The sequence below is a fragment of the Rhinolophus sinicus genome, chromosome X, assembly GCF_036562045.2.
Source record: "Rhinolophus sinicus isolate RSC01 chromosome X, ASM3656204v1, whole genome shotgun sequence".
Lineage (NCBI taxonomy): Eukaryota > Metazoa > Chordata > Mammalia > Chiroptera > Rhinolophidae > Rhinolophus > Rhinolophus sinicus.
The window spans coordinates 20427751-20499839 of record NC_133768.1 but is presented as its reverse complement, the minus strand read 5'-3'; the positions used below and the strand labels follow the sequence as shown (position 1 = coordinate 20499839).

General features: G+C 39.5%; 2 protein-coding genes and 1 non-coding gene across 3 annotated transcripts; 1 reads left to right on the top strand and 2 right to left on the bottom strand.

Moving 5' to 3' along the window:
* Window positions 1–1970: 1970 nt before the first annotated feature.
* Window positions 1971–2984, bottom strand: LOC141569561 (melanoma-associated antigen B1-like). The gene has a single exon (XM_074323289.1). The coding sequence runs from the start codon at window positions 2982–2984 to the stop codon at window positions 1971–1973; it is 1014 nt and encodes a 337-aa protein (XP_074179390.1).
* Window positions 2985–26556: 23572 nt separating this feature from the next.
* On the top strand, window positions 26557–26721 carry LOC141569779 (U8 small nucleolar RNA). Its single transcript, XR_012493575.1, has one exon. It is a non-coding gene; the product is annotated as a U8 small nucleolar RNA (small nucleolar RNA).
* An 8836-nt stretch (window positions 26722–35557) lies between these two features.
* Window positions 35558–36592, bottom strand: LOC109438178 (melanoma-associated antigen B18). The gene has a single exon (XM_019717837.2). The coding sequence runs from the start codon at window positions 36590–36592 to the stop codon at window positions 35558–35560; it is 1035 nt and encodes a 344-aa protein (XP_019573396.2).
* Between the last annotated feature and the right edge of the window lie 35497 nt (window positions 36593–72089).

The following is a 72089-nucleotide window of genomic DNA, read 5'->3' as shown; positions in this document are numbered from 1 at the left end:
GGAGGATTGGAAAAATGTGAACTTCCCACAAATTCAAAATGGGGATCTAGTCCTAGCTGTGTCACTTAACAGCTTTGTGAAGGTGAAACATTTGCAAGTTGTTCATCTGTAAAGGCACTCCGGTAAGCCTTATCATGTAGAAATGGAAGAATATACATACTGTATTATAGACGACTTGGGATATGGATTGGGACGTAGTGGGTCTTTAATGATTAGCTGCTATTATATGTTTATTTTGAATCTCCGAAATAGTAAGAACCCATCAGTTTTTTTTTCTTAAATCTAGTACATATCAAACAATACGCAATGATCTGCAACAAACTTTCTTTAATAAACTAAGCAAATCCAGGTAGTTTTAATATAACAAAAATAAAGACTAGAAGGAATACGGCAAACCAATAATTGAACACAGTGAAATTTTTGTTTTTTAATTTCCTTCCTTCATTTGGGATCCCAAGTATTTTATCGTTGGATTCTTTTACATCTCCATGAAAATCCTGTTTCACTGTCATGTTATCTTATCTCGATCATGAGCAAAATATTGAATATTTTCAATTTGTTTTACAAATTTCAAAACAGTAACATTCAAACCTTTTCAACAGCAAAAACGTGAGAGCCATAGCATTCACATATTTATATTCTGAACGTTCTAAACCTTCTATTAAACAAAACAACATTTGAAAACAATATTATATATCTATATCAGTCTATTTATCTGTCTCGCTGTTTTTTACCTAAAGGTTACTCATGAGGAAAATGGAAAAGCAGATTAACGTTGTGTTAAAATTAAACAGACCGCGACCACAATTTGTCTTAGAAATTCCAAAACTGTAACTTTCAAACCCGTTAAATAGGAAAAATATGACAGGCACGTCATTCACATGTTTATAATTTGAAGGTTGTAAAGCTTCATTAAAAGACATAACATTTGAAAAAAATACTACGTCTGTTAGTATATCTAATCTAATCTATCTTTACCTAGAAGTTACTCATGAGGACAAACAAAATGCAGATAAACACCGTTTTAAAAGTAAACTGTCCTTGACCACAATTTGTCTTATAATTTCCAAAAGTGTAAAATTCAAACCTCTAGATAGTAAAAAATGTGAGAGCATGTCATTCACATATTGATATCGTGAAGGATGTAAAGCTTCATTAAAAGATACATTTGACAAAGTGCTACATATCTGTATAACTATCTGTCATCTATCTATATCTCCTATCTATCCATCCATCCATCCATCCATCCATCCATCCATCCATCCATCCATCCATCCATCAATCCATCCATGCATCCAACTGTCTCTCTACCATCATTCTGTCTTTACCTAGAAGTTACTCATGGGGTGAAAAAGGAAATGCACATGGAAATCCTGCTTACACCTAAACCGACATTGACCACAATTTGTCTTAGAAATTCCAAAACTGTAACTTTCAAACCCTTTACATAGAAAAAATATGATAGCCATGTCATTCACATATTCACATTTTGACGGTTGTAAACCTTCTTTAAAAGACATCACATTTGATAAAATACTACATATCTGTCTATACCTACATCTAATCTATTTACCTAGAAGTTAGTCGTGAAGAAAAAGGAAATGCAGATAAACACTATGTTAAAAGTAAACCGTCGTTCACCGCAATTTGTCTTATAACTTTCAAACGTTTTAGATAGCAACATATGTCACAGCCACGTCATTCTCATATTTCTACTTTGAATCTTCTAAACCTTTATTAAAACAAATAACATCTGAAATTGTTCTATGTTTCTATGTGTTTATCTATCTACGTATCTATCTGGTATCTATCATCTATCTATCCTTCTATCTTTACCCAGAAGTCACTCATGAGAAAACAGGAAAACCAGGTAAACATTTTGTTAAAACTAAACTGACCTCAACCGCCCACTACTGGGCAGGCAGGCTGCTCTCTTCAACCCCGAGGAGAAACGCCTGCCCCAGACCTCACTACATGTGGGAGGAGCTGTGCGCCGGGGCCTTGGAAGGCGCACTGGCCTTGGCAACACTGGCAGCCCTGGCTGCGGCTCTCACCTCTGCTCTCTCTTCCTCATCTCTCAAAGCCTCCTCATACAGTTTTGGGAAGGAACTGGGGACGGTCTCGTTGAGCCTGGCCATAATTTCCAGCACGCGCATCTTGGTGGTCTCAGCGTGGGCTCTTGGGCCCCACAGGAACTCGTAGCATGGAGGATCACTGCCGGGCACCTGGCGGTACTCCAGGTACTCGGGCTGCACTAAATCTTTCATGATGAGCTTCTTGGGTTCCCCGAAGACGGCGTGCCTCTTCCCAGCGTAGACCCCCAACACGTTGAGTGATTTCCAGACCTCCTCCTCGGTGGCGCGGTTACCCTTCAGGAAGATCACGGCCAGGATGTTCACCAGGAGACCAGTCTTGGGCATACTCTTGTCCCTGTTCAGACTTCCCTCACTGGGGAGATCCAGGAGGGTGATAAGGGAATAGAAGTGATTGCCGGGGTCGACTTCCTTCACCTCTAGGCCAAACAGCAGCTCCATGCGCTCAGAGGCTCTCCTGAGGACCTCAGAGAAGTGCTCCCTGTACTTCTTTTTGACTGCCTTTATCATTTCGGCCCATGTAATGCACTCACCCAGTTTATACTTCCCCAGCAGGAACCGCACCAGCACGTGTGCCTCCCTGGTCAGAGGATCTTCGCGAGCCGACCGAGTGGCCGATGCTGCAAAGGAGGTGCTTGGGCCCTCCTCAGCTTGGCTCTGGGCCCCTTCATCAGATCTGGGGTATGAGACACCTGCCTCGGGAGGCCCAGCGGCTGAGGCTCCCTGAGGTTCCTGGAAAGGGCCAGGAGCAGGGCAGCTTGGGGGAGAACCCCCAGAAACAGGACAAGTGGGGCACTCTTCTTCTTCTGCTGCTGCAGCGGCCTGATCACCTCGGAGACTCTCAGTCTCATCTGCACCCTGGAGGCGTCTACTCTTCGGACCCCGAGGCATGATGGCACAGGTCAGGCACAGCGGGCTCGGGTGTGGGCAGAGCAGGTGATGCCAGCACCTGGAGGAGGGAGAATGAGATGGTGTGTGCACCTCTGCAGGGAGATTCCACCGTGGCCTTAACCAAGGCCGCCTCTGCAGGTCTGAGGGCCGTCAGTGCTCTGTCTGGGGACCCACGGGGCTCCTCTCTGATTGGCCTGGCTCCTCAGAACCGTGCAAAGCTGCATGGAGAGTACCTAGGACAGAGCCATGCACCCTACCTGGAGTTACAGGGGTGACGGCAGGGCCTGGCAAGGGGAACCTCGTGTTCTGGGTTTGAGATGTGTTCTCAGTTCACATTCAGGATCATTATGTATATTTTGGCCGGGCACCCCAGCCCCCCACTGCGCTCCGCTTCTTTCCAGTAGACACTTCAAACCCAGTATCGACATGTCTCTGGGGCCCTCTTTGATCACAGTACTTAGGGATTCTGAGGTGTCCTCTGTGTTTGGGGTGCGTGGTCCCCACAGTGATCATGGTCCGTACCCTGACTCTCCCTGACCTGGAAATCCTCCCTCTGCTGACCTGCTGCCAGCCCTTAGGCCCAGGCCCCCACCCCTACGATTTCCCAAAGGAAAGTGAGAAAAGCCCCATAGGCTTTACATGGGCCCGGGACCTCCATCGCCAACGGGCCCTCTGCTGACCTGCTGCCGGCCCCCCAGCCCCGGGCCCTCACCCCCGTGACTCTCACACAGCAAAGTGAGAAGGCTCGTGGGGCCTTCCACCCGCCCAGACCCTCCATGGCCAACGTCCCCCTGCTGACCTGATGCCGGCCCCCCAGCCCCGGGCCCTCACCCCCGTGACTCTCACACAGCAAAGTGAGAAGGCTCGTGGGGCCTCACACCCGCCCAGACCCTCCATGGCCAACGTCCCCGCTGCTGACCTGGTGCCGGCCCCCCAGCCCCGGGCCCTCACCCCCGTGACTCTCACACAGCAAAGTGAGAAGGCTCGTGGGGCCTTCCACCCGCCCAGACCCTCCATGGCCAACGTCCCCACTGCTGACCTGCTGCCGGCCCCCCAGCCCCGGGCACTCACCCCCATGACTCTCCCACAGCAAAGTGAGGAGGCTCGTGGGGCCTTCCACCCACCCAGACCCTCCATGGCCAACGTCCCCACTGCTGACCTGCTCCCAGCCACCCAGCCCCGGGCCCGCACCCCCGTGACTCTCCCACAGCAAAGTGAGAAGGCTCGTCAGGCCTTCCACCCGCCCAGACCCTCCATGGCCAACGTCCCCACTGCTGACCTGCTCCCAGCCACCCAGCCCCGGGCCCGCACCCCCGTGACTCTCGCACAGCAAAGTGAGAAGGCTCGTCGGGCCTTCCACCCGCCCAGACCCTCCATGGCCAACGTCCCCCTGCTGACCTGCTGCCGGCCCCCCAGCCCCGGGCCCGCACCCCCGTGACTCTCCCACAGCAAAGTGAGAAGGCTCGTCGGGCCTTCCACCCACCCAGACCCTCCATGGCCAACGTCCCCACTGCTGACCTGTTGCCGGCCCCCCAGCCCCGGGCCCGCACCCCCGTGACTCTCCCACAGCAGAGTGAGAAGGCTCCTGGGGCCTTCCACCCACCCAGACCCTCCATGGCCAACGTCCCCACTGCTGACCTGCTGCCGGCCCCCCAGCCCCGGGCCCGCACCCCCGTGACTCTCCCACAGCAAAGTGAGAAGGCTCGTGGGGCCTTCCACCCGCCCAGACCCTCCATGGCCAACGTCCCCCTGCTGACCTGCTGCCGGCCCCCCAGCCCCGGGCCCGCACCCCCGTGACTCTCACACAGCAAAGTGAGAAGGCTCGTCGGGCCTTCCACCCACCCAGACCCTCCATGGCCAACGTCCCCCTGCTGACCTGCTGCCCCCCCAGCCCGGGCCCGCACCCCGTCACTCTCCCACAGCAAAGTGAGGAGGCTCGTGGGGCCTTCCACCCGCCGAGACCCTCCATGGCCAACGTCCCCACTGCTGACCTGCTGCCGGCCACCCAGCCCCGGGCCCTCACCCCCGTGACTCTCACACAGCAAAGTGAGAAGGCTCGTCGGGCCTTCCACCCGCCCAGACCCTCCATGGCCAACGTCCCCGCTGCTGACCTGCTGCCGGCCCCCAGCCCGGGCACTCACGCCCATGACTCTCCCACAGCAAAGTGAGGAGGCTCGTGGGGCCTTCCACCCACCCAGACCCTCCATGGCCAACGTCCCCACTGCTGACCTGCTGCCGGCCCCCCAGCCCCGGGCCCGCACCCCCATGACTCTCCCACAGCAAAGTGAGAAGGCTCGGGCCTTCCACCCGCCCAGACCCTCCAGCACCCCCGTGACTCTCCCACAGCAAAGTGAGAAGGCTCGTGGGGCCTTCCACCCACCCAGACCCTCCATGGCCAACGTCCCCCTGCTGACCTGCTGCCGGCGCCCCAGCCCCGGGCCCGCACCCCCCTGACTCTCCCACAGCAAAGTGAGAAGGCTCGTCGGGCCTTCCACCCGCCCAGACCCTCCATGGCCAACGTCCCCACTGCTGACCTGCTGCCGGCCCCCCAGCCCCGGGCCCGCACCCCCGTGACTCTCCCACAGCAAAGTGAGAAGGCACGTCGGGCCTTCCACCCGCCCAGACCCTCCATGGCCAACGTCCCACTGCTGACCTGCTGCCGGCCCCCCAGCCCCGGGCCCGCACCCCCGTGACTCTCCCACAGCAAAGTGAGAAGGCTCGTGGGGCCTTCCACCCGCCCAGACCCTCCATGGCCAACGTCCCCACTGCTGACCTGCTGCCGGCCCCCCAGCCCCGGGCCCGCACCCCTGTGACTCTCCCACAGCAAAGTGAGAAGGCTCGTGGGGCCTTCCACCCACCCAGACCCTCCATGGCCAACGTCCCACTGCTGACCTGCTGCCAGCCCCCCAGCCCCGGGCCCGCACCCCCGTGACTCTCCCACAGCAAAGTGAGAAGGCTCGTCAGGCCTTCCACCCGCCCAGACCCTCCATGGCCAACGTCCCCGCTGCTGACCTGCTGCCGGCCCCCCAGCCCCGGGCCCGCACCCCCGTGACTCTCCCACAGCAGAGTGAGGAGGCTCGTGGGGCCTTCCACCCGCCCAGACCCTCCATGGCCAACGTCCCCGCTGCTGACCTGCTGCCGGCCCCCCAGCCCCGGGCCCGCACCCCCGTGACTCTCCCACAGCAAAGTGAGAAGGCTCGTGGGGCCTTCCACCCGCCCAGACCCTCCATGGCCAACGTCCCCGCTGCTGACCTGCTGCCGGCCCCCCAGCCCCGGGCCCGCACCCCCGTGACTCTCCCACAGCAAAGTGAGAAGGCTCGTGGGGCCTCACACCCGCCCAGACCCTCCATGGCCAATGTCCCCACTGCTGACCTGCTGCCAGCCCCCCAGCCCCGGGCCCGCACCCCCGTGACTCTCCCACAGCAAAGTGAGGAGGCTCGTGGGGCCTTCCACCCGCCCAGACCCTCCATGGCCAACGTCCCCGCTGCTGACCTGCTGCCGGCCCCCCAGCCCCGGGCCCGCACCCCCGTGACTCTCCCACAGCAAAGTGAGAAGGCTCGTGGGGCCTCACACCCGCCGAGACCCTCCATGGCCAACGTCCCCCTGCTGACCTGCTGCCAGCCCCCCAGCCCCGGGCCCGCACCCCCGTGACTCTCCCACAGCAAAGTGAGGAGGCTCGTGGGGCCTTCCACCCGCCCAGACCCTCCATGGCCAACGTCCCCGCTGCTGACCTGCTGCCGGCCCCCCAGCCCCGGGCCCGCACCCCCGTGACTCTCCCACAGCAAAGTGAGAAGGCTCGTCGGGCCTTCCACCCGCCCAGACCCATGGCGGCGGCGCCATGCGTCACCCCAGTTCCTGGCTCTGGGGTCCCCGCACTCCTCACCACGGGCCTGACCTCAGTCTCTGGGGCCTGCGATTCCCCCTCAGCAAAGCCGAGCCGAGCCCGAGCCCGCCAGTCCCGGACGGACGAGGCCTTCATTCCCTGAGACCGCGGGGTACGCGGAGGACTCTGGGCCCAGCAGCCATTTTGAGGCCGCCCGGGAATGGGGGTGGGGGTGGGGCCCGGCATGTGTGGCCGCCTGTTTTCAGGGGGAAGGGGGGCCCTTGTCGGGCAGGTCCCGCACTCGTACCTTAGGTCACCTCGCACCTGACGCCGACAGGATGAGACGTGGGACTCCTCTCTCTGCGCACCTCACACCGCAGCTCTGGGACAGGCCTCCCGCTGGGCAGCCGGGCTCCCTGGCAGTTGGGCGGGGCCGCTTCCGGTGCCCACGTGGGTCTGGGCGGGGCACGTGCTCGGGAGGGGGTTGGGGTCTGGGGGCGAGGCCCGCAGGACTGGCACCCAGGAGCCTTGTCTGGACTCGGCGGGTCCTGGGCTGCTCCTCCTGCCCACCCGAGTCAGCTGCCTCGGACCGAGGCTCTCATGTCCCTCAGAACCCCCGGTAGGAAATGTTTAGGGACACGAGCCAAGCAGCCATGCGTGGGGCCGCCCAAGGCTGACAGCAATGGCGACACCCCCCCCCCCCCCGCAGCCCTCTCTGTCCTCCCTTGACTCCTGTAGGTGCTGGGCCCCGTCCCCTGTGTCCACCTGAGGCCAACCCCTCACGTCAAGGACTGCAACTGCCCGAGACGCCTGATGCGTGTGCTGCTGGTACCCCCCTGCCGGCCATTCCTGCCTGAGGGCTCCCACACGTGGCTGCAGGGGGTGAGACCCCGGTGGCACCAGTGTTCCGAGGTAATGAACTTGCTCTGTAGTGTATCATAGCAGGCCTGTACGTCATCCCTGTCTCAGTTAAATCCTTCCTTTACTAGGTCCCTCTAGACTCACAGGGAGAAAGTGGGGTGCCCACTCGCCTGATAGCTCTGCCTGGGGCCTCTGTTGGCTGACGTCGGTGTTCTTGCTGCAAGTCTCTGGAACGAATTTCTGTCCTTATGTGCAAACACTGTGATAGTTGCTCTTCTGCGTTAACCCACGCCTGAGATTGTATTAAGCTGATCGTTTCAAAAGCACAGCCCTCATCTACTAACAACATTTCACATGGTCATTGTACAACCTCTGGACTCACGCTGCCCCAAACAATTCAGACTTTCCTCCTGATATTACCCCATGGCCCTGGCACCTGGCTATGAGGCACTGCCTCGGGTTCTCTCAGGGAAACATTAGAAATTCACTGTCCCGGGGCACACTGGAAGAAACAAGGCCCAAACTTTACAAACTTTCCTCCAACCATCCCTGCCTTCTACAGGCCTGTCTCTACTTCATGGCAAGCTGCCAGCTGCCCCCACACAATTACTAATTCAGTACAAACTTAGTGCCTCTCAGCGGTTTCTCATTACTTTTTTACTGCTATTGTTGTTGTGTTTTTTTTATCACTTCTTTCGTTTTTGAACGGTTGATTTGGGACCCTGGAAACAGCAGCCCAAGTTTGGTAGTCATCTTGGAAACTATGGGTAAGGCACTAAATCTGTAATTAATTTCAGAATGTTCATTTTTACAATATTCTTTTCCCCCTGAATAAATTAACTGCTCTATTTGGGACTTTTATATTAATACCGCTCAGTAAGCTTTTATAGTTGCATGTATAAAGATATTGTACAGTTTTGTAAGGTTTCATTTTAAGTACATTTTAGTTGTTATTGCTGTTGTGACTAATGTATTATCCATTAAGAGCCGTTTAGTTATTTATTGTTTGTGACCAGACTTCTGAATTTGCTAGTGATTTTCTGTATACTATCTTTTTGATTTTCCTTGTATATTTGAATATTGTGTTTCCCTATTACTGTATGTATTTAAATTATAGGATCATATTGGTACTATTATCATGTGTTTCTTTTCATTATTCATACCTCTTATTTTATTATTCTTATGCATGGCTGTGTCTTACTGTACATTCACATGCAAGTCTGTAATATCATGCCTCTGTGTGTTTTTCCTGAGTTTTTGGGAATGCTTCTAATATATCACGTTTATGTATATTTGCTGGTGATTTTATGATATGGAAATTCTGTTCTTATAAGTTTGCTAAAAGGTATTACCATGAATTTGTGTTGAATTTTTATCCAAAGCTTTTTCTTTCCTCCTGCACATGATCATATGCTTCTCTCTCCTGTTAGTATAGTGAATCTGATTCATGTTTTATGATGTGATATCTTTGCATTCCTTGACACAGCTTATTTCTTATTAATTCACCACTATATTGCATATGTTATAAAATTATTTAAGATACTAGCTTCTATAAGAGTGAGCTTGGCTCTCGTGTTCTTTTTTCAGGATATCCTTATCTGGTCTTCATATCACGGAAAGCTAGCCCGTTAGAATGGATGAGTCATTTCCCATCTTCATGTGTGGTTTGGAAGAGTTTGTATAAAATTTTGATTCACCATTTGGTATAAAGAGTTTCCAAACTTGGGTGGTCTGGGAACATTTTGAGGGTAACTTGGGTTTAACTGCAATTTTAGTTTGTATTGTTAGATTAAGTTTTCTATTTCTTTATAGACCTATTTAATCATTTATATTTTGCTAAGAATATTCCAGTTCAGTTGGATTTTTAAATTGAAAGGCATGCTATTTATAATAAAATTATGTTATGATTGAAATTGTCAAACATATGCAGCAGTACAGAGAATAGAATAAGGAACCCAATATAACTGGCACTCAGTATCAACAATCCTCAATAGTAATAGGAAGAAGCTTGAACAGATGAAGATTTATATATTTATTTGTTTGTTGGTAACACTATTCCAGAAGCAACCCTGTGCACTTCCATTAGGAGATACATGATGTTTGCTCTCTCCTTTGTGGGGATGTTGGCAGTCATTGAGGATAATAGCCCTCATCCATTAATCCATTAGGGGCTGCAGAATGGTAATTTTATCATTCTTTTTGTTTATTAGCTAAAATTATTCTCTAAGTCAGATCTTTTCCTTATCCACCATTTATTCTCCTGATGCAATGGTAAAAGTATAGTATTCTCTTACAGCCTTTAAACCTCTTCTGAAGGTATAGTTTGTAGAATTTTACTTAACTAATATCACTGATTTCTGCTTCTTTCTTTTATAGTTCATAATACCTATTTAAAATGTTATAGAAATGTTTTCAAAGAACTGACTTTCATTAGTTGGTTGTGCTGTCTTTTAATTAATCATTTCTGCATTTGTTTTCATTATTTCCTACCTTGTAATTATTTTGGTATAGTATGCTATTGTTTTTGTAGCTCTCAAATCATTTGGATGTTTTAAACATGTCTTTTTCTGATAAATTGATTTAAGGCTAAAATATCCGAGTATGACTTGGGTTGTTTCCCACCAGTAATACTGTAGGACTTTATATGTACAGCTCAAAATTTTTTAAAGTTGAATAAATGTTTCCCTTATATTAGAATTTTTTAACGTGTGTGTGTGTGTGTGTGTGTGTACACATATATATGTGATAGAGTTAACTTTTTCCTAAGAATGAAAAGAAGATTTCACATGAAAAAGAGCAGTCAATATAATTGGTCAATGGTAAGTCAGGGATTATTGAGAAAACAGAAATAACTCTAAATATATAACTCGAAGACTTTAGCGCAGGAAATTGGTTATTTTAGAAGCCAATAAAGAGAGTTTAGTAAAACAATACTTAGCAACTCAAAAAAAGGCTAGAGGAAGAAAGAAGTACGGTATTCTTACTGAAGGTCCTTGAAGCCATGCAGAAAATGTAACCCTTGAAGGAGAAGCCACCTGCTTCAGAGAGGAAAATTCTGGGCATTTTTCATTCACCTGGGCACTTTTGCCACCTCTTGGCACTTCTTGGCTTAACTGATCTGACACCCAGGTGTTGGAGAGCACAGAGCATAACAAATGGGAGTTAGACATGTTATAGTAGAGAACAGAGCAGGGAAAGCGTGAGGAATCGAACTGAGGATAAATAGGTCCAGGGCTGCATACCTTGTGGACAGATTAAATGTTTAAAAAGCATATCTAATTTGATGCAGAATAGTGTTTTATAAAATTTATTATGATAAAAGAAGATATGTTACCAGATAAGTAAAGGATGCAGTATCTAAAAAAATAATTAAAGGTAAACTTAAATCAATAAAAGTATTTAAAAATTGGTGAATAGAAGATCAATATATAAACATGCACTCTGTTTGTATAGCAACAAATAGTATCAATATGAAATTAACAAAATATAACTTGTAAATTACCATACAAAATACCTGGTGCCTAATATATTTATATATAAAATATGAATAAAAAACATACAGAGAGTGTCAAAAAATGTATACACATTTTAAGAAAGCAAACTGTATTAAAATTATAATACTCAATATATACCAATATCGAAAGATGATTACAAGTCACGTTTGACTTCTGCAATGACAAGAGGTGCTCAAAGTGGTTACCATCAGTGTCCAGGCACTTCTGATTACAGCGAACTACTGCTTGAGCAACACTGATCAAAGTGTCCACTTGTATACCTTTTTTGGCACCCCCAGCATATAGCTATTATATAAAGAAACTAATAAAAACCTAAGTAAATACAGAATTATCATATGTTCGTGGAGTACTGAATATTGTAAACATGTTAATTCTCCCCAAATTTAATCTACAGTATATGTTAATACCCATTTCCCCGAAAAGGAACTCAATAGGTTTTGTATATGAAACTTGACAAGCTGATTTTAAACTTTAAATTTACTTGAAAATGGTGATGAGCATATTTCTTTACAAAGAAAAAAATATGAGGACGTACCCTATTAGGTATTAAGAATTACTTTTTATAAAAGCTATAGTAATTAAAATTTTGTGGTATATTTGCTGGTATAAGCAAATAGACCAATAGAACTGAATAAATGTCCCCAAACACCACTTATACATGGACCTCTGATTATTAAAACTGCCACTGCAGAGAAGTAGAGAAAGAATAGTCTTCTTAATAAAGTCCGACAACGAAACAACTGGATATCCAAATTAAAAAAATAATGCTACTAGAACACTCTGTCACACTAGTCACACAATTCAGTTCTAGATGGGATTAAAAACCTTCCTTTATATATATTACAATTTTCAAAGTTACATCACATATGAGGAGAGCAAAAAGAATCCATATATTCTGTCAATGAGAAGAGACACCAGCATGGGTCAAGTAGGGCATTTGGAGGGAAAGGGCTCAAGGGAAATGGGGACATCAGTCAACTGAGTGACAGAAGAACTGAGGATGATGTGAACTGGAGAGAACGAGAAGAAATGGCAGCTCATATAGCTCCTCTGTCCCTCGCTTATTTGGCCTGGATACCATAAAGGGCCTGCATTTTGAAAGAGCAGTTAGGACTGGCTTAGTAGAAAACTACCTGGGCCAATGATCTGTTCATTCCATCTACCTTTTCACCAGTCCTCCCACTGACCTGTCAATCTCTGGACCTTAAGGAAGCATAACCTGGACAATAGTGGCAGGGGATACAGTGCTGATTATAGACACACTAAAGAGAACCAGGAAGACATCATTGACATAGAGGCAGTCCTAAGTTGTCCAGATGTGATGAGAGCAGTGTACTACCTCCTTCTCCACCAGAATGAGTGTTCTGCTATGGGGTGAGCAAATTGGGAGCCTGGGCCTCTCCCTCTTTTTGCCTACATGGAGGTATCCAGCAGATTTTGCTATTTATCAGGGAGAACCCCTTGTGAAAGCCCACACTGGGGTTTAGAGTACTTAATGGAGCAAGAGGGTGTTCTCTTTCCTTGTTGTCAGGGCTACTCTGAGTGGAGAGGTCAGAAAGTATGGAGTGGCCCTGATTCTACAAGGGGGCAGGCAGCTTTGAATGATCTTATTGAGAGAGCCTCCTCCTCTAGCAAGTAAGCTACCACCACCCATGGCAGGTTGTGCCTTGAAGTGTGTAAATGAGGACTCTCCACCATCTAAATGGTATTTGGAACTCCAGTGGGAAAGTCTGACAGCCTATCCTTAAATGTGGAAGGCATCACCCAGAAATAAGTCCACAGGATCATAAATTGAGGGGAACTGGAGGAGGATGAGTCCTATCTTGGGTTACCCCATTGGTCATGGGTACGTATGAGCCCAGAACAAGGCCTGCCTTCACCTCAGCTCTATATCCTTCCTTCCAGCTACCCTCAGCTTTGACAGGGGTGAACAACTCCTTTCTCAAATGTTTCATGAACCTATTTCTACCTGTCACCACGTAACCACTTTAGGCTTGGTGTGGGGACAGAGTTTCAGAGAGCAGTTTCCAGGCTCTCAGCCTCACGTGGAAAGGTGCTAGCTCAGATATTAGATGGCCATCAGCTGTAATCAGATGGCCATCCACTGTGGCTGGGTGGCCATCAGCTGTTACCGGTTAGCCATTAGTCACTGATACAACTGCTGTGGCTACGCTAGGGGGTTTTGGTTGGTTGGTTGGCAAAGAAGCGGACGGCAGGCTGCGCATCATGTGGCTCCTGCTTCCTGTGTCTCCAACCCAGCCGCCAGCGGGAGTATAGTGGTATGACTCCCCTATCTGTGGCTCCGTGGGTGTTCCTTTTTGGCCTCACCATGTCCTGCGTTCTTATGTGGGGAGTGGGAGCTGAGACCCTGCATGACACTTGAAACCTTGGTACATGAGGAATGAAGAAAGACTAAAAGAAAGGATTAATATCTAGGTAAATATAGTATTATTGTATTCACATTTTCTGCTGCTGCTGCATAACACAGATTAGCACCAATTTAGCAGGATAAATAAACACAAGTTTATTATCACACAGTTTCTATGTGTAAGAAGTTCAGGTAAAAATCAACTGTGGTCTCTGCTTTAGAGTCTCATCCAAGGTGTCAGCTGAGCTGTGTTCTCATCTGAAGGCTGAACTAGAGAGAGAGCCAAGCTGGCTCACTTTTTTGGTGATGGTGCTAAGAAGATCTTGGTTGTTTTGGTTTTGGTTTTGTTTTCTTGCGGGGGTGGTTTGTTTGTTTTTGTTTTGTTTTTGGTGGTGGTGGTGCTGCTGGCTGTTGGTTAGAGGCCCGCCTCAGTTCCTAAACACAGCCTGCAATTCCATGACATGTGGCTCACTCCATACTGGCCCTCGTCATAGGCAGTTCACAACATGACAGATTTTTTTCCTTCATTGCCACCAGGATAGCAAGAACTATGCTGTTAGCAAAACAGAATCTTATATAATGCTCATAATCAAGGGAGTCCCATCTCAACTTTGACATACGTAAGGGCAAAATAGATAAATAAATAAATAAGAAGTACAAATACTGAATCATTATGTTGGACATCTGAAACTAATATAATGTTATACGTCAATTATACCTCAATAAAAATAAGAAAGAAAATTTTAATACTTCTATGTGCAAAGGAAGAAATTAGACTCCCCCCTTTTTTAGTGCATTTACTTTTAAAAATATGAATTCTTTCTCTGCCTGTGGAGATCTATGTAAATCTTGTAAAAGTTAAAATAACCCTTTGGCCAGTTTTATAACCCAGCAATTTTTTTCTCAAGTAACTGGGAACCACCTTTTTTAAATGTAAACATCAAAGAAGATAGCACCCCTATCTTCTAGTCTCTCTAAGAGTCTAACTTTGGCCTATCTCTGAGGTGTAAAATACTGCTTCCTGTCACAAAGATATGAGTTTACTATTCCTTTGGATAAAGGCAATTGGCTAACAAAGATGGCTACCCCAATTACCAGATAAATTTAGGATGAACTATGTGTAACATCTTCCTCTTACCTGAGGAATAGTTATCATTATCCTAATGTGTAATGGGCTGTATCTGATTGGCTGTATAAAAGCGTGAGATATCTTTCTGTCTTTGCAATCTCTTTAGCAGGTTGCCTGTGATGGGTGTCACATTCTGGTTTAATGCTTATTAAATAATAAAACTGTTTCCTTTCTTTCCTATAATTTGGAGAGAGGCATTTTTGAGTTGGCAGGAAAGTTTGTTTCTAATTAATTACCTCAAGAAATCTGGCAATGAGGACAAGACTTCTGGAAGTTTCTGAATTGAGTGAATAAGCAAAAGTTCTATGGACACAAAAGAGTCAGGTAAGAACCCTTAAATTATACCATCTCCCTTCTAGCTCTCTGCTATTTTGGGACAGTTATTAGAAGAACCGACCTCTCCAAATTCAAGATTTTACTATTAAATAAGCATGGTAATATGGGCTCTAAGATCCCATCAAGATCACCGTTAGCTTTGGTGATAGAAAAATATGTGAAGCCTGTAATGATGGTGCCTACCATTCTTTCTCTTTAACAGGTACCATCTCTCTGCCACATTAGGAATGGTGTACCTATCAGAATCTATCTAGTCTGGCAGTGGCCTGAGGATGCTTCCTTTAATTTGGATAAATTAACATATTTGTGGAGGTTCTCAGAACGGCCTCATCTTAACCAAGTGAATTACTGGTATTCTTACACGAAAGTTAAATATGATTTGGCTAGCCAGAAGGAAAAATCGAGAAAAGAGGAAGAGGAAATAAGAGAATTAAAGGTACATTCTCTTTCACAGAACCCTCCTCCTTTCTCTGCGGTCCCAGCTTTTTCTACTCCCCCCTTCCCTTCTCTGTATCTTTCCCTACATCAAATCAATTCCTGGAGAGAATGAGACAATGATCTTTTGGATGTGTGGTTCCCTTCATTGGTGGATTTCCCAGCACAGAGGAACTAAGACAGAAGTCTATTAATCGCTGATGAATTCCCTGCCCTGTTTGAGGACATAGGTTTGTGTACCTTATGCCCTAGCCTGAGTCCACTCCATGTCTTAGCCCAGATCTCACCTACAAGATTCCAATATCATCCACATGCCAGGGTAAGAAAGCAGAAATTATAAAGAAACATGATCATGGAATAATTGAGAACTTGGATAAAAGACCATGACCCCACATGAAGACAACAGGATCGAGAATAATTGCACTAGGCCCTTGAAACAAAGCAAACAACAACAAAAAAGGTGTTAAGCTGATAAATGTCAACATGGGAAGGTTAACCAAAAGACCGTATCATGTATGTTTTATTTGTATCAATATGAGAAAAACTAGCCCTTCCTACTCACATCACCAGCAGTGCCGAAAGCAGCATTGAGAAGCTACTCAGCCTTCCTAGGTAATCCACTTGCCTTTCTAACAAGCTGATATTACTCATTTAGAGTGTGTTTCCAGTTTATAGCTCCACGAATGGGGATGTGCACTAGCTCCTGTGTGGAATTTTTTAACCAGCAGACTGCTAGTTTGATGGAGCAAGCATGTCAGAGTCCCAAAGATTACCACATCAAGGTGTGTGGTGGCCAAAGGAAACCACTGCCACCCCCTCCCACAAGTATGGAAGAACTGAGGGCCTAAAGACCTGCAAGAAGGGTTGCTAATAGCCAAACTTGAAGCCTTTCTACTAAAGGTGAGCTGGGAGAAGTTGCAGCGATGTAAGCAGAAAATAGGTGAGACCCCACACCCCCCAATTGATTTCCATCAGCAGTTTGGTGAGTCATTCTCAAAATTTTTTGGCTTGGATCCAAAAGCAGATCAAAATCGCCCTCCAGCCCTCAGCACCTTTGTCTGGGCTCTGTTGCTGATTATCTAAATTTAGGCAAAAAGTGGTAGCATGGGAAAGACAGACTAGCACTCAAATCTCAGCAGCAGCTACCTCATTTTCTGACAATCTAAAAGAAAGACAAAGAAGACATGAAAAATTGTTGTGTTAGAGGCTTAGGTGAAACTATTTACTGAAAGAATAACCCCTACTCTGGACAACTTATGAAAGAAATAAAGAAGGGAGACTGTATGTCATTCTTGCAAAAACAGGACATCGGAAGAGGAACAATAGAAAGAAACTTCCAAGGATGCAGTAATGGCAGAAACAAGGAATCAGGAAAGCCAGGAAAGGCTGGAGAATAATTAGGAAATGAAGAAAAATGGACAGACTTAGGAATCTTGGATGGAAATTGGTGATACTGATACTACTTATTCTGGAATTTCCTCAGGGATTTTTCACGTCCTATGACTAAGGGACATCCTTTCTTCCTTTCTTTTGATCTTCCCATAATCCTATTGGGGAGAGTCCTGCTGTAAAAATGAAAGATTGCCATATTCTGTATGTTGGTTGGTGTGTCTGTGGAGCTTCCTAAAGGGGGAAAAATGCACCTGATTTGATAACAATGTGCTTTCTGAAGGAACTGGGGTATGGCAGAACATGGCAGTGCTATACCATGCTGGAAAAGCACCTCAAGCTGAAACAAATCTATGCATCTCTTTGGGCCCCAGGGAATAATGACACTGGTTTAATTCCAGGTGTAGAACCAATAAAAATAGCCTACCAAAGGGATAAGTCATGGCCATCTGTAAAACAATATTCTTTGTTAAGAGCTCAATTAGAAGAAATAAAACTGGTTCTAAAAGAATTAGAAAAAAAGGGAGATAATAAAAAATAAAAACAATTCTTGCCCTGTAATACCCCTGTACTTCCAGTAAAGAAGGAAGATACATTATATAAAGTGGTTGACCACTGTATAAATTTGTACAGGATCTTAGAGAAGTAAATAAAATTGCTGTTCCATTAACCCTTTTAGTCCCTGAGCTTACAACTAATCTCACTTGTGACTTCAGTACCATCATCTGCAATGTTTTTTGTTTTTTTTTTCTGTAGTTGAGCTATGATCTGATTTTTTTCTCCCCCTCTTTCTGTTCCTCTAGCACACGTCTATGTTCTTGTTTGCATTTGCTAACAAAGGGGTACAGTATTTATGGCAAAGGATTCCTCAAAGGTTGGGGACTCTCCTGCTATTTTCTCTAGTCATACAGGAAAACTTAAAGAGAAATTTGTCCCACTAGAGAGACAACTATGCAGTATTTACATGATTTGCAGGTAGACTCAGAAACTAAAGAGCAATGCAAAGTTGATACTTTGACTCTGTTATAATTCCTCTCTCCAGACAAAGTGCAATATTGCCAAACTCAGGTAAAATCTTTAGGGCATCTTTTGTCAGCTGAAGGCCGTAAAGTGTCACAATCTAGGATCCAGCCAATTTTGCAGTTGAAACTGCCTACTACAAGACAAAACAAAAGGGGCCGGCCCGGTGGCTCAGGCGGTTAGAGCTCCATGCTCCTAATTCCGAAGGCTGCCGGTTCGATTCCCACATGGGCCAGTGGGCTCTCAACCACAAGGTTGTCAGTTCAATTCCTGGAGTCCCGCAAGGGATGGTGGGCTCCGCCCCCTGAAAATAAGATTGAACACAGCACCTTGAGCTGAGCTGCCTCCCGGATGGCTAGGTTGGAGTGCAGGCTCTTAACCACAAGGTTGCCGGTTTGACACCCGCAAGGGATGGTGGGCTGCGCCCCCTGCAACTAGCAATGGCAACTGGACCTGGAGCTGAGCTGCACCCTCCATAACTAAGACTGAAAGGACAACAACTTGAAGCTGAACGGCACCCCCCACAACTAAGATTGAAAGGACAACAACTTGACTTGGAAAAAAAAAAAAAAAGTCCTGGAAGTACACACTGTTCCCCAATAAAGTCCTGTTCCCCTTCTCCAATAAAAAACAGACAAACAAAACAAAAGAACCCAGATAATTTGGGGTCTAGTATGGTATTGCAGACAGTGGATTCTAGGTTTTACAGAAGTGGGCAAAATTCTGACAGAGCAATTAATTGCATGGTCATGGTCATTTTCCAGATCCTCTGATTTGGTCCCTAGAATCTGAAGAGGATTTTGAATAATTGAAATTGGCTCCCCCCCCCCCCCCAGCTTTGGAGATTCTAAATTTGAAAAACCTGACACAATTTATCTGATATTTCTGTTCAAAATGCAGATTTGATAATGTTTACTGCTGGGCCATGTACTTGAAATAAAAGTGGCCAACTTAAGGCTTCCTGTGCTGTAGCAATTTACCATGAAATCTCAGAAGCTTACGTTTTGTCCAGAATTAGGTCTGCACAAGCAGACGAGGCTAATAGCAGTTTCTAGAGCTGCAATTCTTGGTTCTGGAGTTAAAGTAGATACATATACTACTAATAAATGTTTGGTTCTATCATGTCACGGGGTAAATTTGGAAAAACGGGATTTTTGACTTTGATGGGAACTAGAATATCTCATGGAAAATTGATCACTGATTTGTTAGAAGCTTTACAACTGCCTACTCAGATGTTCATTACGGAACTCACGCAGGGCAGAAGGACAAGTTTCTAAAGGAAATAATTTTGCTGATAGACCTGCAAAATTTGCTGTTGACACATAGCAGACTTATTTATTTTAGCTTTTGTTGCTTGTGCTTTTGCTGCTATATCCAGGAAATCACTGTTGAGACCAATGTCAGGGAGTTTTTTCCCTGTTTTCTTCTAGGAGTTTTACGGTTTCGGGTCTTAAATGTAAGTCTTTAATCCATTTCGAGTTCATTTTTGTGAATGGTGTACGATAGTGGCTCAATTTCTTTCTTCCGCATGTGATTATCCAATTTTCTGGGCACCATGATAAGCACAGGAAGTTCTCCCTGACCAACTTTATCAGGAACCTGATGGCCATTGGGTTTCATAGAAGCAGTGCTTATGAAAGGCAAGAGGTTTTGTCTAGTTGTGGAGTATAGGGTATCTGGACAGCCTGAAATCTTTCCCTTTCAACAAAAAAAAGGTTCAGACATGGTAAGGCTCTCTTAATACATATAATTCCCACTTTTGGGATACCAGAGCATATTAAATCAAATAGAAGATTCAGTTTTTTTCTACCGTTGTCCAGGGAGTATGCAAATGTTTGCAGATTTTTGTAAGCTATCATAACCCATCATCCTCAGTCCTCTGGACAAATAGAGCAGATGAATCAAATTCGTAGAAAAATAATTGGCTAAGATTAAGCAATCTACTAGGTTAAAATGGCCTAGAGTTTTACAATTAGCCTTGTTTAAAATTAGAGCCATCCCTTTAAGCCAGAGTGCTATTGCTACCTCTGAACTTATGTTTGGCAGAACTATGAATTTGGCTCTGAGACCACATCCTGTGCCCACTTAAACTGATTCCTCTCATAATCATTTTAATACTTATAAGGGGCTCACTTTTCCCTAGAAACCTTGAGACTTAAAGTCAAAAGGACCTGGAAGGACCCTCTGGAAGAAGTCTGCCACCCCTATCAACTGGGAGATTTCATTTACATAAAAAGTATTTTGGAGGAAAGACAGGTTGTCACTGCACTGGCGGGACACTTTCAAGTGCTGCTGATCACCCGTATGGCTATCAAAGTAAAAGAAAAACCCAGATGGATTCCTCCTTTCTGAGTAAAGCCAGCCCCTCAGGAAGACTGGACTGTGATTCCCACAGAGGGGTTGAAATGTAAGTTTTCTGGAATAACTGAAATTGATACTGAATTCAGTATCAGTTTGAACTGAAAGGAGGTATTCCAGCCAATTTACTCTTCTCATAGACTCCTTGTCCTGTTCACAGTAATGACTATTTCAAGTACTTTAAGAATCACATTTTACTAGGGGGAAAAAGAGGTTACTTGTTAAAATTTGGACATGTACTTCTTGGACTGTTTAATACTGGAAAAACAACAATGACAAAAATTCCACAAAGCTCTCTCAGAGGCCCTCATTTGTATAGTCCCATAGCAATTAGTTATAAAACAGGTCCAAGATGTAATCACTAGTTCAAAATTACAGGACTATTCATATTTAAGGGAACATTTAGGTATTGGGACTGTCTATCCTGAAAGAAAGAAAAGAATGGTATCGAAAAATATGTAATTAATACACAAACAGATCTGTTATTTATGGATAAAGACTTCAGAGGACAGGTCTAATGTCACTTATTAACTTTGGGATACAAGTTTCCTCCAGTCCCAATATATAGAGATAAAGGAAGGTTTTCCATTATTCATAGAAGTTTAATTGACTGCTATAATAACATAAGTATTGACTTGGACCAATGCCAAAAATATGCCCATAACTTGGGTTTGTCCTTAAGGCTTAAAACAATAGAGCCATGTACATAAAACACTGGAAGTTCAAACTCTACCCTTCAACAGGTGCCTTGTAATAACGTTTTGATACTAGATAATGGCCATGGGTGTCTTTGTGATTGACATCTGGGAAAAATTATTTGGGGAGATGGAGCAATTACTGAAGGGTCCAAGTCCTCATGTCAGTGTTATGTTACTTATGCAATTGAGGGAAACTCAGGAGGAGTTTATTAGGTCTTGCAAGAAAATCTCTTAATTGAAATTTTAGATTATCAGGATCTAGAGTTAAGCTCCCCCTTAGGTTTGGATTGGGTAATATTTTATAAGGAACTACCAAACAATACTCGGATAGTTAATCATTTGAAAGTTTGAGCAGTAAAACATCACAACAGTTTGTAAAATTAATGTGTGATGAAGGAGAATTTTTGCACATTGCTAATCAAGAATCTGCTTTAAACATTTGGGATGGGTATGATATATTTAAAGGTTTTTCCCCCAAGGCAAATAATGTACTTAATTTTTCAGTCCATCCTACTTTAATACTATAATTGCATTGCTTCGTAATTTATTATAGACTTACTAGATATTTAGATGGCTGCAATTTGCTCAGAGCAAGGTAGGACCAGCAGTGAAAATAATTTTTAAAACTGTAATGTTACTCTTTTGTAGTAACCAATGAAGTATAGTGTAAGGATAAATACAAGTTAAAAAAAATTAAATCCCAATGATTTTACTACTGAGTTCTTTCATATTTCCGAAGAAACATCTACTCAGTGCCATGATATCCTGTTCTGTATTGATAAAATAAGATGGGAGATATCTTCTACTCTTAAACCTGATACATAAAAATGGGTGTATAACCAAGTTTGGATTCATAAATAAACTTATATTCTGAAGCTATTTAAATATTCTGTTAAAAGGAACATTTAGAAATTAACTAGAAAAAATATAAAGAGTAAAACTAGAGGGAGAAGAAAGAAAGGAAGGAAGGAAGGAAGGAAGGAAGGAAGGAAGGAAGGAAGGAAGGAAGGAAGGAAGGAAGGAAGGAAGGAAAAGAAGTAAATCTCCAAGATATCACACAAATCAGGAAGACAAAATGATATAAATTGTGTCTCCTCTAGCCCAATACCAGTTTTCCACTACTTAGAACATTGACTGCTCTTTTCAACCACAAAGTAAAGAAACTAGATCAGATGCATTATGGGTGGAAGAAGAAATTGGACACGGCCCTGGAACATGTACTATTCATGACAGTAGTGCCAACCCTCAGTACAACTCACTCAGGCTCTCTCTTCCTCATTTCTAAAAGCCTCTTCCAATTAGTATGGGAGGGAACTGTGGACAGTATAAGTGACCTTGCCCAAACCTCCAGGACTTCCATCTTTCTAGTTTTAGCACGGACGCTTGGATCCCACAGGAATTCATAGCATGGAGGATCAGGCACCTGCCGGTACTCCAGGTACTTTTCCTTTACCAAATCTCGGTGATAAGCTTCCTGAGCTCCCATAGATTAAATGTTTCCTCTCAGCCTACACCCCATTATATTCAAGAATTCCTAGATCTGCTTGTCAGTTGGGCAGTTGCCCTTCATGAAGATCACGCCAAGGAGTGTCATCAGGAGACTGGTCTTGGGCAACCCCTGCCACCATTCAAACTCCCACAGTTAGTGACGTCCAGTTTGATGATAAGGCCTCAGAAGTACTTGGTAGAGTCTACTGCATTCAAGTTAAGGCAACATACCAGTTCCACATGTTCACGGGCATTCCAGAAAGTCACAAGGAAGTGGTCCTTGTATTCTTTGTTGATCTTTTTCAGCATGTTTGCCTTTGTAATGGGCATTCATTTTATATTTGAGCAAAAGTAACTGGACTGACAAAATCACCTTTTTGGTTAGAAGTCTGCATGAGTGCTCTCACAGAAATACCTACTAATTATATGTGTTTGTGAGTATGAGTATATATGTGTGTATATATCTTTCTGTGTGTGATTTACTATGATATTCAGTATTCTATTTCTAGCCCATACACTATATGAGTATTCTATTAAAAGAATAATTAAAAAAAAGGTTAGTACTCACCTCTAAAGATTAGTACTTACCTCTAAAGAGGTTTCAGATGTGATGTCTTTATATAACTCCATGGATGCTGGCACTTATGGTCTGTGGTGCTCTCAGATTCATGAAATGAAATAGTAGAAATTAATTGTCCAAAGACACACTGGGAAGATACTGGGGCAGAACTTCAAAAGTTTTTCCACCAATGATCTTGTCATATGCCTTTTATTGCAGGCTACAGGGCCAACCCAATTTCAGGACACACAGCTCACCTCCACCATGAAGGGTTCTTAGACCTGACTTTAGATCCTTAAAAGAAAACATCCATAAATTGTATTTCATAAAAATGAAGTTTTCCTCTGTGAAAGACACAGTTAAGTGAAGGAAAATACAAACCATGGACTGGGGGAAAATATTTGCAAATCACATATCTGATGAAAGACTTATACCTCCCCCTGCCCAACGAAAAGTTATCTAAATTTGACTGTAAGAAACAAATAATCCAATCAGAAAATGGACACAAAGTTTGAACACACAGTCCCTAAAAGAGGATATACAGATAGTAAATAAGGAGATTAAAGAATATTCACAATCATTATCCATTGGTATAATGTCATTTTAAGTCACAGTGGCATCATACTACACACCTACTTTAATGGGTAAAATAAAAATTACCGAAAATATCAAGTGCTGATGAGGGTGTACAACAATTTGATATGACATTCATTGATGATAAGAATGTAAAATGGTCTGGGATCTCTGGAAATCAATTTACCAATTTCTTATAAAGTTAAATATGCACTTATCATATGATAGAACAGGTCCCTTCTGAAAATATACCCTAGAAAAATGAAAATACATGTTCACACAAAACACCATTCACAAATGTACATAGCAACTTTATTTTTAATGGCCTCAAACTGGAGATAACCCATATCTCCTTTAATGGATGAATGGATAAACTGTTGTACATCCATGCAGGGGAATACTACTCAGCAATCAAAAGGGATAAACTATTCATGCTCACAACTTTGGTGGATCTGAAGTTCATTATGCTAAGTAAAAAAGCCAATTCCATAAAGTTACATAATTTTAAATTCCATTTCTATAACATTTTCAAATGGGAAAAATATATATATACTAATGGAGAATAGATTGGTGGTTGCCAGGAATTACATTTGATGTGATTACAAAGGAGAACCACTAGGGAGTTTCTCTGGGGTTTTGGGAAACTTCTATGTCCTTATCCTGGTAGTGGTTACAAAAATTTATACATGTGACAAAAGTGTACTTAGCTATATACTGAAGGGAACAAAACATAATGAAAAGCACTGAGCGCATGTTTGTTTGAATCTGGTCTTATTTTCGGGGAAACACGGTATTACAATATAAACAGATTTCTTCCACTGAAGCTGTTGGTAAGGGCCACTGGAACTCTCTGTACTAGTTTTACAATTTTTATGTAAGTCTAAAATTATTTAAAAATAAAGAATTTTAAATAAACATTGCAACTTCTTGTACAATTATTAGTGTTTACCAATGTCCAGTTCTTCTCTCCGTACAGGACAGAATTTCTGAAGGCTATTTCAGTTTATTGAGCCACGTGACAATAATATGCTTCTGATACACACAGTGTTTTAAAATAAAATACAGAGCTAAGCAAAGTTGGTGGGATATGAAGCTATTGCATATATAAATGTGGAAGGGTAGTCAAGGAATAATCTCTGGGTTATGATTGGTGGAAAAGATAAAGCAATAGTCAAAAATAAACGATAGGGGGGAAATCTGCTAAAGGGATAATATACCAAGTTTTATAGTTTCAATCAGTGGTTGCCAGGCATTATATTTTATGTTATTATAAAGAGAAATAAACCATATTTCTTGTCTCCTTCCCTGTATATTAGTTTGACTCAGTTGCCACTTATGCCATGTATCACCCTTCTCAAATCATTTCCACTCTACAGTGAATAGTGATTTACACTGTACTACACAGATCATATAATAACTTTGGGAATGGCTAGTGCAGAATTTGTTTTTAAGTCCATCAAGTCTCGGTTATTACCTAGATAATACAGATAATATAATAAAAATAACCATTATTATTATAATAAAAAGAGGTAATAATATGACAATTTAAAAATAATAGAGAGCTCTGGATTCCACACATCCTTGTCATCCACAGTCAATTTAATAAGAAACTGCCATCTCCACAGACTCTATAAGTGACTGTATTTTTGAGTCAACCTCCTACCCCAGGAAATATCTGGTGGCAACATAGGCCACTAAAGATAGCCACAGGACACCTGCCCTCTGGTGTGCCAAGAACTCAGGAACCATAGAGGACAGTATGAGCTGGAGATACGATGTGAATCATCTTTTCCAGACATGTCCACACCGAGCCCTTTATCTGTAGAATCACTGAGGTAATTAACCTGAGGACATCTCCCCTCAATTTTCTCCTCCTCACAGTGGTAGCCCCTCTTCCACTGCTTACTGGTCCTCCTGGCCTGTCTCGACTGTCACCACTTACCAAACATGCCCACTCATATTGTCCCAAACTCAGTGGAGGAGGGTACTGTACACAGGGTAGAAATACCAGTCTTCAAGCTATCAACATAGCATCAGCCAGGAACACCGGAGTAGCCAAGAGACGTAGCTCTCCCAGCATCCAGCATCACTGGGTGGGGCTGAAGAGCTGTCTATACTCTGCCTGACAGTGGGCAAGGAGGATTCTAAGGTGGGTGTTTGGCATGTTTCCAGTCCTTTCCTCCAGTATACCTACCCATTCAGACCACCTCACTATTTCCTGCTGCCGGTAGTAATTCAGAGATTTCCCAAGTCTATTAACAGAAGTTGTCTTGGACTCTCCACCCAGATTCCCTACCTTCTCTCCTCATGGTCCCTTCTCCACCTTATGCTGAACTCTAGATCCTGAATGCTGGCTGCCAGCCTGCCCTGGGCTCTCTGGATGAGTTTTACATGTGGTCTCTCATGGACGCAGGCAATTGCTCTGACCTCAGATCTTTACTAGCTAAGGGTGTCCTGCCTGGCTCCATTGCCCAGAGACTGATCATTCTGATCAAGTTGTTGCTTTTCAAAGTAAAGGAGGGATGTCTTGCTAATATTTCAGAGTAAAGTATGCCTACAAGAATTCAGGTACTTAAAATATTAATGCAGAAATTAAGCTCTATATGAGTAAGGGGTTATTTCAATGTTATACTCAACCTATTTGGAAAAAAAAGGAAACAAAAATGTAAATAACAATGAGACATTATCTTTCACCTCAAAGTTTGACCAAAATTTAAGACTAATGACATAAAATGCTTATGAGAATGTAAGGCATTCACACACATTAATCTGAGAGACTATAAATTGGTATGGCATTTTTAGAACAGAAGTTCAGCAATATTTATAAAAATTTTCAATCTTTACACTCTGCCCACTTTAATCAAGTTTGCATTTTGCTATGCCTTTCTGAAGAGAAAGCATGCATACATTTGCCCAAGATTTTGTGTTCGAAGATGTTGATTTCAGTCCTATTAATCATAACAACGAATGGGAAATAATTTACCTATGTCCATCAGAAAGAAAATGGTTAAATTAATTATTGCACAAGTAGGATAATCCTTACCTGCTCTTGGTGTTGGTTTTTTTTTTGTTTTTTGTTTTTTTATGGAGGGAAGATTGGAACACGATGATTGGAGTTCCCATGATATTTAATTAACATCTTTTTATAATCAAGACTTGCAACACCCTGCTTGTTCCGATCTGATTCTTCCTGACAATCTCTCCTTTAAATGGCCAACAGGGAAAACGTCATCAAAATGGCAGCGAGAGGTGAGCCTCTGTAAATCTCCCCTGGAATTTACAACTAATCGAACAACAATAACTCCACAAAGGACACCCTGCATAGCAGACAGGCAAGACGAAGAGGCCCACTACAGAATTCACCTAAAGGTGGGCGAATCACGCGAGCAGGGGAGGCAGGGAAGGGAAGTGCGGAGACGGAGCCGCGGGCGCAGGACGCAGACCTAGCTCAGTGTGCCGAGCTCGCTGTGTCCCGGAACTACCGCAGCTGCGGGAGAGGGAAGAACTCGGGCTGCTAGGGCTCCGCTTATTGCCCACAGGGCTGAGGGGGCAGCATATAACACGGCTGAACCCAACGCTAAGTATTGGCGAGGACGTGGAAAAACTGAACCCGTGTACACAGTTGGTGGGAATGTAAAATGGTGCAGCTGCTATAGAAAACAGTATGGAAGTTTCTCAAAAAATTAAAAACAGAACTACCATATCTGTTTGATATGAATGAGCAATGTCATTTCTAGGTATTTAATCAAAAGAATAGAAATCAGGATCTCAAAGCAATATCTGCATTCGTATGTTCCTTGCCACACTACCCACAATTGCCAAGTTATGGAAACAACCGGAATATCCATCAAAGATAAATGGATAACGAAAATATGATTTTATATATATAATATAATATAAAACATATATTATATAATATATATATATATAAATATATATATATATATATATATATATATATATGATATATGTATTCTCATTCAGCCTTAAAAGAGGAAATCCTGCCGTTTGCAACAACGTGAATGAACCTGAAGGACATTATGCTGAGTGAAATAAACCGGCCACAGACGAACAAATACTGCATGGTTCCACTTATATGCAGTACCTAAAAGCGTCCAACTCATAGAAGCAGAGAATAGAACCGTGGTTAACAGGGGCTGAGGGGAGGGGAAATGAGGAGTTGTTCCCTGGGTTTAAAGTTTCAGTTCTGCAAGATAAATTTCTTCTAGTGATCTGCTGTTCAGCATATAGCCTATAGTTAACAATATTATATTATGCACTTAAAACATTTTTAAGAGAGTAGATCTCTTGTTAAGCGTTTTTACCACAAATGAAGAAACCAGAGGGACACAAGGAAAATTTTGGAGGTGATGGGTATGTCTATTACCTTGATTGTGGTGATGATTTCACAGGTGTATACACGTCCAAACACATCAAATTGTATGTATTAAAGCTGTGCAGTTTTGTATGTCAATTATATCTCAGTAAAGCTACTTTAAAAATGTATAGAGTAGTTAAAAGAGCTATATGTGCTGTTCTGGAAATATCCTGCATTCATTTTATTAAGTGACAAGGTCAAGAGGCAGATCAATATGTACATTGTTGCCCATGTCTGTTCAAAATTCAGTGTATTTTTATAGCACATCTATATATGGAAAAGCCTCAGATCAGCTTTAAAATGACACACATCAGATTGTTAATTGTTGTTACCTCTGAGGAGGGCACCTAACTTTTGAGGAAACATGGAGATTTTGATTATTTATCTGTATTGTTAGAAGTTTTTTGCAACAAGAATATATGTACTATTAGTTTTGCAGTATTAGTAAATGCATCTAACCACAAAAATAGTAGCTGTGAATTACTCACATAAAGTAACTGCCAGTTGATGCAGGAGACAAAATCTGCAAACCTGTAATGGCTTAAAACAACAAAAGTTAATTTCTCATGAACATGAAATCTGATGTAGATAGGCAGGGGCCTCTGCTGTCAGATCACCCAAGTATTCAGGCTGCTCTCATCAAGTGGTTCCACTTACCAAGAAGGAATCTCTGTGTTTGTTGCCAAGGACTTCACATCCGTTACCTACATTCCAACAGAAAACATGGTGATGGCCGTACTGCCTCTCAAATAACTTGGCCTGGAGGCGACAAATATTGTTTTTGTTCATATTTCAATGTCAACCGGTAGTCATAAGTACAAATGGATTGGGAATGTGTAGTTTCCCCATCTCCTTTCCAGGAAGGAGAGCAAAACACCACGTAACTGAACACATGCAGTCTCTCTCATAAACTGTTTACATAGTAGTTGTTCAATAAAAAGCAACTCTTAGAACTTGTTATGAAAACAACCCTCTTCATTTCTTGGTGGAGTTTCTAAGGAGACCAATTTGCTTCGCAATTCTCCAACTTTTTTTTTCCAATCCTGCTACATGGGAGGTGTTTTCAAATACTGGATCACATTTAATTTTCAAAAGGATCCTGTAAAATCTCAATAGGAAGGGCTCACCTTTTGCACTCAATAGCACCTTTCTGTACTTCCCTTTGAAGTAAAGGACAGTCTCGATAGGATGTAAACGTTCTTCTATTGAAGGATGGTGAAAACCTTAACTTGTGAGTTCCGGCAACCCTCAGCATGACTGAATGTGCGGGAGACTTTTACAGGTGTCATTAGGCACAAGGAGAATCCAGGACTTTTCTCTGGAGCAAGTATTAAGATAAGAGGTGGCAGAAGAATAGTGATTATTTTAATCTTTGCTGTTCAAAGATAGCATGGCTGTTAAGAAACCTTTTTACCCCTCTTAGGAGAACTCTGGAGTCTGAGGAATTCAACCTCAGCAGACATTTGCTACACAGTGATTTCTATGGTGTGGATATTAAACAACATACTTTTAAAGAACGACTGGGTCAAAGAAGAAATAAAAGGAGAGATCAAAAGATACATAGAAATAAGTGACAATAAAAATACATCCTACTAAAATTTGGGGGATGTAGCGAAAGCAGTTTTCAGAGGGAAATTTATATCATTACAGGCCATATCAAGAAACAAGAAAAATCCCAGATAACTAAACTCATATTACACCTTAAAGAACTAGAGAAAGAAGAACAAATGAAACCCAAATCAGAGCAGAACTAAATGAAATAGAGAACAAAAAGACAATAGAAAAAATTAATGCAACAAAGAGCTGGTTCTTTGAAAAGATTAATAAAATTGACAAACCCTTGGCTAGACTCACCAAGATAAAAAGAGAAAAGACATGAATAAACAAAATCAGAAATGAAAAAGGGGAAGTTATCATGGATGCCACAGAAATACAAAGGATCATCCAAGAATACTATGAAGGACTATATGTCACCAAATTCAATAACCTAGAAGAAATCGACAAGTTCTTAGAAACATATAGCCTTCCTAGGCTGAATCACTAAGAATTGGAAAATCTAAATAGACTGATCACCAGTAAGGAAATTGAATCAGTCATCCAAAACCTTCCAAAAAGCAAAAGTCCTGGACCAGATGGCTTCACTAGTGAATTCTACCGAACATTCAAAGAGGATCTGATACCAATCCTGCTCAAACTCTTCCAAAAATTTGAAGAGACAGTACTCCCTAACTCATTTTATGAGGCCAACATTACCCTGATACCAAAACCTGGAAAGGATAACATACAAAAAACAAAATTACAGACCAATATCTCTGATGAATACAGATGCAAAAATCCTAAGCAAAATTCTAGCAAATCGAATACAACAATGCATTAAAAAGATTATTCATCACGACCAAGTGGGGTTCATCCTAGGGGCACAAGAATGGTTCAACATACATAAATCGATCAATGTAATACACCACATAAACAAAATAAAGGACAGAAATCATATGATTATATCGATGCAGAAAAAGCGTTTGACAAGATGAAATATCCGTTTATGATTAAAACACTTAATAAAATGGGTATAGAAGGAAAATACCTTAACATAATAAAGGCCATATATGACAAACCCTCAGCTACTATCATAATTAGTGAGGGAAAACCGAAGCCCTTTGTTCTATGTTCAGGAACACGACAGGGCTGTCCCCTATCACCTCTGTTTTTCAACATAGTATTGCAAGTCCTAACCAGAGCAATCAGGCAAGAGAAAGAAATAAAAGGCATCCAAATTAGGAATGAAGAAGTTAAGTTGTCACTTTTTGCAGATGACATGATGTTATATATAGATAACCCTAAAGACCACCAAAAGCTATTAGAAGCAATAATCGAATACAGTAAAGTTGCCAGCTACAAAATCAATGCACAAATTCCATTGCATTCCTATATACTAACAATGAAATCTCAGAAAAAGAAGAAAAATTCCTTTTGCAATTGCAACAAAAAGAATGAAATACTTAGAAATAAACTTAACCAACAGTGTGAAAGACTTTTATACAGAAAACTGTAAGACATTTTTAAAACAAATTGAAGAAGACACAAAGAAATGGAAAGACATTCCATGTTTGGATTGGAAGAATCAACATAGTTAAAATGACCATATTACCCAAAGCAACATACAGATTTAATGCCATTCCCATCAAAATCCCAATGGCATTTTAAAAGAAATGGAACAAAAAATCATCAGATTTGTACGGAACCACAAAAGACCCCGAATAGCCAAAGCAATCCTAAGAAAAAAGAACAATACTGGAGGTATCACACTCCCTGACTTTAACTTGTACTACAGGGCTACAATAATCAAAACAGCATGGTATTGGCAGAAAAACAGACACATAGACCAAGGGAATAGAATTGAGAACCCAGAAATAAATCTATACTATATGGTCATTTAATCTATGACAATGGAAGCAAGAATTTACATTGGGGTAAAGACAGATATATGTCAAATAATGAAAATGGACCACCTTCTTACGCCATATACAAGAATAAATTCAAAAATTGATTAAAGACTTAAATGTAAGACTCAAAAACCATAAAATTCCTAGAAAAAAATATAGGAAGTAAATTTGCAGATATTACCCTTACTAATATTTGTACTGATATGTCCCCTCGGGCAAGGGAAGCTAAACAAAAATTAAACATGTGGGACTACATCAAACTAAAAAGTTTTTCACAGCAAAGGAAATCATCAATAAAACAAAAAGACATCCTACTGAATGGGAGAAGATATTTGCCAATGATACATGTGAGAAGGGGTCAATATCCAAAATTTATAAAAAAAAGACTCATGCAACTCAACACCAAAAAAACAAACAACTCAATTAAAAAATGGGCAGAGGACATGAAAAGACATTTTACTAAAGAGGACATACAGATAGTCAACAGACATATGAAAAGATGCTCAACGTCACTAATCATCAGAGAAATGCAAACAAAAACCACAATGAGATCCCACTTCACTCCTGTCAGAATGGCTACCATCAATAAATCAAGAAACAACAAGTGTTGGCGAGAATGTGGAGAAAAGTGTACCCTCATGCACTGTTGATGGGATTGGAGATTGGTGCAGCCACTGTGGAAAACAATATAGAGGTTTGTCAAAAAATTGAAAATGGAACTACCTTATGACCCAGCAATTCCACTCCTGGGTATCTATCCAGAGATGTCGCGTCCAGCGCAACACGGGCAGTGAGGGTGTGAGAAGGGGCGGCTTGGGTTAAGTTTTTAAGAAAGAAACAGAGACCTAATGTAGTTAAATCTCTCCGAAGGCCAGGGGTCTCTCAGTCTCAGAGGACTGGAGCCCAGAATAAGGCCGACTAGAGGTTTTTACTGATAGGTATACAAATACAAGCAAGTAACATTGTTTCTTACACTGTCTGTGAGACTCATACATCATAGCAGAAAAATGTTTATTCCAATCACCCTTTGTCTGTCAACAGCCAAGCACAAGGTCCCATGATGTCTTAATTACGGTATGTACCTTCTCAGGGTCAAGTCTCTCATATTGTAACAGTTCCGTTGAGATAAGTGGAGAGAACTGATCTTTACTGTCCTCATGACTTCTCTCATAAACAGGTGCCAGGGAAAAGCCAGAGCCAGCAATGGCTTTTCCCAGGCAGGGGGAAGGGGAGGCAAGGCCCCTTCCCATATTTTTCTAAGGCAGCTCATTGGGGGTCCTCACTCGGTTCCGCCTGGCTTAGGTTGTTATCTCCCGTGAGATATCTTACCCGTCTTTGGCTGCAAACCATCTTTTGGGGACCAGACAGAGAGACATACGGTGGAAACACAAGGATGGAACAGAGTCCCAGAAAGGCACAGTCTCACAGACTCTTCTTTCCTTAAGGAAAGACACGGGGGGACGGTTGGCTAGGCTGTTGTGTGACTACACTAATTCAAAACACTAATTCAAAAAAATACATGCACCCTTATGTTTATTGCAGTGCTATTCACAATAGTCAAGATATGGAAATAACTGAAATGCCTATTAATACATGGTTGGATACAGAAACGGTGATACATTTATACAATGGAGTATTACTTGGCCATAAAAAAGAATGAAATCTTACCATTTGCAACAACATGGATGGACCTAGAGAATATTATGCTAAGTGAGATAAGTCAGACTGACAAAGACAAATACCATATGATCTCATATGTGGAATCTAAAGAACAGAATAAACAAGCAAACAAAACAGAAATACACTCAGAGATATAGAGAAAAAAAATGATGTTTGCTAGATGGGAAGGGGGAGGGGATGGAAGAGAAGGTGAAGGGTTTAGAAAGTGCAAATTAGGAGTCACAATATAGCCACAAGGATATGAAATACAGTATGGGGGATATAATCAACAATATTGTAAAGATCGTGTAAGATGCCAGATGGGCACTCGACTTATCAGGGGATCACTTCATAGACTGTGCAGCTGCCCGACCACTATGCTGAACACCTGATGCTGAAGCTGAATAATATTGAATGTCAACTATAATGAAATATACAGAGGGTACCAAAAAAATGTATACAGATTTTAAGAAAGGAAAAAAATTATTAAAATTATGCTGATGGTAACCATTTTGAGCACCTCTTATAATTGCAGAAGTCAAACGTGACTTGTATTCATCTTTTGTTATAGGTATATATTGAGTATTACAATTTTAATTCAGTTTTTTTCTTTCTTAAAATGTGTATACATTTTTTGTACACCTGAAACTATTAAAAAAAAATAAAAATAAATTTTCAAATGAAAAAGTGAACTGATTAACAGCAAAAAATAGGGAATTTTTTTTTTTTTTTTAGATTTTATTGGGGAAGGGGAACAGTGTGTACTTCCAGGCTCCTCCTCCAAGTCAAGCTGCTGTCCCCTCAATCTCAGTTGTGGAGGGTGCCGTTCAGCTTCAAGTTGTTGTCCTTTCAGTCCCAGTTGTGGATGACGCAGCTCAGCTCCAGGTCCAGGTCCAGTTGCCACTTCAAGCTGCAGGGGGCACAGCCCACCATCCCCCGCGGGAGTCGAACCGGCAACCTTGTGGTTGAGAGGACACACTCCAACCAACTGAGCCATCTGGGAGCTCAGCGGCAGCTCAGCTCAAGGTGCTGTGTTCAATCTTAGTTGCAGGGGGCACTGCCCACCATCCCTTGCGGGACTGGAGGAATTGAACTGGCAACCTTGTGGTTGAGAGCCCACTGGCCCATGTGGGAATCGAACCGGCAGCCTTCGGAGTCAGAAGCATGGAGCTCTAACCGCCTGAGCCACCGGGCCAGCCCAAGAAATTTTTTAAAAAAGAAATTCCTTGAAGACTGTGCATGTGTGTTCAACTAGATTGTGCTGTGTTCAATTGCATGGGAACAAGAGCTCAGGCACCTTCCTTTTCTGCCCCAGGAGGAGGTTTTCCTCTGGTTTATTGATAATACTAAAGTAACTCTTCAGAGCACGTTTCCATTCCAGGGCTTTGTACTTCAACACTGAGAAATGCCGTCTGTCTATCCAGCCTCTGCTCACTAGCCCCACAGCCTTATCCAGCCTACCACCCCACTTAAATTAGCAGTATATCCCACCGAGGAAGTTGTAGCTTCCCAAACCCCAAACTGCCTTTCCTGGGAGACTGTATACCACATTGTCATCCAGACGTCCTCCCCCTCTCACTTGTCCCAATCCCTTCCCTGCCTCCTCACCTCTTTACTCCTTACTTGTCCTTTAGGTCTTACAGGGTATTCCACCATCTTCCCTATGTGATTACAGCTCCTTGACTGTGAAATTCTAAGGGAAGGGGTGTTTTGTATCCTTGTTTCCCCATTTCTAACACGGGAACTTTCAAAGAACAGATGCGCAATTAATATTTGGGAAACAAATGAGCCAGTGAGCACATGAATTCTAGTTTATAAACACTTTATGCCTCCTACTTTCTTTAGTAAGCTAAGCAAATCCAGGTATGTAGCTTTTATTTTTATAAACAACAGACAAAAATGAATAAGGGACACCAAGACCTGAACATCCTTTACTTTTTTCCCCCTCTATTTTTTTATCCTGATAATTTTACTGCTAAATTTTTCACATTTCCAAGAAAATGCCTATTACAATGCCATTGTTTTGTTGTTCTCGTTCAGTAAGTATGAAAGGTTTCCCAATTTGTTTTACACAATAATAAAACTCCTAATCTTAAATTCATTAAACAGCAATAAACATGTAACTAAAATCATTAATAAATTTAGATTCTGAAATAATTTAACCCTTCTATTAAAGAATCAACATCTGAAATGTAACCAAAGAAAGGAAGAAAGAAGAAAGTTAAAACTAAAGTTTACCATATTGAACAGGAACACAACAATGATATACACTGTGTTCCCTCCAGACCCACTCTGGCCATCCACTACTTTGAACGTTGACTGTTCTTTTCTTCCACAAAGAAAACAATCTGCCTTAGACTTCAACATGTAAAACAACCTGAAACAAAGAAAATGGAGTCGGGGGAGGGAAGGTGAAATTATAAGTTACCAATATACAATACAAACAATGATGATGTACACTTTTCAGCCCCATCCTGGCCCTCCAGTATTAGAATGTTGACACACCTGTTCAAGGAAACAGAGAAGAACTTGCGTCAGACTTCACTTAGTGTGGGAGGAGCTGCTGGCCAGGGCCCAGGAGCGCGCACTGGCAACGGAAGCAATGCGAGCCCTGGCTGCTACTCGGGCCTGTGCTCTCTCTTCCTCATCTCGCAAAGCCTCTTCATACCAGGATGGGAAGGCACTCGGAACGGTGTCATGGATCTTGGCCAAAAATTCCAGCACTTTCATCTTGCTGGTTTCAGCGAGGGCTTTTGGGCCCCACAGGAACTCGTAGCGTGGAGGATCACTGCCGGGCACCTGGCGGGACTCCAGGTACTTCAGCTGCACCAAATCTGTGATGACCTTCTTCGGATTCCCATAGATGAAGTGCCTCCTGTCAGGATAGACGCCCATCATATTCAGCACTTGCCAGATCTCCTCCTCGGTGGCGCAGTTGCTTTTCATGAAGATCACGCCCAACACAATCATCAGGAGGCCAGTCTTGGGCATGGTCTCTTCTTCATTCATCAATCCATCGGAGGAGATGTCTACTTTGCTGACAAGGGCATAGCAGTGCCTGATGGGATCCACTTCCTTCAAATCAACACCAAAGGCCAGCTCCATGTGCTCAGAGGCTCTCCTGAGGATCTCATTGAAATGAAGCCTGTACTTTTTGTTAACAAACTTTATCATGTCTGCCTTCATAATGGGCTCTTTGTTTTGATACTTCTGCAGCAGGAACTGCACCAATAAAACCACCTTCTTGTTTAAAGGATCTCTGTAGAAATTCTTTGTGCTCTGTGAGGATGTTTGGCTTTCCTCATCTTGTTTGCTGGCACCTTCCTCTGAATTGGTGCATGAAACAGCCTCAGTGGTATTGGTGGTAGATGGGGTTCCCTGAGGGTTTGCAGGAGCGCTGGGTAGTCCAGCATCAGGCAAATTCTCAGGCCTGGTCTCAGAGAGAGGATGGGCCGTAGAGAGGGACACTCCTTCCTCTTCTGCAATAGCCTGAGCACTCTCCAGACCCTGCCTCTCACAACGGGCCTGGCGGCGTTTCTCACGGGCTCGGAGTTTACTCTTCTGACCTCGTGGCATAATGACTCTAGTCACAGACAGCAGGCAGGTGGTTCAAACAGGGAGATTGATGAACAGGTCACCCTAGAAGGCAGAGGAAGAGATGGTGGTGTGCACAGCCCCAGTAGAGAGATTCTACCTTGGCTCCAAGAAAAGCTGCCTCTGCTGGTTCCCTTAAGGGTATTGTTTTAGGAACCTACAAGACAGGGGTGGAAGGGACTCTAGGGACCTCCTCTGTTCTGTGGGGACTGGTTGGTCTCAGTTCTAACCCAGGATATTAAACTTAACTCCTAACCGGTCCTTTGACTCCTTCTGCTGACTTGAGGCTGCCTCTTCAGACCGAGGCTTTCCATCTCGCCAATACCATAGGTGGAAGTGAGGGGGTGTTACATCTAACTGCTATGCGTGAGCCATGGGAAGTTGACAGGAGGGTGGAGCATGTCAGAGGAGGGCGGGGCTCTGTGGGGCTGCCTCAGTTCTGGGAGGAGTGTGTCCCTTCAGTTCTGACAAATGTTAGTTATCTCGACACCTGTCCAATTCTAGGACTCCTCCCCCTGCTGAAGTGAGGCCACACCTCTTGGACCAAAACCTCAAGCACCACAGCAGTGGAGGAGGAAGTCAGGGTGAGCACTTTTGGCCATGCCCACCTGAACTTCCCAGAATAACCTCTCCGGTCGGGTTCTGGTGGGGGCACCCCCACTCCATTCTGGGTTGCACAGGCATCACACAGAACTCACACAGGGGTCTTTCCTGACTCCTGACAGGTCCTGGGACTCCTCCCTCTGGGGACCTGCGTCAGCTGGCCTCAGACCAAGGCTCTCATTTCCCTAGGAACTTCCATTAGGAAATAAGCAGGAACCTGAGCTTAGCAACCATTCCTGGGACATCCCAAGACTGACAGTAGGGGGCCCTTTGTGGCCCGTTATTTTGAGGTGGGTTCTCCCCTCAGTCCTCACTCAGTGTCTTACCTTGATGCCTTTAGGTGCTGGGCTACCACTCATCTGCTGACGCGAGGACAAACTTATCAGGTAAGGCACATATCTGTAAATAATTTAAGGAGAATTGACATCTGTACAATATTATGCTCACCATGAATAAACATACCATGTTTCCCCAAAAATAAGACCTAACTGGAAAATAAGCCCTAGCATGGTTTTTCAGGATGACATCCCCTGAACATAAGCCCTAATGCGTCTTTTGGAGCAAAAATTAATATAAACCCAGTCTTATTTTCGGGGAAATACGGTAGTATAGTGCTCTAGATGAGATTTATTTTACTTAAGTTTATCAGTAATATTTTTACATTTGCTTCCATAAAGATCATGTACATTTTTGTTAGTTCTCATTGTATGTATATTTTGGATATTGCTGCTGTTTTAAACAGTACATTTTTCATTACACATTCTAATTAGCTATTTATTTTGTGTGGCAAGACTCCTGGTTTTGCTATAGTCATCTTCTACACAAGCTTCCTGAAGTTTTTTATGCATTTGAATATTTGGCAGCCAATTTATTTGGAGTTTTTCATTAGAGGGTCATTTTTATCTCTTTCTTCTCATTATTCATAACTTTTATTTTGTATCCCTGTGCATGGCTGTACACTGGCTATGCAATCCAGTCCAGGTTTGAACAATAGAATTGGTACCATACCTTTGTGTCCTGTTGTGGATTTTATTGGGAATGTGTCTAACGTTTCACACTTACATATGTTTGCTTTTGATTCTACAATATGGAAAATCCATTCTAATGTAAGTTTGCTAAAAGTTATTACCATAAAGTGGTGTTGAATTTTTATCAAAGGGTTTTTTCTTTATTTCCACACATGATCAAATGCTTTTTCTTCTCTCTCTGTTAACATAATGAATTCCAATTCTTTTGGTTGGCAAAACCATTTCAGAGGTGGCACTAAAATTTCATTAGGAGATACATGTCTATTGTTTCCTTTGTGGTGACGTTGGCAGTCATTGAGGATCACCACTGTCCCCCGTTAACCCATTGGGAGCTGCTGAATTGTAACTATCATTCCTTCTGAGATTATTAGCTGAAATATATCGGTAGGTAGAAAATTCATTTTGTTTTCTTGAGGTGAGCCTTACAATTGCCTCATTTTATTGCCTGGAGAGATAGATATATACATAGATAGAGCAAGAAAGCTAAGTCTCTCTTTGTCTAATTAATATCAGAAAACTCTTTAGCTCAAAATTGTATTATATTTTTTGTAATTTTAAATAACAAAAATTTCTTACTTGAGAACTAAACCAGTTCATAAGTGGTTGATAATTCATCTGTTATTAATAATTGTTAATGATAAGCATTGGAATAGTCAATGTTCAGACACTAGTCTTTGTCACATGACATATATTACTTGTGCTTACAGATAATTATAATATTGGAAAACAGAAAATTTTACCATGGTTTATTCAAAACTAGTTTTCTTTGAAAGGACATAATTTCTATGTTTTTTTCTATATAGCTAACCAGTCACTATGCTGGTCGAGTTTTACTTTTTCTTTATAAATTCTAATGTAGATATGTCAAGTGGTATGAGTATCGTTACTATCTTAGCTTATGTAGAAATAAAAAACAAACTATGGCACTCTTTCCTCTGTGTTCACAAACTTATTTAATACAGGGCTGTCCTAATGGACTTCATATCAAGACACTATTAATGTGATTGGTGCAAAAATATCTAATTTGTTTGAATAAATATGCTAATATGTTTTCTCAATTTATTAAAATAAATTTGCCAACTTATCCTTTCACTTGTTAGTACATTAAATATTGAGATTTTTGAATATTTACTTCTTGAGTAGGTAGTTTTTGGGACATGTTTCTAAGTTAATAAGCCTTGAAAAATAGAACAATGTAGAGCAAAGACACTCAAATTATGCGTAAGGAGTCTTAGGTTATAAACCGGGTTTGTCACCAGTCAGTTGTTCGACCTATATTAGAGTTCTTTATTTATCATCGCCTCCCTCTCCCGCTGTCCGTCCACCTATCCTGCTCCACCCTGAGTGATATGATAACATAACACCTTCTCAAGCAGAAGAAGTCATCTAGAGTAATTTGGCCCTTGACAACAACTTTAGCCTTTCAGTGGCTGAAGACCTTGTGCACTTTTACCTTCTGCTCCAGTCCAACTTAGACAAGTTGTCTACCCTTAAACCCAATGCTTCCAATACTCTTTCTACCATTTCAACGGCCACACTGCCAATGAAGGACTGACATTCTAAAGGCTTCCTCATCCCCATGTCTCTTTCCCTAAGACATCAGCTCCAGCCAAGATAACGATATTAAGGAGAAACAGGACATATCGGTGATTGAGGCTATTTCAGAGAATTGGTTCACCGTCTTCAATGAGCCCAATACCTTTTGACACCAAGCTCAGACTGAAATAGCCAGGAACCAATTTGTCAGATGATGAGAACTATATTTTTAAACACTTAACTTTGCCACTTTCCAGGCAACCAAAATAACTGAGTAGAGAGTTTATTTCAGAAATAGGAAAACATGTGAATACCTCCTAGTAAATGAAAGATAAGGAAGTCTCAAAGGGCACAGGTTATTGAGGAAGGGCCAGGATTAAGGTTCAAGAGGAGGAAAGAACAAAATATAAAAGTTTTAAATAAAGACAGGATATGACCCTGTATTTGCATGACCCTGACAGCGAGTACGTGACTTGTTTGACCCTTTTGTTTTTTAGCCCATGGATGGTGTGTTCATTTAAAAGTGTGATATTTTCTCAGCATGGATTTTTGGCATTAATTTTGATTTTTAAAAATATAGAATTAAAACATAATTTATCTTGGTTCCTGAGATTTTTTTGGTCCATCCCTTACCTTAAATTTTGAACTCAAGATGAATGCTTCACCTGCCTCACCCTAGCCCCAGTCCTGGTGAGTCTTATGTGTTTAATACTGATTCTGGCCTCTTACTTTTAAGAGCACTGTTACTTAATTATACCTTGCCTTGTTTTAAATCTTAGGCATTATTTCACAGTCTGCCTTTGTGATCTTGAGCAATAAAATCACCCTATATGAGACTGTTAAAAAAAAATCAGAGTGGAGAATAAGGATATTCTTTTTACTGAGTTGGTGGGATGATTAAATAAAAGTGTGTGTGAGAAAATAATTTGTAAAGTTTGCAAATTACTAGTTGTTTAGAAATATTTCTTGGATTGAAACTTTGAATTCTGTCGGTCAGTAGTCTAGGTGAAGCTCCTTGGCGTGCTCTGCTCAGGTCCTCACTCTCAGGTGTCCTGTTGGCTGGGCTGCATTCTTATCAGGAGGCTGTGGGTAAGGATCCACGTCAAGGATTCAGGTTGTTGGCAGAATCAAGTTGCTTGTGACTGTAGGACTGAGGTCCCCATGTCCTTGAGGCTGTCCGCTAGGGGCCACTGTTAGCTCCTGGAAGTTGATCGCACTCTTGCCATGCGGCCCTCACCATTTTCAAAGCCAGCAATGAAGAATCTCCCTCATGTAGACTCCCCAGAACTTTAAATCCCTTTCCCTGGGAAGAAGGAGTCTTGCCCCTTTTAAGGGCTCACCTGATTAGGTCAAGTCCGAGAATAATCTCCCTTTCTTAAAGTCATCTGTGCCATGTAACATAACCTAATTGTAGGATTGATACCCCATCATATTCACAGGTCCCTTCTGCACTCAATGGGAGGCGACTGTACATGGGTATGAGCCACTGGGCATAATTTTAAAATTCTGCCTGTCACACCAAGAAAAAATAAATGATGTGGAATTTCTAACCATAACAGTACTTGGAACTCCCAAGTTGCATATACTGTATTAAATTTAGAACGAAACCTCTTAAAGTCTCTAATGCTATGGGTTCATTTATTTTTTTTACCTTCTTTAAAACAATTGTGCCTTGTGGCTGTTAGCATCCATCAGGCAACTACTTAAATGGAATATTTGCCACGATAGGCAAAATTCAGGCCTCTAATCCCCAAACTGAAATGCTGCATTCAAACATCGAGCTTCGCAGTGTCTGTTGTTTCATCATTAATGTCTTCATGTTGTTTCATCAACTCTGGAACTACTTGCATTCTGCTTATCATTTATTTAATAAATACACATAAGGCTAAGCACCACGCCAAGAGTGAGGTATGCAGTAATGTATCAGCCCTCCTATATGTCTTCAGTGTACTAAATGGAAATCAGCAGGGTTTACAACTCATTCATTCTTCTTTCAATTACAGTAATTTTGAATGTAAGAAGCAATAAATCACTCTAACATCCTAGCATTTTCAGAGGGATAGCAATGGTCATATAACAACATAAGGAGTGATGCATGGAAGACAAAACCAGGACATCTGGGCTTCAGTGATGGCTTATCTCCAGTGTGCCTTTAAACTTGACCTTTACTAGTCTTGGCCTCAGTTTCCATTGTAAGAGGTTGTTGGACTAGCCTATTATACGTATTTATTATCACTGGCGCTTACTAAAAACAGAAAAGAATTTTAGATTTTATAAGAAATGAATAAGTAATATAAAAGGAATTTCAAGTGGAATGGCATTACTTCCTTTGGAAAGGTATAATCTGCCAAACAAACATAGTAACATAAATAATAATAGTATAATAATGATAGTATGTAAGTCATGACCAGATAGTTGCTAAAATTTTCCTTGGCTGAAAATGGGAAAATTATAGGGATTTAAGGATGAAAAAAATGGTGCTTATGAAAGAGACTAGTTTAATTAACTTAAACATTAGGGGCTTGTGTATTTTATCTGTAAAAGAAGTATTGTTAGAAATCTCTGAACAAAATTAAGAATAAAATTAAAGGATGCCTACCAAGCAGAGAAAGTTTTGGTTAGTTTAGATGCTAGGAGTTACTAAAGTTATATATAAACAGTGTGTGTGTGTGTGTGTGTGTGTGTGTGTGTGTGTGTGTGTGTGTATTTTACCTGTGAAGAAAACACTGTTTGAAAGCTCTGAATGTATACTGGGGTATTTGGAGCATTTAAAATCTGATCAATTAAGATTTGATTTGTTGTTAATTTGTTTCTTTTATTTTCACTCTTAATGGACTGTTAGAACTAACCCTCTCAGTGTATCTGTGTGCGCTCATGGGGTAGATAAGAAGGAATGGGAAGACAAGTTATCAGCTACTATAAGACAAGTGAGATGAGTCCTAAGAAAAAAGTGATTGTGACTAGAAAAATTTAATTAGCCTCGTTTCCCAGACTGCTCTCTAAATCTAAGGTGTAAATGAATGATGGAATGGGGCACACAGGTTTCCCTACCCCATTCTCTAAAGTATCTGTTCACAAGACACAGAGAGATGAGGGGAAAGGGTAATAGGTTGAACAAATGTTTTAAAATAAAAACAATAATAATTCTTATTATTGAGGACCTGTGATGTGCAAGAAAGTGTGCTATGTGCATTACTATACTTAGCCTGTGGTATAGGTTTTATTAGGTTGGTGGAAAAAGTAATGGCGATTTTTGCAGTCGTTTTTAAACTTTTAAAACCACAATCACTTTTGCACTAACCAAATATTAATTGGATTATACGGGCAAACAAACTGAGTCTCATAAGAATAAGAAGCTTTCATTCATCCATTTAGGTTATATTTATTAAACCAGGAACTTGACCAAAGTCCTGAAGATACCAAAGTCTTTGACTGAAAAGAGATAGAGAAGAGGGGTGTCAGAAGAAGTATTTTTCTGGTCAGAATTGGCAAAGATCTCTTAACAGTGGATAAGCAAACTTTATTTAGTTTATGTATTGCAATCAACCATGTTCAATATATTCTGTTTTAGCCTTTACTTTGTTTTTATTTTCTTTGCAATATTATTCATTGTTTTGATAATCAGAATGATGGTTAAAAATTGGTCTCAACTATAAACTAGTATTAAAGTCATTGTAAGGAAAACATGTTATTTATTGTTGAGGACATTGTTCATAATGGAATCAATCATCTTAAGCATTCAGTTGAACAGACCCTTAGGAAATATGCTCTTAGCTTAGCTCTTTTATTTATGAGAAACTGCTCTTTTTATCTGGTGGACAATTAGCTGTCTGTTTTACTCAAGTCAAAAGTAGAATCTCAAAGTCAGATTTATGCATTCTTATAGCAAGTGAACATGATATGATTCCATGCACTTTGAATACCAAGTTGACTTCATATATTTCATTCCTACTTTAACATTTTTCTGAATACAAAATATTATAATCCTTAACATTTATTGGCAAATTATTTGTCCATGTACTGTGCTGGGAGCTGAGGATAAAATGGTGAGCAAATGTGGGCAGATCCTGCCTTCAGGGAGCTTATCATCTAGTGGGAGAGACAGATATAAATCCAATAGACACACGTATACATTTATTACAAACTGTTAAATAAAGGTTATCAAGGAGAAGGACAGGGATATAAAATAATAGGATATTATGTGATTCAGTAAGTTTGGGAAGGCTGTCCTGAAGAATTAGTATTTTAACCTAAAAAAAAAGGATGAATGTGAGTGAGATTAACAAGGGTGGGGTAAGGTTTGAAGGCTGTTTCTTCAAGATCTGATTGAAGAATAAGCTTGGTGCACTCAGTGGTCTGGAAGAAGACCACTTTGGCTTGAGTGTAAAAGTTAATGGGGAAAGTGTAGTAAAAATGCAAAATAAAAGCAGTAAAGGTTTTAAAGCAGGGTTGTTACCCAATCAGATATGCATTTTTATAAAGATCACTGGGACTGCAATGTAGAAAACAGGTAAAGGGAAGCAAAACAAAAACAAAATAAACAAAAACATGTAAGAAAGAAAATTCCGGATACTTGTACAGTATTCCAGGATTGTAACATTGGAGATGGAGAAATTTGGATAGATTAGAAAGCCATGTATGAATAGAATTTGCAGGACTTATGTGCTAGTTTGCATATGGATGATGTAGGAGAAGACAGTGTCAAAAATGCCTGCTTATATCCCTGGCATGTCCTTCTGAGAGTGGGAATTCTGCAAGTGGACAATTTACCAAGAGTGGGTATGATACGAATGATTGAAATTTGGAGGCATGGTTGTGAGTTCAATTTAAGAAGGGTTGTGTTTCAAGCACCTTTGATAAATATTCAAATGAAAATATCAGGTAAGCAGAAATATATGTGAAGTTTCAATATGAGTGGCGGGTTCTGGGCTTGAGATGCACATCTAAAGTCATGAGCAGCTACTTGAGAATGGAAGCAATGAACATGAATGAGATGGGCAAGGAAGAGAGTACAGAATGAGATAAGAAACATGAAGGCAATCCAACATTTAAAGAATGGGTAGAGAAGCATACACATTATAGAAGATGTAGAATCTATAGAAAATAATTTAATCACCCCTAATTCAATTGCATATACATAAAAATTAATATTTTGGTGCCAGAGCTTGCAATTACTATAAGTACCCAATAAACATTTTTACTCTTAATTAGCAGAGATAGTAAGTTCTCATTCAATGTTAATGAATAAATTAATCCATTCAGCATACTGTTAAACTACAAGCATAATAAAATCATGAATAAATAAATCATTTCATGAAGAGTTAAACCTATATACTCAGTACCTCTAGTTATGGCATCTAGAGAACTTGGCAAAATACAGTTCTATACTGTATTTGCTACAGAAAAAACTCATTATCACCATTTGAAAAACAGCGCAAAGTGTATGTTCTGTTGATGGTGGCGTCATGTTGCTATGTGAAGGGCAACACATTAAATGTACATTATGATGGTGAAGTAGAACAACTCATTATCGGCTTTTCCTAGACTGAGTCATTTGGGTTCCTATTAAAATGAATATTAACTGGTTTATTCTAATTTAATTTCAACTTGAACAGCTTTTAAAAATGTCAATGTCTATAAGCATAATGTGTGTTTTTTAAATGTACTTAAAATTCATTTAAAAGAAAAAATGATTGTATGCATTGTACTTATATGTAAATGTAAAATTGATGGCAAAGCATATTGTGATTAATGTGTAATGTTTGGTATTTACATTAGAGAGGTCCTTGTCTACTTTCAGTGGCACATGGTTTATGGGGTCTGTCGTACTCATATTATGTATAATGTAAGATACCAGCTGAGCCTTAGGATGAGTATGATATTTAAAAATTTATTTTCTCAGAATGAATCAACAAGTTTTGAAGTAATTAAGTTCTTCATTGCTTAAAGTCATGCTTTTCCAGCATTTAAGAAACTCTCCAGAAACATTAATTTCAGGTTCTATTGCATCTAGATTTAATGTTGTTATAACTACTGAGGCATGTGGACATTTATTGTCATTTTAAAGAAGTTATTCATAAAGGACATTGGGCTTTTAAATCAAAATAAGTATTTCCCATTAAACTTTAGTTTTAATCTAGGTCTTGAGTTTTATCTTAGCAACTGGGTTTGGTTTTTTTTAACTCAGTTTTTATGATTTGACATTTTTAAAGGTGTAGAGGAATTTAACTAAACAGTAAGAAATCTCTGAGCTATTCGTGGCAGTAAGGTACGGGATAGATAATAAAAATATATACAAGAAGTATATAATCCAGAGATAACATTTGCAAATCTCAAAAATGGTTTTAACCAACCGTTTGCTTTTATACTTCTATGTCCAACTGTTTACTATTTAATGAAACTATTTTTTATTTCCTTTTACTTGTTCTTGAACTGATGACTGGATAAATAGCCCAACGACAAACACCAGAAAAGGTCATGTAGCGATGACTAAGATATAGCTGATCAGACACATCAACTTCAAACAAAAACATTGTGGAGAAATAAAAAAGAACAAAACAAAACAAAACAAAACAACATACATATTTTATGAAACACAACCCTGGTGCAAATGTATCAATCATAACTGCAATCTGTTCATTGACGACAAGATCTATTTTGGACCATTTGTACCATTGTGTGGCAATAAACTTACACTCAAGCATATCCATAATAGCAATGCTAAAATAGAAATTTAGAAAAAAAGTTTTCCATATAAAATGTTTCCTTGCTTCTGTAAAGAGGAAATGCATTTTTATTTACTGGCAGACTATACAAGAGATATATTATTGAAATAGTGAAAAGCAGGGATTTTGTAATGAGAAAAATCAATATGGCTGAAACTGCCGCTAAATAAAGAAGAAAAAATAAGACTTATGTTAGTATTTTAGACACATCATTTGATCATCTCAAAGCTGAGGAGTATGGGTATATATTATTTTCCCCATCTTGTGGATGAGGAAGGAAACTGAGGCACAATGAAGCTAAGTGATTTGCCTGAAGTCAATAGAACATACATTTCACAGAGTATAGTGGTAAAATTTTACCATTCTTTTCTCCTATTCCCAGGAACCAAATTGCCCTAAATTAAGAAAGATAGGTTTTCTATGAGAATTTTCTTCTTGGTGACACTATTTAAAATGCTGTAAAAACAGCAAGTAGTAAAATAGAGGTAGAGAAGTGCAGTGAATAGTAATAGTAGTAAAGCTTCTGGAGAAGTGCAGTGGGTAGTAATAGTAGTAAAGCTTCTGGAGATAGCTAAGGCAGTAGGAAAGAGTACAGTAATCAACTGAAACAACGTGAAATGAAGGTGACAAGAATGTGTCAGAAAGTTCCCAGATGCATCTTCTTTCCTGTGCCTATTGAACTCCTATGTACACCTGCATAGGGGTCTAAATGATGCTCACATGACCTGGTAACTTATAACAGACATTAAAAAAATTAGTGAATGTCAGAATGAACATATTGTTGATGATATAAGACAATTGAAATTTATGCTCATTTTTATATAAATGCTTAGTAATTTTGCATAAACACTTTTTATAGAGAATGTTATTTTCAAGTAATCTCATGTTTAAAGTCTCAGCTTAACAATTCTAGCAATGAGTCTAATATATCTTGTTTGAGTAGATATGGAACCATATTTTGCCTTGGAAGAGCTTAAAAATACCCATGTAGTTCTTTGAATAGTTTGTTGAATCAATTAGCTATTATCACAATCCCCGCTCCCCCCCAAAAGCCCAAATTCAATGCATACATCGAATATTTATTTCTCTCTCATGCTTCTGCAGGTTGGCTAAATTTTGTGATCATGGCTAAGTTTGCTTGGTTTTGGCTCCAAGCTGAAGCTAGGGTCCAAGTCTGCTACATGTGTCTCCCATTCTCTTTGCACCTGGGTCTACCTGTGGCCTCTTCTTCTCATGGCAATGGTACGATATGTACAAGAACAAGCCCGAGCCCACAATCACACAAGCACATTTCAAGTCTCGGTTTATGTCATATCCACTAACATCCCATTGGCAAAAGCATCATATGACCAATCCTAACATCAGTGGAGCATGGATGTATACTTTTCCCATCTAGGTGGGAGCAATGGAGGTCAGAGGTGAATATTTACTCAACAATAATCTTATCTACCATCCATACTTTAATCAAAATTGCATTAGATTCCCCAGAACATAAACTACTTTCTACTTCTTGTTACACTAAGAAAATAGTAAAGTAGCTAAAAGTGTTTTCGTTTTTTTTATTTTACTTTTATTAAATTTATTGGGGTGACAATGGTTAGTAAAATTACATAGGTTTCAAGTATACAATTCTATAATATATCATCTATATATCACATTGTGTGTTCACCACCGAGTCAGTTCTCCTTCCATCACCATACATTTAATCCCCTTTACCCTTTTCTACCATCCACCCTCCACCCTTACCCTCTGGTAACCACTAAACTGTTGCTGTGTCTGAGTTTTTGTTTATTTGTTTGTCTTGTTTGTTTGTTACTTTCAGTTTTATATCCCACATATGAGTGAAATCATATGGTTCTTGAAATACTGCCATTTGCGACAACATGGATGGATCTTGAGATTATCATGCTAAACGAAATAAGACAGATAAAAGTGTTTTAAGGTTACCATATCTTTAGGACTTATGTGTTCAAAAATAATGCAAAAACTTGAGTGTATGTGTATACCAGAAACCTATGTAATCAAAGCTCTCTCACAAACATACAGGGATTTTGCTTATAGTTTTTTTCTGAAATTCTTTATCAACATTTATAAAAGATGGGGCAGACTCCCTAGATGCTGAAATTTCATGTTAATATTTAGAAACAAGAAGGCATAAACTGCAATCCACTGCCTTAGTGTAATACTCAAAATCATTGTATTTTTAATTAGAGATTTGTCAGGGAGATGTAAAAACAGGATTCAAACTGCAGATTTGTTGATTGGGCTTAATAGAGACGTGGGATTTTTGAATAAGCTGAAGATTGGCAATTTCCTTACCAGGACTATCATTACTTAGAAGCAAACATTTAGTAATCCCAGTTCTGTGATGGAGACTGAGCTATCATGATACTTTCTGTGAGGACACAATGAAATTTGATTTACTAGTTTATATTTTGAAAGCCACTGGGAACCATGAGACCTCCCTCACTATCACAGCCTTCACTGAGTTGCTTAATTTGACCACTTGCTTATGTTCCATTTTTTTAAGTTTCAAAATATGAAAGTTTCTGGAAATCACGTAATGTTTTATATTAAAATGTATCTACATAAAGGAATTACTCTAATTCACTAATGAAAGGAATCCTAAAATCATATACAGAAAACAAAAAGAGAATTTTATCATTCCTAAAACTCAACATACGGTTGTTATACTTAATTTTATTTGTAAAAAAAGAAAAAAAAAGATCTGCTGTTTTTGTTACGAAGATTGCTCTTGGCAGTTGAATCACTTTATTTTGCATAACGAAAATGATTTTTCTGACAATAAAGGTAACTATTCTTGGCTTAGTGAGCACATGGAGGACTAAATGGGCCACAAGAGACACCTCTCTGGGTTGACACTTAGGGAGAAGGCATCTACGTGTCACTGGCCCTCCTATGAATAGCTAATAAAGAGCTTTCAAGATGTTTCTTTGGAACATCTGTCTTGTAAACTACAAAACTTCTTGATCGTTCTCTCTCCCTGATAAAAAAGATGTAAAATAACATAGTAATAAATAATAAAGTAATATATTCTTAATATAGGTATAAATCTTCCTTCAATAGTTGTGTGCTGAATGGTTGAATGACATTTTGTCTATGAATATTTTATACATGTACCTGTTTACTCATATGCACATATAAATAAACATATTAAACATTTCTAATCACAATTATATGATTTCATAGCTAACAGTCCATTGAAGTCAGGACTAGCTAAGTAATTTGACAGGCCCATTGAAAAAGGAAAATGCAGAGCCTGTTGTTCAAAAATTATTAAGGATTTCAAGACGGTGACAGGAGCGTTTTCAGCACATGGGGGACCTTCTCAGCATGGGCCCCTATTCTGCTGCACAGGTAGCATGCCCATGAAGCTGATCCTGTTTGAAGTATGTACTATGTGTGTAGAATGTCCTTTCATTCATACAACAAAAATAATAAATCACTGTCTTTGGGAAGGTGAACAGAATGAATCTTTTTAAGCATATGTATATGTATATGTGTATACCGAGGGTGCCAAAAACATGTATACACATTTTAAGAAAGGAAAAAACTGTATTAATTGTAATACTCAATATATACCGATAACAAAAGATGACTACAAGTCACGTCTGACTTCTGCAATGACAAGAGGTGCTCAAGGTGGTTACCACCAGCGTCCAGACACTTCTGATTATGGCGAACTGCTTGAGCATAGATAATATCGCTTAAAATGTGTATACATTTTTTTGGCATCCCCGGTATATGTAATAAATTAGAAAAGAATATATACATATATTTATTTTATATTTATATCATAATATTTCAACATGGAGAGTCTACTTTATATAATTGTATTCCTAATTTACTTGAGTTATGTAACCAAGGCATTTGACAGGAGGCCTGTGGTATTCTGCCCACCCATTTTCCTCTCAGGATCTTACCCCATTCCTATGTTGAAGGGAAGTGGAGATAAGCAATTCCCACCTCTTTCAGGGTCAGCCTAAAATCCTGTGTGGTATATCCTTAATTCTATGATTTCTTTCCATTTAAGAGGCTCCTGACATTAGAAGGCCAGAGTGTCTCACAGTCATTTACAACGGCTCAGAAGAGCATCACAGCTTTCATCTAGCTGTTCAATTCACCTTCTGAATAGAAAGAATTGTAGGTAGAAGTATGCTAGAAAGCTATTTCCCATCACTCATCTAATAATAACAAGGATAACAACAACAACCATTTATAAGCACCTGATATATGTCAATCTCTTTACATGTGTCTCTAATTCTTATAGCTCTCCAAGGTAACAATATTATCAAGATTTCATAGGTTTGGGAAACAATGCTCAATAAATGCTCAGGGGTCATTTGTTGTACTGCATTACTTAACTCAGAAGAGTTAAAACTACGATTCAATTATAGATCTGTTCAACTATAAATTCCCACATTGCCCTATACTTGCTTATAGCACATCGCCAGAAGATATTCTTGAGGTCACCATAGCTACTCTAGAGACAAGAGGAAGGCCAGTTGGGACTCTGAGTAACCAACATAGAGATACAGTGTTCGGTTGGTTTCCAAAGTTGACCACCAGCAATTCTTTCCCTTTTTCTATGCACATTATCAAGAGGTGGAGTCCATTTCCTCTCCTCTTGAATCTGAGCTGGCTTTGTGAAATACTTTGGCCAATAGGATATGGCAGGTATGACACTGTGTGAGTTCCAGGCCTCACTTTGAAGAGATACCTTCTGCTCTCCTTTTACAGGAAGTCAGTATCCATGATGTAAAGAAGCTTAGAGCAGAAAACTGAAGGATGAGACAGCACAGAAGGGTAGAGAGACCACGTGGAGGAGCACTGAGAGTGAAGCCTTCTTGTATCTCCCAGACTGGCTCAGCTACCAGCCAAATGCAGCTGAGAGAGTAAATTCGGCCACTGTTATGTGGAGCAGAAGAACTGCCCAGCCAAACCCTGCCTGAATTCCTGACCTAGAGAATTGTAAGAAATAATACATTGCTATTGTTTTAAGCAACTTAGTGATTTGTTTCATAGTGATAGATACTGGAACACAGGGAAATTTAGGGACTATCATGTTTTAGCAAAGCTGGCAATTTCAGCAGCTACAGAGCCCTGGCTAACTGTCTTGAACAGAGGTATGCTTGGGCACAGACATGTTCTGAGACTCTATGGGAGTTCCACTACAGTTGCTTAGGTCTACTTTGGGAGACAATCTATCTGCAAAAGTTTGGATGTTGCTTTAATGTTGCGCCAGAGCAGGCCATGAGTATCCTTAATTGTTGGAGGAATGAGATACTTAAGGAAGGATAGCTTGTTTGCCTTATGGCTAAATCCACCATTGCTGTTTTCTTCGCAAGATGTCAAAGTCATGAGTCATGATATCTGTATTCTGCTTTGTCATAGTTCCTGCTCTTGTGAGAAAAAAAAAGGATTTAAGATAATTTATATGAAAAAATGAACTTTCCATGGAGGATACTTCTGAAACTCAGCCCTCTGCATGGCTTCTTCAAATTTCTAAGTTTACTTCATTGTCAGTCCTTATTGATCATCTTGCATCTTTAACAGAGCTCAGGGATGAGTACTTGATGATTTTAATATGGCCTCAAACTTTGACATAAAAAAACACAATAAAATCATCTTGAAAAAAGGTTTCAACATTCATTTTGTTTAATGAGGAATTATGTGATGAAGGCAGGTATACTTGATCAAAATTCAACCATTTTCAGTAGAATGCAATTATGTTTTTTCTGTTGCATCAAGTTGAGAAGCTCATTCAGAACATACAATTGGAAGCCTCAGGTTTCTAAGTCGTGGTTGTAAGGAAACTAACTGCTAAGTGAAAGGTTATTCTTTTCTCTTTTTCCACTAAATATACTCTATAATGCTGGAAAGTATATATAAGGAGTCTTAAAAAGCCTTTCCTCCCATATGTTTTAGTTCATAACTAAACTTTTTACTAGTATCTTAAAGGGGAAAAAATTAAACTTCTTTGAAAGTGAGAGTATTTTTAATGCAATATATAACATTTTGTCATTCAAATAAGTTACCCTTTCACTTAAATAGACATTATTTAACATTAATAACAAGAGTAACTCAGTTTTCTCAATATCTTTATGTGATGCTAAAGCATAAAGAATAAAGAATGGTTTGAAGCTTTTGTCTTCCAGGTTTTCGAATTACCAAAGTTTTTCTCCAGCTTTAAATGCTGCAAAGCACTCACCCAGTCAATACGAGCATAATAATTTTAATTAATGTTCCTAACAATTCTGTCCAAATGAGCCATGTTAATTATGTGACAAAACGAGACCAGAAAGAAATTACAGCATAACACTCTCATAAATGAAAATAAACAAGTATAATAAGACTCAACCACTTCAATGAAAACATTACAATCTCCTCTGACCTCTGTAAGAGCCATAGCTCTCTTTTTGCTTACGTGCATCCAAAACAAACACAGCACTATTTGCTATTTAAGGCCTTAAATATCCTCACTCCTAAGAAATCTACTTGCCAACATAATCTCACAGCTCCCAATATTCCTGCCACCTCATCCTTACAGCACAACACTGGAACTGCACTGGGGGACTTGGGATGGTCCAAGGGTGGGGTGCTGTGAAGAAGTGGCAGAGGGACGGCTCTGAGCAGTGGCCAGGGTGGCCGACGAACTCTGGGTTCAGTCCACATGACTCTAAGCAAAGACATTCTATAGTTAAGACATCCAGGCTGGCTCAGCTGGTGTCTCTGCTCCTGGCTGCACAAGGCCTAAAGCAAGGTATCAGCTAGCTGGGCTCTACTGGGAAGGCTTCGGAAAGAATCTGCTTCCAAGCTCTTTCGGATTGTTGGCAGAATTAGTTGCTTGTGGGTATAGGATGGATGCCTACTTCTTTGCTGGCTGTCCACTGGGAGCCTCCCATAACTTCTCTCAAGGTCTCTCTCTGGTCCCAACACACAGCCCCTACATGGCAGAACCAGCAACGGCACGCCACATTTTCATGCTAGGAATTAGACCTCCTTATACCTCCTCTCTCCCACCTCTGTACCTGTTCTCAGATTGTTGCCTCTCCATAGCATGCTGCCTCTCCACTAAGTCAATGCCAACTTATTTGTTGGTTTCAGATCAAGCCTTACATTCTTTATAGCCTTTTCTGCCCATCATGTCTTCCTCTGGAATCTAGTTATAGTTCATTTACTTATCCAGCCAGTCATCAAATACATATTGAGCCCTCCAAGCTGCCAGGCATTCTGTTTAGTGCTGAAGATACAGACATGGAATACACTCTTCCATTTTTTAGGTTGCTAGTAATCTCTCCATGGGAACAGGTAAGTAAACAAAAAGAAGAATGCTTGGAGAGAGTGCTTCGATAGAGATACTTACAGAGAGCTAAAGTGGCCCATAGTAGAATTAGCTAGTTTGTGGGGTGAGAAGAGGGGGGCAGGTGTAACTCTAGGAAGACTTTCTGTTATTGTGAGAATTGAAAAATCAGCAAGCAGAGAAGGTAGGTGAGGTCATTTTGGGAACAGGGAACAACTTGACCAAAAGTGGTATCTCCTTCATGTCAGAATCTGGCTATATTTTAATTCAGGAATTTGATATTTTTCCCTGGGCCTGGTATAAATGACCTTTCTATCTTAGTCTATTGTCTTATTTTTTGGAATTTGCCCTTTTGTCTTCCAAACCATGTAAAAAGTTAAACATAAGCAGGGCATAGTTCAGTAATCAAAAGTAAAAATAGATAAGGAACAACAAGGTAACAGAAAAAGAAAAAAAACCCAAAATAGAATTATAGACATTAAATTACGTGTATTGCAATAAATGCCATTGTACTAAAGTCTTCTAGATGAACAAAAAGCAAAGCTCAGAATATTCTTAGTTTAATGAGACAAACTGAAACAAGATAAACTAAGAAAAAGTTTCAAGTTAAATTGTTCCAGTTTAGATCCCTGAAAACCAAGAATGAGCCCAGAGGAGCCTAAATATAATCCTTCTTTTCATTAACTATTTTTGAGTTCTTAATGTGATAGGTACTACATCAGACGTTGGTGATTGTATTAGTTTTCTATTGCTTCATAGCAAATTACCACAAAGTTAGCTGCTTAACAAACAAACCCATTTATTATCTCACAGTTTCTATGAACCAGGAGGTTGGGCACAGTGGTCAAGGCAAATTCAGATTTCTGGGGCCCAATACTTACTAAATTTGGGAACCCTCTTAAAGAAAATAAAAATAATATAAATTTATGAACATAAGTAAAGTAAGTACCTCTGAAATTAAAGTTCATTGGCTTCATGGTAAATCAACCTACACTTGAGATGCGATAGCTTTACAGACCTCATATCCCATAGAGTGCCACAAATATTAAACCAGTAAACAATTAAGTAGAATATATACAAAAATTATAAGTAATATGAGGAAAAAAAAACGAATGTTACAAGAATAATGGAGGGGAGTGGCCGCACCGATTCAGAGAAAGCCTCTATAAGTATCTGTCATTTAAGCCAAGACCTGAGGACAAGAAATAGTTGGGCAAAAGTCATTCCAGGCATAGGAAAAAGCATGTGTAATCATCCTGAAGCTGGAAGGGGCATGGGTACAGAAGAAACAGAACAACTATGTGCTTCTCATTGTGTTGAAAAATAAATAAAATTAGTTATTGAAGCTTTCAAGATAAGAAGTATGAAAAGTTGTCTTTTTCTTCACTTCTTCAGGTTTGTGAAAATTGGTCCAGACTTCACACTAGCATGCCCTTAAACTAAACACATCTATTTCCTGATTTGATGATGAATAACATTTAAATATCTATGCTGAAGATACTAGAAATAGAATGGGCACTGATGCCTACCGTATATTTTACCTTTTAATAGATAACAGTTATTTTTTGGGTGGGGTCTGATGACTTCAAGAACTAAATTATTCAAATAATGCCTACATAGCTACTCCTGGGCTTTCTCTAACCACACTCATATCAAAGAGGATTAAAAAAAAAAAAGATTCAACTCTTTGCTCTCTTTGAAGTATATGTTTTTAATTTTCCTTTCGATCCTTTTAGTCTTACTAGTGATTCATAAGCCAAGAAGTAAATCGATAACTCTTCAAGGAAGACTGAGTTTATGGGGAAAATCTCAGCTCAGAAATATAATTTGTTCATTCAGGCACGAGTGTTCTTTTCTGCCAACACCAAATTTTCAAGAAAGATTCTCTGTTAAAACAGAAATGCCTAACAGAAAACACTTCATAACTCACTTCCTATGTACCATAAATCTATTGTAATCCTCTTTATGATGAAACCTGAGAGTTTCTGAAGGTCCTTGGCTCCTCAGAAGAGCACTATAGTACCAGTAAAGTGTTATATATCCACTCAGAACTTCACAGTAGAAAACGCAGGGAAAGTGAGATTCAGAAACCAAGCTTTACCTCAGAAAAACTCCCTACTATATTAAATAAGTTATAGAGAACTTGAGGGCAACAGAATTACTTTGGTGCTCTACTAAAAGGGAATTTTCCAACGTTTCAGTGCCTGGAAATTTGGCCATGGAAAAGAGAATTTGCAATTTAATGTTTATTGAGCCGGACTACTATGCCTTTTGCCAAGTCTCAATTCATGTTCTTTATGTCAGTTTCTGTTGGTGGAGCAACATGAGACTAGTCAAAAAGAAAAAAAAACAGACATTTATTTGAGCACGTTTGAATATATGTGGTCATGCTAACCACATTTTAATGAACTGGAGATTCTGTTTCTCACTTATGGGATCACTAAGGCAGATAAAGTGGCGAACAGCTAGACATAGTTCCCGTAAAGTAATGACACTGGTCTTGATCTTACAACCACTTAGAGATGTATTGAATTCTTAGTAGTTGTACCATGGTTGATTATTTACTTTCCTTTTGCCTTGACTCCTTACTCCAAGAAAGCAACACACTGCATAATTTGAAGCTCTCCTTTCACAAGGAGTCCAAGTTTTAGAATTTCAGAGCCAGAAAGGACTTTGGGACCCTTGAGGTGGCAGGGCATTAATAGGGAGAGTGTGGCCTTTGAACCAAGAAACTTGGGTTTAAGTCCAGGCTGGGCAATTCACCAGCAGTACGTTAGTCACGTCAATTACATTTACAGTTTGAATTTTTATCATATGTAAAATAAGGATATTCATGCCTGTTATAGGAGATAGGAATTTTTAAAAGTAAAGACATTGTTTCTACATGTATTTTGTTTGAGTGTGCACGCACACATACGCACATGCTTAAGTGTCCTTGTGTGTTTGTCCTTATAAAACAGACGATGATTGCTATAGATTGCAAGGATGGTTCTGAAATTTGGAGGAAGATATTTAAAGTCTGCAAGGAACCTTGCTGGAAGCATTATATATCAAACTGCAGGTGGAAGAAATCATGTGGCCACATAATACTAGTCCAACTTTTACTATGGAAGAAATAATTTTCCCTGTGTGGCCTGTTTAGTATGCTTTGTGTACAGAACCTGATTTTGGCAGTTCCCACCTGCTCACAGTTACCCCACTGGTTTTAAAAAGTGAACACACAGGACTCCAGTGCATTCCCTGGGGAAAAGAGAACAAAAATGGGAGGGTGTCTCTGCAATGTCGGGTTCATCCTGTGCTTTCAACACTGATTAATGTGTACAATTTTCTTTTAATTCACTGGTGATAAATCTTAGATTTTACACTTCTACTGTGTCTTCTAGAGGGTCTTTTTACTCAGCCGAAACAACACATAACTCACCGATTTGTTTTGCGGGTCAAACTAGATAGTATTCTGAAACAACCTTGGAAAACACAAAATAGAGTTTGAGAAAATGCTAATGTGTTAACTTACAATCTGTTCTAACTTCTGCATTTTAATTTGCCTCTTTTTCTTCATTGCTTTATTTGTTAAGGTAATAAATGTTAATTCTAAGTTAAAAGAGAAAAGAAAATAAGGAAGAGTAAAAATAATTTCTTTCTGATTAAAAATTACCACCTAGAGAAAAACACCATTTTTTCATGGCTTTTGTGTATTTGGTCTTTGCACAAGTAAAATACCATGTTAGTCTGAAAACTTGTACATAGATAAAATAGTTTTACATCATGATTCATAATAGGGCACAGAACTCCATTATAGGGATGTAACATAGTTCCTTACTCCATCTCACATGGTTGAATATTTACATTGTTTCACAATTTTAAGCAATGCTATGATAAAAATCTTTGTGTCTATCTATATCTATATCTATATCTATATCTATATCTATATCTATATCTATATCTATATCTATGTGTGTGTACACAGACATACATATGTTATGAAACAATTTAAATATATTTGAAAATTACATCCAAAAAGTTGTCAGTAGATTACAAAATGCTTATTTACCAGCATTCAAGTCAACATTGGCTTTTCTCCTTTTTGTAATCATTGGCAATTTGATCATTTGAAAATTATATTTTATGCTTGTATTGATTTGCATTTCTTTGGCTAATTATGAGGCTGTATTTATTTATGATATTTATTGACCATTATGTTATTCATGTTCAACTGTAAATTTCTTGTGTTGGATATTCCGTTCTATTCTCAATATATAGCACTATACAAGGCAAAACTGGCACTCAATAAATATTTATATTTGTTTTCCTAAAATGCTTAGGTCATTTTTTCTATTGGAGAATTTAGTTTTTTCATTAATTATCAAGAGACATTAATATAGGATGTATATGAACACATAAATATAATGTAAATCATGTTTTCATATACTAATATATTAACCCTTTACTATATGTGATTGTATATAATATATACGTATATACATATATATACATACTGAAATATATACCTACTGTACCTACTGTATACCTACTATACTATAAATATATAGTGTTTTTCCATTGACTTGCCTTTTAACCTACATATTATGTTTTTGCTAAAAGTTTTATTATTTAAAACTTTCTGAAAATATATGTCTTTTATGTTATTATAATGCTTTGAAATACTTTTTCCAACCCCAAGTTATATACATTTGTGTCCATTTATTTTTTCTAGTGATTGCACAAGTTAACATTTTATATTAAAAATATACATATATCCACCCTGGGCCTGTTCTAAGATGTGAGGAGGGTTTTGAATTAATCAAGAAAACTTGCCTTTTGTCTTTTTACTTTCCACAGCAAGAGCTCATGTGCCCCAGGGCCCTGAAGCAGCCACTGGTAGCAATGAAGCTAGCTTGGTTTCTGCAGCAAAGGTAAGAGAAATACCTGCTGCCAGTTCCCTATATAACCTGGTGCAACAGTACCCACCAGCAACCTGGTCTCCTTGTTATTTTCTGACTTCTTGTGACAGTCCAGGCAATGAAGGACCATGATGTCAATGCTTGTTATTTTTTGCTAGTTGGCTTTCTTTCCCTTCACTCTTATTTCATCCCAAGACGCATCGCTGGTCATTAACGTCACTGTGTATTTGTTGCCTTCTAGTGGAAAAATAACCCCAATAGCTGCCCAAAGCTTCTACCTAGTGAGCACATGTGTCACTTCACATATAAACTAGAAAATAGAGCTCGATTAAGCCCTTTCAGAGTGTCTCTGGTTGGGAATGTGGCCCTATGTGCTTCTTCACCAATAGATGTGGCCACCTTTCGTCTGGCTTCTGTTCCCAGAGATAAACAGAGTAGAACCCAAGGGTGGCAATAGCAGACGTAACAAGGGAACATCCAGGGAAAGCCAAAACAATTAGCTACATGAGAGACAATATCTGCTTGACACTGGTCACATGCCTTGGAATATATTGTACTGTATCCTGCTGTTAAGAAAATAGGTTATGTACTGTATGACTCCATTTATATAGTATTCTTGAAATGACAAAATTATAGAGATGGAAAATATATACTAGTGGTTGTCAGGGGTTAAGAACTGAGGAGCATGCTTCTATAAAAGGGTAGCATAAGGGAACGATTTGTTATCTCCATCGTGGTTGTGGTTACACGAATCTATACATGTGGTAAAATTGCATAGAACTATAAACACACACACGTGCTTGTAAAAACTGGTGACATGTGAATAAGCTCTTTAGTCCTTAGGTTTTGATATTGCACTATAGTTCTATAAGATCTCACTATTAGAGGAAGTTGAATGAAGGGTACATGGGACCTCTTTGTACTTTTTGCAGCTTCCTGTGACCTTATAATTATTTCAAAAGAAAAACTTGTAGAAAATTTAATAAAAAGCCCCCTCCTAATAAAAGATGATATTTGGAGCAGTTATTCCCAGCTTTGTGAATGAGAAAGGTTAGTTTTTCTACATAGTCTGAGGCAGAGAAGAAAACATATATAACAACATCTGCAGGATGAAGAGAAAGCACCGAGCTTTTCCCAGTATTCTGCAGGCCTTAAAAACAGACATGACTCTAAGACGAAAAGTCAGTGAACCTTCAATATTCAGTTTGCTTTTTACATCACGTGTGATATGGACTGAATGTTTGTGTCCTCCCCAAATTCGTATGTTGACATTCTGACCTTCATTGTGATGGTATTTGGAGGTGGGGCCTTTGGGAGGTAATTAGGTTTAGATGAAGCCACAAGCATGAGGCTCCTATGATGGGATTAGTGTCCTTACAAAAAGAGAAAGAGAAACCAGAGTGCATGTGCTCTCTCTCTCCCCACTCCCCATCCCCTACATAAGGACACAGCGAGAAGGCAACCAAAATTGACTGACACCTTGAACTTGGACTTCCCAACCTCCAGAACTGTGAGAAATAAATTCTTGCATTTTTAGCCACCCAGTCTATGAAATTTTGTTATGGCAGCCTGAGCAGACTGATAATAATCTGGGAAACCCTCCTGAAGTCCCTAGCGTAAGTCAGTGATTTTTTTTCTTTATATTCCCATGAGACTTTGCTTCTTTTTCTACTATCGAATACACTGTGATGGTATTTATTTCTTTACATGTCTGGTATCCCACTGGATTGAGAACAAGGGGGGATTCTACTCATCTTGCTCTCCAATATGATATGACATTACTGGAAAGTATAGATACTGTCTTAGTTTGTCCAGGCTGCTATAACAAAATACCACAGACTAGATGGCTCATAAAGAACAGGAAATTATTTCTCACAGTTCTGGAGACTGGGAAGTCCAAGATCAAGGTGCCCACAGAATCAGTGTCTGGTTAGAGCTCACTTCCCAAAAGGCTTCCCTTTTGCTGTAACTTCACATGGTAGAAGGGACGAGGGAACTCTGTGGATCCTCTTATAAGAGCATGAATCCCAGTGACCTAATCACTTCCCAAGGGTCCCATCTCCTAATACTATCACCTTGAGGGATAGGATTTTAACATATGAATGGGCACACACATTTAGTCTATAGCAGGGACCAATAAAATTCTGTAGGAAAGAGAATGTCTAGGACAAGCAGCTTTGCCTCTAAGGAGATGGCATGAATAGTTCCATGCCATGTCTTGAGCCTATTTAGCTGCAAGGGAGTCTAGGAAATCTGTACCTGAAAGGCATTATTATGTCCAGCTCTAATTTTGTAGATTTAATTCTAGACAGACATGTAATAACACACAACTATGCATTTTTCTACATTTGAAAATCATTGAAATATATTTATTCAATAACACATTTAATCCTACTCATTTTTATATGAGGCTATGGTTGAATTCCTAGCTCTACAACTTAGTAAGTATGTTGACCTTGAATCTAAACTTCTGTTCTTTTTTATTCTTGAATGGTTATACTGACATCTTGCAACATTGCTCTGTGACAATTGTAATGATTAATGAGATGACGTATTGTGACAATTACATGTGATAATGTAAACTTTTTAATCATAGATTCTGTGCTCAAAAATGGTAGCTATTATTTGCAGATGGTTGCATTTCATTGTAATCTTTTAAAATGTTCACTAATTTTATTATTTATAAGACCATTCCTGTGGCAAATAACCTTACAGTTTGACAAAACATGTGATTTTGGCTTGCTAGTTTTATAGAAGGTTGAGGGTTAAATCCCTTAAACCAATACATAAAAAAATAACTCATGTCAGTTACTAGGTGCAGAACCAAATGTGCCAGCAATCAGTATATTTCACATACAGTAAAGACATTTGAGAAATGTTTTCCAGGAATTTTCAAAGCCTAATATATTCCTAGATTTTTATCTATTTGAATATATAAAAGAGAGATAGAATATATTCTGGGAAATTTTTAAACGCTGCATTAATCATGTTGATGACTTTACAGTCTGCATTTCTGTAAATATATGAGATGGATATAAAGGAAGGAAAAATATGTACACATTTAGCATATAACCTATAAATCAGGAGACAAAGGACTACTATAATACAGCAATGCAAATGTGATTACTGTACTTTAATTGAAACATGTATATTTCTAGATTTAAATAAGAGCTCTGAATTATTTTAATAAAAATCTGTATTGTTCTCCACACATATGAAAGTTAAATTCTGGCATATATACAATGCATTAGATAAGGGATGAGGAACAGATTATATCTTGCTGTCCAAATTCTAATCAATGGTTAATAGTGACCTGTTGGGTTATGTTGGTAATGTTTCTGAAGTCATGTTTGGCATGAGTGGGAAGGAGGTCTGGAATTAGTTAATGATGTCTGTTACGGGCATTGCAGGACAAGCATAGGCATTTGTTTGGGTTCCTGTCACCTTAAATTATAATGTGGCTGGCTCTTCAATGATTAGTAGAGTGCCTGGAACAAATGTGCTAATTGCTAGCTTAATGAATGAACAAATGAATACCCTTTTAGTGATGTCATTTTTCCCAAATAATTTATCATTGTGATTTCACTTTTTTAAAAGAAGACTTTATATTTTTACAGCAGTGTCAGGTTCGTACAAAATTGAGAGGAAAATACAGAGATTTCTCAGGTACCCCTTGCCCTCACACATGCATGACATGCCCAATTATCAATATGCCCTACCAGAGGGGTACATTTGTTACAATTGATGAACCTACATTGACACTTCATAATTACCCAAAGCCAATAGTTTACATTAAAGTTCAGTCTTGTATTGTGCATTCTATAGGTCTGGATAAATGTATAATGACATGTATCCATCATTACAATATCATACAGAGTATTTTCACTGCCTTAAAAATTCTCTGTGCTTCACCTATTTATACCTCTATCCCGCAACCTCTGGCAACCACTGATATTTTTACTGTCCCATAGGACCTTTTCCCAGAATGTCATATAGTTGGAATCCTACATTATGTAGCCTTTCAGATTAGGTTCTTTCACTTAGTAATATGCACTTAAGATTCCTTCATGTCTTTTCATGGCTTGATAGTTTATTTCTTTTCATCACCGAGTAATATTCCATTGTCTGGATGTAACACAACTTATCCATTCACTCACTGAAGGACATCTTGTTTGCTTTCAGGTATTGGCAGTTATGAATAAAGTTGCTATAAACATCCAGGTACAGGTTTTTGTGTGAACAGGCATGATTGCTGAATTTTATGGTAAGAGTATGTTTAGTTTTATAAGAAATCACCAAAGTGTCTTTCAAAGTGGTCGTACCATTTTGAATTCCCATCAACAATGAGAGTTCCTGTTGCTCCACATCCTCCTCAGCATTTGGTGTTGTCAGTGCTCCAGATTTTGGCCATTCTAATAGGTGTGAAGTGGTATCTCATTGTTGTTTTAGTTTGCATTTCCCTGATGACATACGCTGTGGAGCATCATTTCATATCCTGATTTTCCATCTATCTGTCTTCTTTGGTGAGGTGTCTGTTCAGAACTATGGCCCATTTATTCATCGAGAGTTATGTGCTTTCTTATTGTTGAGTTTTAAGAGTTCTTTGTATATTTTGAATAACAGTTCTTTGTCAGACATGTCTACAAATATTTTTAACTCTATGCACTTTTCCAGGACCTAGTGCCATAGATTGAAATGTCATTTACATTTTGGGGCTGATTTTATTGCTTCACTAACCCAGCTACTATTATCAGTCTCTTTTATTCCTTGCCGTAGCGTACTTTAAAGTCGGTGAACTGTAAGGGAGGTCTGCTAAGGAGATTTTTGATAAAAGTGGAGAAAAATTTGTTGGGCCCATCCCTTCTGTTTTCATCCTTTGAACTCAGACATGATGCCTGGATCTCACACACAAACATACACACACACACACACACACACACACACATACACACAAAGGTACGAAAGCACAGAAACCTAAAAAGAGGTAAGATTTTGATGGTGTTTTTGAGCAACTAAAACAATGCCTGAAGCTGCCTGCCTCTAATTGTTTATATTTAAGAAAAACAGACCTGTGTTTTTACAAGCCACTATTAGTTATATTTTTTGGTATGTGTTGCTAAAAGCCTTCATAAGATATAAAATCCAGTGCTTAATACCTTGATGGTGGTGATGGTAACACATATGTATACATATATCCAAACTCACCATATTGTACAACATTCATTCTGTACAATTTTTGCATACCAATTACAGCTCAATAATGCTGGGTGGGGTGGGGGGGAGATATAAAATCCGATTGCTCTGCTCAACTCCAGAACTGAGCTCGCTACCACCATCTGCATTTGGATGTCTCAGAAATACCTCAAACCTAGCAAGCCCAGAATGGGGACCATCACGGTCTCCCTGCAAAACTGCTTTTCCTCCTGCATCCTCTCATTAGTGAATGGCACAGAAACTTTGGTGTCATTCCTGTTTTCTCCCTCCCACATCAAGATCAGTAAGGACTGTTGATACTACTTCCTAAATATCTTGGACATTTGTCACCTCATCCCTACTTCAGCTATCTCAGTTTTAAAACATTTCATTGTATTTTTTTAAGTGTGAAATAGACTATACAGATGGCATATAAGCACATGTACACTATATACTTTGTTACGGAGTAAACACTTGTCTCCCATTGCCCTCTCCAGAGGTAGCCAGAGTAGTATTTCTATACTACGAGTAACATTATGCTGTTGCTTATTTTAATGGTTTAAAACTTCCCATTGTGCTCAGAATAAAATTCAACCTCTTTAACACTCCTTAAAATGTACTTCTTGAACCCTGCTTTGGTCAACTTCTTTTGCCTTGTCTTTGAAGTGACCTTGCTATCTACCTAGCAGCCTGCATTTAGCCCTTTAACAAATAGAACTTAAACTTGGCTTTTTTACTTAATATCCTCCACCAGACTCTGACCTCCACTAGGTCGGGGATAATATCACATTGACTACTCTGTACCCAGTGCCTAATATTGCATGGCCCATTATAAGCATTTATAAAATATATGGAGAATCTGAATGGAAAAATTCCAAGCTTCTTTGCAACTAGGTCTTCATAAATGGCTTTATACTTTAAAATCACTTTGTTAAATACTGCGCTAACATAAGAATTCATCCCCACTGTGCAAAAAAATATTAAATACAGGACTCAATAAAGAAAAAATCCTCCTCTCTCCCCCCTCAATCTTTCTCCAGTTCAGAGTAACCACTTGCATCAATTTTATGTATAAAAAGTGGCTTTGTATACATTATATGTAGATAGACTATTAGTTTTATATTACTGCCATAATAAGTTTCTACAAACTTAGTGACTTAAAATAAAACACATTTATTAGCTCACATTTCTGTAAATCAGCAATACAGCATATGGCTAGATTCTCTACTTAGGGCTTCACAAGTCCAAAGTCAAGGTGTTGGCTGGCTATGTTCTCACCTGGAACTCAGTGTTTTCTTCCAAGCTCATTTCTGTCATTGGTAAAATTTAGTTCTTTGTGGTTATAGGACTGAGGTCCCTATTTCATTGCTGGCTATAGGCTGGGGACTATTCTGAGCTCCTTTAGATATTCCCATTTTAATTGGCACAGAATAGTTCATACTTTACATGTAATATAGTCTACTTCATTTTCCTGTTGACGGGAATTTCAGTTTTTAATTTTGAATTATTACACAAGATAACATAGTTGTTAAAGCTACAGACTCTGGTACTGTATGTTGAAAGCATATTGAAGTATTCATTTCACAGAAGACACTTTAAGATCATTTTCATCACCTATTGAACAAAGTGAATTATTGACTTTGGGAAAATTATCAGAAGGGTTCTTCATAGAGACAAAGATAGACATAGTAGTAGGGATACATCTATACCTAGAGGGAACACTTTAAAGTTTAAAATTCTAACATTATTATTCTAAATTTTGATTATCCAATCAAACTATGTGATTAAAGTCAAAATATCATAAGCCCATGTTATGATGCTCCTGGTGACATTTCCCACAGCATTGTCTATGAACGTCAAGGAACATTCCTCTATTTATACTGTAGTTATTGTTTACATGTCTATCTAGCCTACTGGTTTACCCAAGCATAAGTTCTATCTCATTTGTTTTTCAAAATAACCTCCAAAATGACATATAGATATGAATTAGAATAGTCATTTTCCCATGCCCTCTCTGATAGTGGATTGTTAACTATTGTTTTCATTTTTCCCAATTTGATGGATGAAAAATGATGTTCCTAGTTTTTAAAATTCAAATATCTCTGATTTCTACTGAGATCATGCATTCTTTTAAAAGTTTATTGCCCATCTGTATTTCTCCTTCCGTGAACTGTCTGTTCGTATACTTTGCATATTTTTCTATTGGAATCTGTATATTTTGTATTGATTTGTGGTTCCTTCTATAGTCTGGAAGTTAACTCTTTATATGTCAGATGCATTGCAATATTTTCTCTCAGTCTGATACTTGAATATTCACTTTATAGTGCTTTTTGAAAACCTTTGACCATGGTAATATTTATGTGATAAAATTTACTAATATTAATATTTCACTTTATGGGTTCTGGATCTATTGTTTTATTTAAGACAATATTCCTTACCCCCAAATTACATGTTATTTTAACAACTTTATAGATATTTTTAAGACAATTACTGTATTAATTGATATGGAATTTATTTTTGTATATGATATAAAGAAGTGGCTTCATTCTATGTAAGTAAACTCCCATATATGCCATACATTCTGCCTAATTTCAGTAAAACACACAATGCAATATACAGATGCTGTATGGTAGAATTTTACACTTGAAATTTATATAATTTAATTAACCAACGGCACCCCAATAAATTTAATAAAATTAAAAAAAATAATTTTGTATTTTAAAATTCAGGCAAATCTATCATATCAGACAATCTGAAACATTGTTTCCTTCCATTAACCCTGATTATCAGGGTAGTTGAATTAAATTTTTAAATTATTACTATCAATATCCAAAGATAAACATACTGAGAAACAGAAAGAATGAGAATGAGAGTGAGAGTGAGAGTGAGAGAGAGGGCACATACTGAGAGAAAAATAATCACAAAGCCTAAGCAAAATTTTACCATGGGTACAATAATTATTTTTCATTAATATGTGGGTAATTACTTTCTCTCTCTCTCTCTCTCTCTCTCTCTCTCTCTCTCTCTCTCCATGTTTCTCATACACACACACAAACACACACACACACATTTACACTCTCTGAATAACAAATGAAATTAAGTACTGGGATATATAAACGTATAAGGTCATTTTTAATGGTAAAAATGTGTGCTCTGTGAATAGCATTAGGCATCTATTCATTTGGAATGTTAGAAAGTTCAACATAATAATTATTAAGGCATAAATGAAAAATGTTCTCTGTACATTAAGCATCGTTATTTATATTACATTAAGATTTAATATGCAAAATAAAGCAGATTTTTTTAAACTTTGACTTTACTTGAAAGTTGATATACTGGTAAAACATAATGTCTTCCACAACCAAGTACAGTAAGAGTGCAATAACTAGTAATAAAAGTGGTAAAACTTCACATGTGAGTATAATCGTGAAGAGAAGCTACTCTTAGGGCCACTGTTACCCTACTCAGCGCCATTTTAGAATTTTTTAAAGGCTCTCTCTGGGCAGTCCCCTTATGGCTTGGGCATAGACAGCATCTTTTTGTTAAAAAGTAAAAAAGTGGCCCATCGTCTGTCAGCTTCAGTTCTACTCAAGGATGCAGGGCTTGGCTAGGCAAGCATGGGCTGAATTTGCACCCCAATTCACACTCATAACCAGGTGACCATGTTCAGGGTAAAAATGCGTAACTATATGCCCTAGTTCTAATGTCTCTGGAGGGGTTCAGAACGGGCTTCCCCAAGATGTGCCACTTTGGCATAAGGATTATTTTGAGCTAATGGCAATGAAGACCTTGCTGGCTCAAGAAATCCTTTACTTCTCTCTTAAGGAATTTAAATTGGGGGCCTTGCCCATAATAAGAGTTATTACCATAGATAACTTTTTCTAACCTGTCTCTAGGACAGGCAAACATGTAATGACTGAACATCTGCTCATCTTATCGTCCTATGAATTATCCTCCTCCCCTCCCCAGACCCCTATCCCATTCTTTGGCTAAAGACGGCATACATACTTTATTTTACCTTCTGTCTTTGAACCTTTTATGTATGTGTGGTTCCCATACATACAAAATTAATGTTGTTTTTCTCCTGTTAATCTGTCCCATGTTGATTTGATTATAAGACCATCTGAAAGAACCTTTGTAGGGTACAGGAAAATTTTTCCTCCCCAACACCTCTGACCTGAAACACTCATATAAGGTTCATTAACTGCCAATTTGAAGGTTGATATGCTGGTAAAACATAATGTCTTCCACAACCAAGTACAGTAAGAGTGTAATAACTAGTAATGAAAGGGAAAGTTCTCAGTCATCCCTAATCAAGACATCCTGGAACTAAATGATCAAGACTTGATAAATTATCATTGACAATTGATAATATACTCACTATTAATGCTGATAGAGGTACAGCTATTTATAAAAACCAACCAAAGAAATAAATTCACCATTGTGGATATACAGTCAATTAACTACATGTGCTTTTGCATTTATTTCTAGCCACATTTAAGTTCACTAGTCCCTTGTGTAGGTTCTATAATGCCTTATTTTATGGCTCCTGCAATGTTGTGACATAAAAATCACCTGGCCTAACTATGTGCATGGACTAGAAAAGAAAATTAATAGGAAAAACTATTCTGGGTATTCATGAATAGTGCCTCAACAGTGAACTAAAGGTAGAGGGAGAACTAGTAATCAGAATTAGAAATCAGAGCTGGTCCTCTAAGATTTAAAGGTAATCTCAAGGGCCAATGGTTCCCCTTTTGTTGATTTAACATCTATACTGAAGCAGGATTCTAATTAGTCTTTTACAGAGCTATATAAGATGGAGCACCACAAAAACATAAAGATAACAACCCAATATGATTATTAGTCAGCATTAACATGATCTTTTCAAAAGCTGTCCTGAGATACATATTAGTAAATGTTTGTTGACTATGGACCTTACTAGAGAGAAGTATGTTATTTTTGCTTTTAGATGTGACAACAAAATGCATAAAAACTGTTGGTACACTAAATGGATATTAACTTTTGATGATCAAATACCTGACGTATATTTTTAAATAAGCTACCCTTGCATGTATGTAGGTATTAATCTCTATGTATTATACACAAAGTCATCGTTTTAAAACCAAATAGTATTATTCTATTTGCTTCTTTAAAAGTGCTTTGCCATATGACAAATAATTGAATAATTGCATTGCAGAAAGCTGAACGTTTTATTAAAGGATGGTTAAAATAATGAACAACCATAAAGAACACTGGGCATTGCGGTGAGGGGTGGTAGTGGGCCAAAGGGAAGCTGGCGTCATCTCCTCCAGTAAACTTTCCTAATGCAGTAAGAATTCCATGTCCCAGCTTTCTCTTCCACTGTAATCTTCTACAGCAAGGACTTCTCTCATGCCATCGGTTGTTAGTCTAAAAGTTGCTTGTTTTTTTGTTTTTCTTTTTTCCACTCTTTCCTTCTAATTTGGACCCCATTGCTGTATTTCATATATAAATGAAAGATCTTGAAGGGGAGCAGAATATGCAACCCCAAAATATGCTTCTTTGGTATAAAGATTATTTTAGGCTGATTATTTTAAGAAACAGCAGATACAGGAGAAGCTCTAAAAACCCAGTAGAGGTTACCCTTTTGTAAGAGACATATACATCTGTAAGGGAAATCTCCATTTGTAAAGTTGTCTCCCTCTCTGTACCAGGAAGAGGAGGATAACTAAATTTCTAAAAGCTCTAATCACTGGAGACAGCAGGACTTAAGTCTGAATAACAACCTTACCCTTGTTTATTGTGCCTTTCCTGGTAACTTCCTATAACTGGCCTTCCCCAACCTCTTTTGTCTTTAGCTCGAGATGGTATTTAAGTTGGTGGCTTGGGCCATTTAGGTAGTTACTTAGTTTCCTGGGTTTCTTCCATGTATACAGGAGGTACACATGTTACTAAATTTCTGTTTGTCTTTCTCCTGTTAATCTGTCTTTTATTAAATGGGGGTCTCAGCCAAGAACTTTTAGAATGGTAGAGGTGAAATTATTTTTCCCCTGCTACAATCTCTACACATATTTTTTACTCATTTTCTCTGTGGCTTCTGAGACTTTTGAGGCAGAGCTTCAACTATCAAGTACTTATTGGAAATTTTAGTAAAATATCTAATGAGTCTGTATGTAGTTCTGTCACTGATAATTTAGTATTAATAGATTTGCTTTCTATATGTTTTATAATGCAGCAGCAGAAGCAAATTTTAATATTATACTCTTGCAATAAGGATCACTATCTCACTTAAGATATATAACAATGTAGAATTCTATCACTGAAAACGAGTCAAAAGCAATGGGAAAATAAAACTGGGTGGGTGTCTGGCAGGTCAAGATATGGGTTAGACTTGGTGGTAAGAGTTTGAATTTATTTTTATGGTGACTAAAGGTCTTTAAATTGTTTTTAGAGAAAGAACAGTAGGGGAGTAGTATTTTAAGAATTAACTCTAAAAAAAAAAAAAAGAAAAGAAAAAAAGAATTAACTCTGAGCCCTAAATTGTACTGGTGATATATAGATATCATACTGTGTAACCCTAACAATTAACTTTATAATGAGGAAAGTATTGCCCTGATGTTACAAATAAAGAGCAGTACTAGACAGCTCAATATATTGCCCAAGATTGCAGGCTCAGAGTCAAACAGAGTCGGTCTGATATCAAAACCGGTTCCCTTTCCCTACCTCTAGGTGGTTTGGGGTTGATGGGGAGGCTGAATGGAGGGGAATGAAGCTAAACATGTAGAGAATCATTAAGGGTCTATTTCTGCAGATGACAGCAAGGGATACTGAGCTCCTGAACATAGGCTATAGAAGTAGATAGCCAGAGGACAGAACAGATCCAAGAAATAGCTAAGAGAAAAATATCACCAGACATTCAGAATATTTGGATGTTGGAGAATAGGGAGAAAAGAAAAATGGCATCAAATTTTAGCTTGGGTGATGGAATGACAAGTTATTTTATCAAGATTTTAAACAATGCAGAAAAATGCCCCTCTTTGGGGAGGGGGAAATGATGATTTTAATGTTGTTTGTGTTGAATGTGAAGTGCCACTTACTAACCAGATAAAGATACCTACCATGAAGTTGGATAAAGGTATCTAAAGCTGGTGACGAAGGTCTGATCCCTTACACTAGTGGTAATTGATCACACATGGAGTATATGTAAATTGAGATAAGAAGAGGATCATGGTAGTATCCTGAGAAACATATAAATATTTATGGCAGGAGTTCATGGATGTGCTCTGAAGGATGTCTGAACCCCCTGAAGTGTTTAACATTTGTGTGTGTGGGATTGCCTCCTATTTTGTAAATAGTGTTCCCAGATTTATTCGTTTCTCAAATGGGTGGTAGGAAAGACAGTCCAATACAAGGCCACAATGGCTTGTTACCCAGGCCATTTGTTAGGGTCGGGTTAGTAGGAGCAATCTTGAGGGATGAGCAGGCTTACGTACAAAGGAGGATACCCCGAGCTCAGTGTTCTTCAGCTGCAATGCAAACCTACTACATGAGCAACATCAATCTGGGCCCCACCATGTTCGAACCATGGGACTTTGGGGACAGGGGAACCAAAACAAACCCCCTGATACTCATAGGGCTTGCTGTGCTGTGACAAATGAAGTCCTTTGCCTTTGACTGAGGAGTCGTGTATTGTCTGCCAGCAGCCACAAAAGAGTAACAAGGCTAACTTAATAATTTATTAGCTTTTATGTAGGGTAAAATCAAATTCTGGACCTGATAATGGATCATGATGTGTTTTTAAGAAGTTGGAATATCAGAGGTGGGAAATTAAAAGCTGAGCTTATGTATAAAACTGAGTAGTGATGAAATATAAGAGTAATTTTGTAGAAGCAAAGGATGTAGGGAGTTGTGAAGGAAAAACAGGAGAGAAGATAGTCTGCCAAACTTAGAGTTCAAGTAAAGATTGAAAAATGAGAAGTGAATTTGACAATGAAGTTATTTGGGATCTCAATGGGAAACGATTCAGAAGAATGGTGTAGGAAGTAAACTCAAGAATAGCTAGGACAGCATTTCTCAAACATGTTGATCTCAGAACTCTTAAACTCATAAATTCTTGAGGACCTCCAAAGAACCTTTGTATATATAGGATATATCTATTGATATTTATGTATTAGAAATTAACACTGAACA

Excerpts from the sequence above, each read along its gene's own strand:
- LOC141569561 (XM_074323289.1), bottom strand. The coding sequence starts at position 2,984 with ATGCCTCGGGGTCCGAAGAGTAGACGCCTCCAGGGTGCAGATGAGACT.
- LOC109438178 (XM_019717837.2), bottom strand. The coding sequence starts at position 36,592 with ATGCCACGAGGTCAGAAGAGTAAACTCCGAGCCCGTGAGAAACGCCGC.